Raw genomic sequence first — 72,089 nt, 5'->3', positions numbered from 1 at the left:
CTACCAGAGGTACAAAGAGGAGCTTGTACCATTCCTTCTGAAACTATTCCAAACAATAGAAAAAGAGGGACTCCTCCCTAACTCATTTTTTGAGGCCAGTATCATCCTGATACCAAAACCTGGCAGAGACACAACAACAACAAAAATAGAAAATTTCGGACCAATACCCCTGATGAACATTGATGCCAAAATCCTCAATAAAATACTGACAAACCAAATCCAGCAGCATATCAGAAAGCTTATTTACCACAATGAAGTCAGCTTCATGCCTGGGATGCAAGGCTGGTTTAACATATGCAAATCGATAAAAGTAATTCATCACATAAACAGAATCAATGACAAAAACACATGATTGGGCAAAAGATATGAACAGACACTTCTCAAAAGAAGACATTCATACAGCCAACAGACACATGAAAAAATGCTCATCATCACTCACCATCAGAGAAATGCAAATCAAAACCACAATGAGATACCATCTCACACCAGTTAGAATGGCAATCATTAAAAAAATCAGGAAACAACAGGTGCTGGAGAGGATGTGGAGAAATAGGAACACTTTTACACTGTTGATGGGACTGTAAACTAGTTCAACCGTTGTGGAAAACAGTGTGGCGATTCATCAAGGATCTAGAACTAGAAATACCATTTGACCCAGCCATCCCATTACTGGGGATATACCCAAAGGATTATAAGTCATGCTGCTATAAAGACACATGCACACGTATGTTTATTGCGGCACTATTCACAATAGCAAAGACTTGGAATCAGCCCAAATGTCCATCAGTGACAGACTGGATTAAGAAAATGTGGCACATATACACCATGGAATACTATGCAGCCATAAAAGAGGATGAGTTCGCGTCCTTTGTAGGGACATGGATACAGCTGGAAACCATCATTCTCAGCAAACTATCACAAGAACAGAAAACCAAATACCGCATGTTCTCACTCATAGGTGGGAATTGAACAATGAGATCACTTGGACACAAGAAGGGGAACATCACACAAGGGGTCCTATTGTGGGGAGGGGGGGAGGGGGAGGGGGGAGGGATAGCATTAGGAGATATACCTAATGTAAATGATGAGTTAATGGGTGCAGCACACCAACATGGCACATGTATACATATGTAACAAACCTGCACGTTGTGCACATGTACCCTAGAACTTAAAGTATTAATAATGATAATAAAAAACACATGACTATCTCAATAGATTCAGAAAAGGCCTTTGACAAAATTCAACACCCCATCATACTAAAAACTCTCAGTAAACTAGGTATTGATGGAACCTATCTCAATATAATAAGAGCTAGTTATGTTAATATCATACCAATGGGACAGAAACTGGAAGCATTCCCTTTGAAAACTGGCACAATGCAAGGATGCCCTCGTCACCACTCCTATTGAACATAGTAATGGAAGTTCTGGCCAGGGCAATCAAGCAAGAGAAGGAAATAAAGGGTATTCAATTAGGAAGAGAGGAAGTCAAATTGTCACTGTTTACAGATGATGTGATGGTATATTTAGAAAACCCCATCGTCTCAGCCCAAAATCTTCTTAATCTAATAAGCAACCTCAGCAAAGTCTCAGGATACAAAATCAATGTGCAAAATCACAAGCATTCCTATACACCAATAACGGACAAACAGAGAGCCAAATCATGAGTGAACTCCCATTCGCAATTGCAACTAAGAGAATAAAATACCTAAGAATCCAACTTACAAGGGATGTGAAGGACCTCTTCAAGGAGAACTACAAACCACTGCTCAAGGAAATAAGAGAGGACACAAACAAATGGAAAAACACTCCATGCTCATTGATAAGAAGAATCAATATCAAGAAAATGGCCATATACTGCCCAAAGTAATTTATAGATTCAATGCTGTCCACATCAAGCTACCATTGACTTGCTTCACAGAATTGGAAAAAACTACTTTAATGTTCATATGGAACCAAAAAAGAGCCTGCATAGCCAAGACAATTCTAAGCAAAAAGAAGAAAGCTGGAGGCATCATGCTATCTGACTTTAAACTATACTACAAGGCTATGGTAACCAAAACAGCATGGTACTGGTGCCAAAACAGATACATAGACCAATGAAACAGAACAGAGGCCTCAGAAATAACACCACACATCTACAACCATCTGATCTTTGACAAACTTGACACAAACAAGCGATGGGGAAAAGATTCCCTATTTAACAAATGGTGTTGGGAAAACTGGCTAGTCATATGCAGAACACTGAAACTGGACCCCTGCAGAGCAAAAGAAACTACCATCAGAGTTAACAAGAAACCTACAGAATGGCGGAAAATGTTTGCAATCTTTCCATCTGACAAAGAGCTAATATCCAGAATCTACAAAGACCTTAAACAAATTTATAAGAAAAAAATAAAACAACTCCATCAAAAAGTGGGCACAGGATATGAACAGACACTTCTCAAAAGAAGGCATTTATGCAGCCAACAAACATGAAAAAATGCTCATCATCACTTGTCATGAGAGAAATGCACATCAAATCCACAATGAGATACCATCTCGTGCCAGTTAGAATGGAGATCAGTAAAATGTCAGGAAACCACAGATGCTGGAGAGGACGTGGAGAAATAGGAATGCTTTTACACTGTTGGTGGGAGTGTAAATTAGTTCAACCATTGTGGAAGACACTGTGACAATTTTTCAACGATCTAGAACTAGAAATACCATTCAACGCAACAATCCCATTACTGGGTATATACCCAAAGAATTATGTATCATTCTACTATAAAGACACATGCACATGTACATTTATAGCGGCACTATTCACAATAGCAAAGACTTGGAACCAACCCAAATGTCCACCAATGATAGACTGGATAAAGAAAATGGGGCACATATACACCATGGAATACTATGCAGCCATAAAAAGGATGTGTTCATTTCCTTTGTAGGGACATGGACGAAGCTGGAAACCATCATTCTCCACAAACTAACACAGGAAGAGAAAAACCAAACACTGCGTGTTCTCACTCATAAGTGGGAATTGAGCAATGAGAACACATGGACACAGGGAGGGGAGCATCACACACCAGGGCCTGTTAGGGGTTGGGGGGCTAGGGGAGGGACAGCATTAGGAGAAATATCTAATGTAGGTGACGGGTTGAGGGGTGCAGCAAACCACCATGGCACATGTGTACCTATGTAACAAAACTGCAAGTTCTGCACAACTACCCCAGAACTTGAAGTGTGAAAAATAAAAGATACACACAATCACACACATACACACACACACACAGAGAGAGAGAGACAGAGACAGACACAGAGACAGAGAAAGAGTTTTAAAGCCTCTGTTCTCTGTAAAAAATTCTCAGCCAATTAAATTCCTCTCTTCCAGCACCCTGTTAAGGATATGTGCTCCCTTTGTCTATTTCTCCATTTACTTCTGTCTGTCCCTCCTTTCTCTTGCCAACCCCGATGCCACGTGAGAGGACCAAAAACCTTTTTTTTTTTCCTTTGCGACAGCCTGGGATCCCATAAGGAAAACAGATAAGGCTCCACACGCTCCTTTTGGGGGGTAAAACTTCGGTGTTTCCTCACTGAACCCCAAAAGCAGCAAGTGGACAGATTCCTTTCAAGTCTAAAGCTCTACCCTCTTTCAGATGATACCCTTGACCTCTTTGGCTTTTAGATACACACATGTGTGCATGTCAATTTTATATATTATGCCTACATATATGTATATGCCTATGCATATGTCTATATATTGGCTACCCATGGTACCAAGTGAACTTAAACATTAATGAGTACTCATAAATTAAATAACCAGGTCAAATACTTTTCAAGTTCAGGAGACCTCAATAAACTATGGTAAATTCAAATACTTGAAAAGTATTGTTAAATCAAATGAAAAATGTCTGTGAAACTTAAATTAGACAGTTTGAGTCTACTGGTCAGATACTGTCTCTATCAGATGGTTTAAGGTCATTAAACAGTTACTTCTGTAATACTTTCATACCCGCTTGTCTGGGAACTTATGTCTTTAAATTTAAACATTTAGAGGTTCATGGGGAGGCCTGATTCCAGGCATTGCCCTTTGTCCTGGGCTCTACATCTGATACATATGTAAAATTACTTACCTGCTGGGTTATTCAATAATAATCAGGGCTACTGAGAGTTAACATTATAGTAAACATGTACAACTAAAACTTCTGGATACAAGAGAAATGATATGTACAAGGCATATTTAAAAAGCAACATGAGTTTCTGTAATTTACAAAAGGTCATGAAAAGAAATGGGAATGTAGGTTTTGTGAAGAAATGTACCATTGCCTAGTTTAAAAGCTATTAAGAACTGTTTTAAATTTTAAAATAAAATGAAATAACTAAGAAAAAGTGAAAAAAGAATAAAAACTTATAAAGCTTTATTAAAAATCTTACCTTGTGGTCAAACGAACCAAAATTGAATGTATTTATTTAAAAGATTTTAGGAAAATTAACTTTGGTGTTAAGAATACACCAATGTCAAGGTTAAATTTGGGAATAGGTAGTAAAAGACTTTTATTTACCTTTGGCATAAACACATAAATACAGAGGAGGGAGGGAGAGAGAGAGACGGATTCAGTTGACCTCGTGCCATCCTTATCAGTTCTCATGGTTGTTTGGGAAACCAAGCCTCATCTCCATCAAAGAGTAAAGGTTTTTGCTTTTTAAAATCTTTAATTCATCACTTTGCATAAACAAATGACCGTTATTTTACAGTGTCCTGGGTTCCTGTTGTGAGCAAGAATTTGAAACCTTGGAAATTAGAAAAACTTCCCAAATCCATTCAAATTTGGACTTTGCTCTTTTGACCTCATACCAGCTTTTTGCATATTATGGGCCCTGGAAGTCTGAGAGAGACATATTAGGCTTATTTGGTCTGTTAACATCATACAGGTAACATTGAAAAATATGAAATTGTGCTTAAACTTCTTTGCGTTATACCTGTTTAAGAGTGTTATAAATACAAGTCCCAAAATTGTATGAAATTCCTAAAATTCTAACCTGTCTTGGGATATGTTATCCATAATAATTATGATTATTATGTTAAATTGTTGTATGCCACAGAAATGACCATATCTCGTTGTCAATTGTGCCTTTCACCATGGCTATTCAAACATGTTTGTCATGAACTGATAATTCTTCTTTTACTTTGATTTTTCTCAAAAAGTAGTTTATAAGCAGCGATGGTACAAAATTCATGGTAAGGACGATGGCAAGCACTTTTTTTTTTTTTTTTTTTTGAGACGGAGTCTCACTCTGTTGCCCAGGCTGCAGTGCAGTGGTATGATCTTGGCTCACTGCAACCTCCGCCTCCCCAGTTCAAGCAATTCTCCTGCCTCAGCCTCCCGAGTAGCTGGGATTACAGGCAGATGCCATTCACTCTCGGCTAATTTTTGTATTTTTAGTAGATACGGGGTTTCACCGTGATGGTCAGACTGGTCTCGAACTCCTGACTTCGTGATGCGCCTGCCTCGGCCTCCCAAAGTACTGGGTTTACAAGCGTGAGCCACCATGCCCAGCCACAAGCACTCTTAAATAAGAGTTTTTCATAACCTTAGTGATCATACTATTAGAGTAGGAAAAACTGTTTCAGGGCTCCAATTGAAAAACAGATGTGGGCATGAGGGTTACTAACCCAACATCAAGCAGAACAACAGTTAATTACATGGGACTGAACGGACAGCAAACTAAAGATTTTTTCATGACCTTTTTTTGGTTTGTTTTGAAACGCTACTGATTCCTTTTATGATTTCCATTCCAGAGTCAAGACAGCATTTCTTTGTTTCGTTTTGAGCTATATATAGCTAACAAAACATTAGATAAAGTATACTTCTGTGAGCCAAATCTGAAGCATTTCTATTTCTTTCTGCCTCATTCCTCCAAAATTGAGAAACTTTGTGGGTATTCTTAACTCATGGCAATACAGTTACCTGCATAAGTTTGGTAAGAATGTGTTCTCTTTTGTAACAGGACATAATTTGAAACACTTCTGATTTTACCAAGGCTTTGCTAGAAAGGCATATGTTCAGATATGACCAGACTGCTTTGCAAAATTTAGGTTGACTTCATAGAGTTGATAAAAAGTCCCTTAAAAAGACTGGACTGGTACTTTGGCTAGCAGTTCCTTTACAGCATTCCTTTCCTGTGATAAGTAAAGAATGTCACTCTCTGACAGGCCCAGGAACCTCAGGTAATTTGGGGACTTTGAGAAGAGAGGAATTCTCAAAATTCATACAGATATCTACATATACAGATAAATCCTCAGATTGCCCTTATAAACTTGCGAGGCTTCTAAAAGGCCAATCTAAAGTTTCTTATAAAAAATATTTCTACAAAGCCCACTGAAAAGAGCCTATACAACCAATCATTATTCTTGCTACAGTTTCTGCCAATAATCAGGCAAAGTATAATGAGTGAAACTTGTTTTGCAAACAATTTGGCCCTACTGTGATTCATCCTTAATAAAAATGGGAAACTGGAGAGAAGAAATTCATGTTTCAAAAAAAATCTACAAAATACCTGTTACTATATTCCAGCTATGTGCACTGTTTCTCAGTTCAGATTCTTTCCCTACCATTTGGAATGAATCCTGAATTCTTTTCTGGCTACGAGTCTCCAAACGAATGATTCCAACTTTTCCCCCATTTTTACTGACTTCAGCATCCCTAAAACTAAAAGTGCTCTTCCCCCAAGGCCCTGCAAGCTGAAACTAGAAAATTTGATATACACTTTGAGAGAAATGACTGTAGCAAGCAGGATATGAACAGCTTTCAGGCTTGTTGAGGTACAGACTCGTGAAAAGGCTCACTGGAACACCTGAGGCAAACTTCACACCAGGAAGAATCTGTCCAGTTGTGACTATCTCCTCTCACTTTAGCTGAAGATGCTTCAAGCAGAGCATCTAAAAATCTCAACTGACTGCCCTCTATACTCGAAGGCTGAGTTTATACTCTGTTCTAACCATTAACTTGTGTTTGTCATTGTTCTCATAGAAATGCCTCCTACTAAATATCTGATTGCATGAATCATACATCGGACTAACTCTGGTAGAAGCCCCTCTAAAAATTTACTGTCTAAAATGAGAAACAACTGTTAACTGTCTAACTGGACTGGCCTATTTTCAATCCAGGAAGATTGGTTCAAGGCTTGTATAAGACAATCCAACAACCCAGTTTCTGCACTGTGAAACTACTCCTTGGGGGAGATTCATACTGAGACATTTGGTTGAAGCTCAGAAAACAGTAAGCCAAAACGCAGGCCTCAGAAGTAGCCGCAGAAGCACAAGTTTCTCTCTGAGCTTCTCCTGCCCTTCTGCCTCTCAGTCCCATTCTCCCCTGAGGCTAGCCATAGAAAGTAGAATCCCTCATTCCCAAGGCAAGTCTTCGAAACCAGAGACCCTGTCCCACACAGCCAGTTCATAAAAACTGAAAACATTAATCTGATTCTCCAACTCGCAAGTCTTTCTGTGTAAAACCCTGGTGGTAAAGAAATGATCTGACCTAGCTCATTTGACTGTCGGTCAAGAGATCCCCATTCCAGAGAGGGTCCTGTCCCATACCCAGGAAGAAGGACTGTGCTCAGAGAGGCCAAGCAGCGTCTAAACAGACAGGCCTTGCTGGGTTTCTCCCACTCAGTCTATTATCATTTGATCGTAGACTTTTTCCCCCATCATGTTTATACATAGCTGTCCATACTCTTTTGAGCCCAGGCGTAAAAATAGATATTTTCCCATGTGTCTTCGGCTATTAACACTAAAGGCTCCTGGGGATACACATTAAATAATTAGGTATGCCTTATGTCCTAATCATCTGCCTTTTGTGAGCTGAGTTTTCAATGAAATTAAGAAGGGCAGGGGGACCCTTGGCCACTACACTGGCAAATTGAGAAAAGTACTTAGGATTTGATCTGATGTTTCCTAGATACTTACAGTAAAGTGGAGAGAAAAGCGACAAATTAGCCAAGGAAGCACTGAGGAAAAGAAAGCCAGCACTGGATCATTCCGAAGGTACTCAGAGGATGCAGATACCTTGCTCTGGGAACAGGAGCAAGGGTGCACCTAGAAAACCATCAGCTAAAGAGGTGAGGGGCATGGGGCTCATGGATCCAATCAACCATCTCTGCAGAAGTTAGGAACTGAGATATGGGAGATATGGGTATTCAAGAACAATCTGTAGACAACTTCTTCTCTGATGACCCGGACCCATGTGCATTCCAGGGCAAGCCAACAAGTAGTTGAGAATTTTATACCAGAAAAAATGTTACCCGACTGGACTGAACAGGACACAGATGGAACGAAATGAAAGGAAGCTTTTATTAGAGTTCCCGAACTGTACAGACAAGAGTGCGACTGACTGAGGTACCCAGCTGTGACCATTTCTTCATTTTTAAGAAAGGGAAGGACTCCAAAGTTGGGTCTGAGGTTGGCATGGCTGTCACTGCCCCCATGAACTGGGGGCACGGTACTAGGGGACTGGGCCATCTCTCTCTTCCTCGCAGAAATGGAGGTCTCCTCCTGAATTCCAGGCATTTGTCCCACACCCTTGGTTTCAGAGGGATGGGCTGCAGCAGCCCAGGCTGCGGGGAGAGCTCCCACCCCTCTGCCCAAGGCTTAGGGTGTGAAGCTGTTACCCCATTGGGTCTGAAGGACAGGGCATTGAGCCCAAGTAGAATCTTTTCCACCCATAGAATGTAATGGAATTTGCCCCACTAGGTTTCAAAGGTGCTTAGGACTCCAGTAAGTTTTTCGGATTTCTTGCTTTGGGTATGATAAACCCTATCCTGTACCAGTCCCACAACTGTCTTTCAGGAGCAGATAACTTGTCTAGTTTCACTGGTGCAGCGATGGAGAGAATTTCTGCCTCAGCATGAGTCATACCTGGAGACTCACCCATTCCAGATATAGAAGACTTTCAGATGAGATGTTGGAGAGTTGATTTCACAGTGGTTTAAGCCTCTGGGAATGTTGTGATGAAATGAATGTATTTTCTATGTGAGGATATTAATTTGGGCAGGGGAGTGGATGCAGAAGATGTACTATTATGAATGGAGTTGTGTCTCCATACAATGCACATGTAGAAGTGTGCACTGGCCCCCAGTGTTTTAGAATGTGACCTGATTTGGAGAGAGTCTCTACACAGGTCATCTGGTTAAAGTGAAGGTTGTGAGGGTTGACCTTACTCAACATGATTGGTCTCTTTATAAAAAGGTGACAATTCACATCCAGAACTATGAGATAAAAAATAAATAGTGTTTAAGTCAGCCAGTCTGTGGAATACTTTTGCAGAGATGCCCTGCCCAGAGAGTAGAAATCTGACAGTCTGGCCACAGCGGCTTGCTGAGCTGCAGTGGGCTATGCCCAGCTCAAACTTCCCAGTAGCTTTGTTTACACTGTGAAGGTGAAACTGCCTACTCAAGCCTCAGCAATAGCGGACACCCCTCCACCCACCAAGCTTGAGCATCCCAGGTCGATATCAGGGTGCGGCTGTGCTGGCAGTGAGAATTTCAAGCCAGTGGATCTCAGTTTGCTGGACTTTGTGGGAGTAGAAGCCACTGAGCCGGAGCACTTGGCTCCCTGGCTTCAGCACCCCTTTCCAGGGGAGCGAATTGTTCTGTCTCGCTGGCATTCCAGGCGCCACTGGGGTATGGAAAACAAACAAACAAACAAAAACAAAAATCAAATCAAAACAAAAAAACTCCTGCAGCTAGCTCGGTGTCTGCCCAAATGGCCACCCAGTTTTCTGTTTGAAACCCAGGGCTCTGGTGGGGTAGGCACCAGGGAAAACTCCTGGTGTGTGGGTTGCGAAAACTGTGGGAAAAGCACGGATCTGGGCCAGAGTACACAGTTCTTCAGGTTCAGTCCCTCACGGTTTCCCCTGGGTAGGGGAGAAAATTCCCAAACCCCTTGCACTTCCCGGGTGAGTCGATGCCCCACCCTGCTTCGACTTGTCCTCCTTGGGCTGCACCCACTGTCCAACCAGTCCCAATGACATGAACAGGGCACCTCAGTTGCAAATGCAGAAATCATGGCCTTCTGGGTCAGTTTTCCTGGGAGCTGCAGACTGCAGTTGTTCCTGTTCAGTCATCACGCCAGCAAATCAACACGTGAGTGTATCTTAAGTATTAACATATATTGAGTTGACTTTTTACTATCCAGCTCTTTAAAAATCCTTTGAAATTTCTTCTCATTAGACTTTACCCAGGGCAAACAACTGGTATTTCTGGCTTTTGAGCTTTTGTTGTTTGCTGTGTTACTTGTAAAATAAAGTTACCTTTTCAGTTATGTTTATCCAAGATTGTGACTTAAGCAATGATGCAGGAGGTGTCTCCAAAGAGGGGGAAAGTAGTTTCACAAGATCCAGAACTGACCCAAACTACAGAGACAGCTCAAAGAGAAAAGGAAGTTTTGCTAGGTATTAACAGGACACAGCCCACATGTTTGTCTCATCAAAATTTTCTAGGGTCTTAGATTCTCAGCTATCTACACACAATAACCACATAGGCTCATGTGCCCTTGTCACAGATGGAAAAAGACAGGAAATCAAAAGCAATCCAAGGAAGAGAATGAGATCAGTATGAAATAGGTACTTCCCCAAAGTCGCACAAATTCTAAACCAAGAGGGGCTGGTTTCCTGTCCAGGAATGTAAACCATGGCATCGAGATGAAAGCACAGAATTTGAATTCAAAGGCCGCAAGGTGGAGTGGCCTTTGTTGTTATTCTCACAGGGGCAGTTTGAGCAGACACAGATGTTTAACTTTCTTTAGGTTGGACTTTTCACTCTCTTTTTGTCAAGCAAAGTTTTAAGGATAGTGGTCATACCATTACGTGTCTTTTTATATACTTTACCTTTCTATCAACTGGTTAGAATAAGAAATCTCTAAAATCCCTTTAATAAAATTGAGGCTAATTTAAAGGATCGATCTTTTGGCCATTGACAAATAGGATTCTTAATAGCATACTTAATTTCAATAGTGACTGGATGCAGTAGCCTCTTAAGAGAAGAAGTAATCCCGAAGATTCCCCATTTTCAGAGATAGCCTATGATAGCAAATGACTCCTGAGATGGCGGTTTGCCAGGACTCGCTAGCTAGACCAGTAGTCCCCAACCTTTCTGGCACCAGGGATCGGTTTCATGGAAGACGATTTTTCCACGGACTTTGGGGCATTTGGGGGATGGTTTTGGGATGATTCAAGGGCATTACATTTATTGTGCACTTTATTACTGTTATTATTACATGGTAATATATAATGAAATAATTACACAACTCATCATAATGTAGAATCGGTGGGAGGCCTCAGCTTGTTTTACTACAACTAGATGTTCTCACCTGGGGGTGATGGGAGAGGGTGACATATCATCAGGCATTAGATTCCCACAAAGAGTGTGCAACCCAACCTAAGATCCCTCGTATGTGCAGTTCACCATAGGTTTCACACTTCTATGAGACTCTAACGCTGGTGATCTGACAGAAGGTAGAACTCAGGCGGTAATTCCAGCAGTGGTGAGTGGCTGTAAATACAGATGAAGCTTCCCTTGCTCGCTTGTGCTCACCTCCTGCTGTATGGTCCGGTTCCTAACAGACCAAGGCCCTGTACCATTCCCAGGATTATGGATTGGTGATCCCTGCCATAGGCAATAAAGTTTGAGATGACAAAGCCCCTTCTGGATGGAACTTCTTGTGACAAACCCTGCTGAGAGCTTGGCACATTCGGAACAAAACAAAGTATCTCCGCTTCCCAGAGAAGAGATTTCCTACACCAGACGCCTGCTGTGACTCAAAAATCACTTCCCCTGCATGGTGGAGAGCAAGAGAGAGTGTTTCCTCTTGCTCACAAATCAAGCTCTCAAGAACACAGATCAAGATGAGAGGGAGCTTTCTCCCTGTAACCCTCTCTATGAACAACACAGAAAGACAAAGACAAAGGAATACACCATTTCTGACAGGAAAGAGATCAAACAATATGAATATTCATATCACAAAGTGGTGTAAAAGTATACCAGGGTCAGTATATCCAGGCTTGTCACACAAAGATTTTTTTCTCCCAGGCATGAAACCTTGTAGAGAAGAGAAGCAGAGGGATTTGTTTTCTACCATCTGCCCGACTGGGTTGCACCAAGAGAGAACCTGGGAGTCCGACTGGTAAGAAATTCTCACCCTTTGTCAGCTTGTCAGGTTCCTGCATTCCCTTAACTGCAGGTTCCAGAAAAGCGGACTGGCTTTGGTGACCCTGATTGCTATGCCAAACTGTGTGAAGATTTGCTGAGAAATCCACTGGTGAAAGGCAGATTCACAGGAGAAAAGGAATATAAATTTAATGTTTATACACGGCAGCCTTTGGAATAAGGGCAGAAAGATACAGAGGAAATTGCTGATTTATATGCTCAGGTTCAACAAAGTATGGGCAGCCCTGTGGAAATACGATGGGACAAAAAGGCTATGATCTAATGCCAACAGGCTAAGTGGGGAAACCTGGCAGGGCCTGTCTGTCTAGACTGCGCTTGGCCTCTCTGAGCACACGTTTCTTTCTCCTGGGTATAGGGCAGGACCGTCTCTGTAATGGCCGTCTTATGACCTACAGTCAAACAAGGTAGGGCAGTTCATCTCCATATGGCCAGTTTTACATAAAAAAAAAAAGTGGAAAAAATTTGAAAACCACTTTTAGGTTTTGTGTCTATCTTTAGAAAAAGGGCCTCTGGTTTCTAGGAGACACCTTGGGGAAGAGGGTTTCTGGTCTGTAAAGTATGCTCCAGGGACAGAATGGGACTGAGAGACAGGAGGACTGAGAAGGTCACAGAAAATCTGTTACATCTGAGACTACTTCTGAGGCCTTCATTTTGGGGTATTGTGCTCTGAGCTCCAACACTAGAAATCAGCTGCATGTGCAAGGTCATCACTTACAGTTTCCACTTTCCTCAAAAACACTAAGAACACAATACAGGCCAATTCCTGGCCACTGTAAATCCAGGATCACCTTTCCTCAAGCTTCCAATACATCTTCTGAGTTTCTGTCTGATAACTCACCACAAGCACCTTTAACACTCATAATTCTAGCAATATATTGGTGATCATCATATATGTATTCTCTAAGTCAGAGATCCTTTCTCTACAGCAAATAATTCTTTCTAAACCCTCATTTGAATTGCATTTGGCCTCCATATATCCCCAGGCTGTCTCCTTATGACACTCTAGGCTTATTGTGTAATGCATGCCAAAACGTTTCCAGCCTCAATCTTTAACTTAGTTCCAAAACCGTTTCCGCTCTTTCAGACGTGGGTTATTGAATAGCCCCACTGCATGGCAATGGAGTCCCTATTAGTTTCGTCTGTTATCCTGTCAATGTACTGCACACCTGGTGGCTTAAACAGCAGGAATTTATTGTTCACAGTTATGGAAGATGGAAGTCCAAATGAAAGTGTCAGCTGGGTTGGTTCCTTTTGAGTAGAAAGAGGGAAAGATCTCTTCCAGGGATCTCTTCTTAGCTTGTAGATGGCCCATTTCTCCCTATGGCACTTCACATTTTCTTGCCTGTACGCATGTCTCCGTGTCTGAATTTCCCCTTTTCATAGGCACAATGCATGCTAGACATTTTGGGGTAGAGCCCACCCTAATGAATGTAATTTAACTTGAGTATCCCAGTAAAGAAACAATCTTTAAGTAGAATAGAGATGAGAGGTTAGGTAGGAGTCCAATTCATGTATTTGGTGGGGCAGGGGCAACAGGGGACACACAGAACCCATAGGACACAAGAATCCTGAATTGTAGGTGTGAATATTTCCTGCCTCTTCCAGTATGTTAAGAGAACACTGGTGACTGATGAAGGGAAATAAGGTGATCCCTCCCCATGTTTTTTCAAGTCTACTTGAATGTTGAGTAATTTTATTATATATATTATATTTTTGCATATATCATGAGTGTGAAGATTTAGCATAAAGAGCCACCTCAGAAGAATCACTACTTATTTTTATTCTGGGGAATTAAACAAGCATCATGAAAAGACTTGGAAAAACATTTTTTTTCCCAAGCAGATCAGGAGAAACTACCAGAATTCAACTGCAATTCAATCCTGCTCGGTGGTGCCTTGAGTTTGTCTAAAACTTCTGGAAGCCAAAGGATCTCTGCGGACATGTGCACACTTTCCAAAGCAGATCTCTGCACATCAGAGTGAAAAAAAAAACATAATTTCTCTACAAATGACCTAATTTCTATCATGCTCATTGCTGTTGCTTCAAAATGCCAGTGTTTGTCCATACAACATTAAAAAATGCATCAGAAGCGGGCTGTAGACTTGAAGCCTGAAAGCTCAAGGCTGACTGACACTAATGAAATTTAGGAAGGAGATGGGGGAAATGGGGTTTGATGCTGAAGATCCAAGGGGAAGTAAGGACATCTGATTCTTCACTTCAGTGGGCGCAGGAGTAAAATGGACACCTAGGGAGCCTTCATGATCTGATGGTGAGGTTTACGGAAAAGGCAACCTATAAGGTAACGGCTTTACTGCTTCTGACAACAGTCAACCTAGAAAACAGATGTATTAATACGACAAACGTAACCCACCAGGTTGTTTTTCACAACAGGACCCATATTATGGAAGTCATTTAAATATCTAGGGCCCGGCATAGTGCCTGTAATGCTACCACTTTAGGAGTCCAAGGAGGGTGAATAAATTGAGTTTAGGAGTTCAAGATCAGCCCGGGGAAAATGGAGAAACCCGTCTCTACTAAAATTAAAAAAATACACACATACACACACACACACATTAGCCGGGTGCAGTGACACATGACTGTAGTCTCAGCTTCTTATGGGGCTGAGGTAGGAGAATCGCTTGAACCCAGGATATCCAGGCTACAGTGAGGCGAGATAACGCCATTGCACTCCAGCCCTGGTGACAAAGTAAGACCCTATCATAAGAAAATAAAAATAAAAAAATATATAAATATATATATTATAAAAACATATATATAACACACACACATATATGACATATACAAAGAACAAATAAATATCTTAGTATCACCCATCCACAAAATGTATTTGTTTTTGATGACATAAGTAAATCACACAGTTCAAGAAGCAACACCTCTCCAAGCTCCCTAGAAACTGAAGTTATTACTCCAACTATTTCTAATGTATCTGATTCTGTCTGTTCTTTTCCAGGTTATATTGTTTTATTTCTGGAAATACCCACCTTCAAGACTTGGAACTAACGCATCGTTGGGAGGATGGAAACGTCCAGTCAGAGGAGTCCAAGCCCCACTCTCCACTGGCTCAGTCCATGAAAGCCTTGTGGCTCCTGGGCCATGGCCATTGGCCCACAGGGCTTGTTCAAACAGCTTGGGATAAGGTCGCTCCTACAATTCTCACTCCCTAAATTCCTCCGGTGACCTGAAACCTGTCCTCTCTAGGACGCAGACATGTGTGCTGTCGTAGGCTCCATAGAGAGGGATGGATTGTCATTGGAGTGTCAGATTCTGGAGAGTCCTGAAAGAAGAGGTTGATGAGGGAATTCGGAACACTCAGGGGCCCCAAATCTGGAGGATCAGATATTGAGACCAGGTTCCAGTCAAGTGCCTATTAAGAAGTACTGACTCCCCATATTCTCCTTACTGTTACTCTGCGTGTCTGTTTATGTTTGGCCAGGGCTCCAGAAGGGAGAAAGTGTGTCTATAATGGTTAGAAACTTCATGTCACTTAAGGGCAATCACTAAGGCATGGAGAAGGATTCACCAAATGGGAGATGTCACCCTGATAGTGATAGGTCCAATGGAAAACCATTCGAGAGCCTACCACTTTGACCCAGAGAGTAAAGGACCTCTTCTTATGCACATGCCTTGTGTGTGCCACCCAGAAGTATCTCAAGAAGTGTGTCCTGAATAGGCTGCATCTCAGAAAGGCTGCTTATTCCTGAATGCTCCTCCTATTGGCCCATTGGTCACATCTGTTTGCCCCTCCCTCTGGGCTCCTGACAGGCCCTTGATGGCTTTGACACATGGAGAATGATGGACGTTAGCCTGTCCCACAGGTAACCTTTCAGAGGACTAGTGCCTCGCCTGGCTGTCTGAGAGCTCTGAGCTTCTAACTAAGAAGTCGTCCTTTCCTGCTGGAGATACCACAGTGATATGCTCTGAGGGGCCTTGGAGAGGTGCAGAGGCCCAGCTGAGCTCAGCCCTCCAGTCAGCCCCTCCAAGGTACCAGGCGTCTGGGACCTTCCCTAATGACCTTAGGTGTCGGGTGAATAAATAGCACTGACTGAGGCTCTTCTGGCTTCTACTTGTTAGGGCCACTTAAGCACAGTGGAGCCTGTCTCCTCATTGCATCATAGGTCCCATGGGTGATCCTGTGGCCTGGATCTCTCTCAAGGATCTGTGGCAGTGAAATGCCCACCTTGGAATCTCAAGGGATTCAACATCCTCTATGCGAACAAAGCTTTTCCAAGGAGGCTTGCTTGACCCGGGCTTGTTCTACAGTTCACCTTGAGGATGGCCAGTGGGTGGGTCATCTGCTACTATTTTGAGGGATCCTGGAGCCACTGTGGAATTCCCTGGGACAACTGCCTTGAGGTTTAGCTTGAACCATCCCCTCTCCACTTCCCCCCCTGTCCTGGAGCGACTATATCTCCTTACCTGAGCTCGAGAACCCACTGAGTCCTATGTCTTTGTTGCCTACAGCTTTCTGTCAAGCAGGCCTACCTCTGCTGGGTAAAAGTCACAGGGCAGGCACTCCTATTCTGGGCTCTACGTCTGTCCCTCCTGCAAACCAACCATTCACAGGCATTCACTAGAAACTTAACCTAGCATAGGACTTGATGCCTGTCAGGGCCACTTCCACATCATGAGACCTTGGTAGCGGTTGACCCAATCTGTCTGATATAATTCAAAGAAGAATCAATACCTGCGCATCCTGAAAGACAGCTAGAAGGAAAAAAGAGTGAGGACTACACTTATGTGCATTACATGCATAGCCAAGTGCCTGCCACATGGTACCCTAAGGTGCCCAATGAAAAATGGTTGCGATGGCGTTTATTGTAGTGCTGGATGCTGGAAGGTAAGGAAGGATGAGATGTGGCCCCCATCATCTGTGACATTCCAACTGAGGGGCAACTAGCACAGGCATGTTCCCCAATGACTATCAAGAGAAGACAGCATGTGATCAAGGCCACCATGCCTGCATGCTGCGGGTTCCGAGGGGAGGAAGAGGAAGAGGCAGGGTACTCACCACAGGCCTGCACCAGACACTACACTTAGCATGCTACATGGACTCTCTCTTTCCTTCCTCATCACAATCCATCTGTGGGTATGTTGCAAACAGTATGCCCATGTCACAGTTGGAGATCCTGAGACTCAAGGAGGGAGCAGTCACTCTAGGCTGGGAGGGTCAGGACATCTTCATAGGGGAGGCAGCATTTGAGCCAAGACCTGAAAAGTGAATAGGATTCAGATAGGGAGATGGTGGGCAGGGGCGAGGAGATGGTATTGGAAGCCAGGTTCCGTAGCAGTCAGGGGGAATAGTTTGCCACAAAGCCCCGAGTGGGTAGTGTACCAAGCCAGGAGCACTTTAAAGATGCTCCCCAGCAACTTTCCGTCAGGACTCACAGCAGCATTATCTCTACCGCTTCACTAACATGTGGCTCGGGGCGGGGAGAATCATCCTCTCTTATCTCACTGTCAGTCCTAAGCAAACAGATGAAGCCCAGGTAGCCAGGAGAGCGTGTTCATAGAGCTGTCTGGCACTGGATCCCACCCCCACCACCTGCGATTTCCAGAGGGCGTGAATCTCGGAATTGGGACCAGGTACAGCCGACATTCATTGGTTGCTGACTATGTATCTGGCACCCCATCTGCATCATCACCCTGGATCTTCACAAGCACCTTCTAGACCCGTATTCTACAGAGGAGGAAACTGAGGCTCAGAGAGGTCAAGCCACTTGCCCAAGGCAGTATAGCCAGTAAGAGGCACAACTGGGGTCTGAGCTCAGGTCTCCTCTGACCCCCAATCCCATGCCCTCAATGACTCTTGTTATCGAGTCAGGTCCCACTAGCTCACATGATTCCAGAGACCCAAACAGATGCTCTAATGGTGTTATGCCTCTTTCCCATGTTAATGCAGCCTAGCCACACCTGTTGTCTCCAGGAAACAAAAGCACAGGAATGTTAAAGAGAAGAAATCATGAAAAACATGCTATTAAAAGAAAATCGCTTTCACTGGCCACCAATCTTTGTGTTCCAAACCCCAAGGAATGTTTTTATTCTATCCCCAGATCGTTCCCCAGAAGAGTGGCCACACATACAGGTTTTGCCTATCGTCCCAACCCAATGATTCCTAGTGTCCCATTCACTCCAAATGCTGCCCCCACATTTATTAGACAAGAAATTATGTGCTCACCTTACCTATGAAAAGGCAAAGAAGCCTCACACATCAGGTCTTTGGCAACCCTGACACACAATGCTGAGTGAGGATCCACAGCTCTCCCAAGAGAGAGCGGGCTCCTGGAGGAAGAAATAAGGAATAAAGAGATGGGGAATATGATTTAGAGAAGATTCCTAGTACAACCCACCTTGTTTGGAACTGGAGTGGTTGCAGAACAGGAGTGGAAGAATGCGTGGAACGCAGAGCTTGCCCTACTTGAGAGTGAGCAGAGTTGAGCACTTGCTCTGCCTCATACCAAAAGGGGAAATTCAGACACAGACACATGTGTCCAGGGAAGAAAATGTGAAGTGGCATGGGGAGAAGTGGGCCATTTACAAACCAAGGAAAGATCCCTGGAAGAGATTCTTCCCTCTTACTACTAAGAAGGAACCAACCCAGCTGGCGCTTTGATTTGGACTTCCAGCCTGCCTAAATGTAAACCATAAACTTCTGCTGTTTATGCCGCCACGTTTGTGGTACTTTGTCAGAATATCCCTATCAAACTACTAGAGATTCTGTGACCAAGCAGTGGGATGATGTGATAAGGAACATCTGGAAGATTGGAAGAGGTTTTGGAACTAGGTAATGCATACAGGCTGGAAGCGTTTTGACATGCATGACACAAGAAGCCTAGAGTGTCTTTAGGAAACGCCGGGGGGAAATATGAACACCAAATGCAATTGAAACGAGGGTTAAGAAAGAATTCTTTGCTGTAGAGAAAGGATCTCTGACTTAGAGAATACATATATCATGATCACAGAAATGTTGCTAGCACTATGTGTATTAAAGGTGCTTGTGGTGTGTTTTCAGATGGAGACTAGGAAGAGGTTACTGGAAGCATGAGGAAAGGCGATCCTAGTTTTATAGTGGCAAAGGTTTGGGCTGTAAAGTGTTCTGAGTGTCTCTGAGGAAAGTAGAAATTGTAAGTGGTGAACTTGCCCATGTAGCTGATTTCTAGCATTGGAGCTCAGGGCCCAGTATCCCAAAATGAGGGCTTCAGAAGTAGTTTCAGGTGAAGAAGATTTTCTCTGACATTCTTGGTCCTCCTGTCTCTCAGTCCCATTCAGCCCCAGGGGCTAAATATAGAGACCAGAATCCCTCTTCCCAAAGGTAGGTCCTTGAAACCAGAAGCTCTTTTTTCTAAAGATAGTCACAAAACCTAGAGACGATATTGTAATGTTTTCCACATTTTCATGTAAAAACTGTCCATGAAGAAATGATCTAACCTATCTTGTTTGAATGGAAGTCACAAGACCCCCATTCCAGAGGGTGTCCTGCCCCAAATCCGGGAGGAAGGACTGTGTGATCAGATAGGGCAAGCAGAGTCTAGATGGACAGGCCTTGCAGGGTTTCCCCGACTCCGTCTATTAGCATTAGATCATAGCCTTTTTGTCCCATCATATTTCTACACAACTGTCCGTACTCCTTTGAGCCCAGGCATAAAAATAGATTGTTTCCCATGTATCTTCGGCTATTAACACTAAAGGCTCCTAGGGATACACTTCGAATGAGCTGGTATGCTTTATGTCCTATGGATCTGCCTTTTGTGACTTGAGTTTTCAGCAAAACTTAGGAGGACCAGGGGGAGTCTTGGCCAACACACTGACACACTGAGAAAAGTATTTAGTATTTAATCTGGCTACTCCTAGATGCATATAGTAAATGGGAGAGAAGAGAGAGAAATTAGCCAACGAAGCACTGAGGAGAAGGAAACCAGCACTGGATGATTCAGAAGGTACTCAAAGTATGCTGATACCTGGTCCTGGAAACAGGTGCGAGGGTGTGCCTGGAAAACTATTAGCCTAAGAGGAGAGGCATGTGTCTCACGGATCCAATCAACCATCTCAGCAGAAGTTAGGAATTCAGATATGGGAGATATGGATATTCAAGGAAGATCTGTAGACACTTTCTTGTCTGATGGGCTGGACTCATGTGAATTCCATGGAATGCCAACGATTTTTTGAGAATTTTATACCAGAAAAATGTTGCCAGACTGGACTGAACGGGGACAAAAATGGGATGAAATGAAAGGAGGCTATTGGAGTTCCTGGATTGTACCTGCAAGAAAGGGACTGACTGAGGTACCCAGCTGTGACCATTTCTTCATTTTCGAGATGGGGAAGTAGGACTCCAAAGTTGGATCAGAGGTTGGCGTGGCCTTCACTTCCCCCAAGAACCAGGGGCACATTACTAGGGGACTGGGACATCTCTCTCTTGGTCCCAGAAACGGAGGTCACCTCCTGAGTTCCAGGCATTTGTCCCACCTCCTCGGTTTCAGAGGGATGGGCTGAAGCAGCCCAGGCTGGGGGAAGAGCTCCCACCCCACTGCCCAGGGCTTAGGGTGTGAAGCTGTTACCCCACTGGGCCTGAAGGACAGACCATTGAGCCCAAGCAGAATCTTTTCCATCCTTAGAGTGTAACAGAATTTGTTCCCACTAGGTTTCAAAAGTGCTTAGGGCCCATGTACTCCAGTAGTTTTTCAGATTTCCTGCTCTTCGTTTGATAAGCCCTATTCGGTACCAGTCCCACAATTGTCTTTCAGAAGCAGATAACTTGTCTAGCTTCACAGGTGCAGTGGTGGAGAAACTTCCCATCTCAGCATGAGTCATACCTGGAGACTCACCCATTCCAGATACAGAAGATTATCAGGTGAGATATTGGAGAACTGATATTGGAGTGAGTTAAGACTTTGGGGATGTTGTGATGAAATGAATGTATTTTCTACGTGAGGATGTTAATTTGTGCCGTGCAGTGGATGCAGAGGATGTACTATTATGGATGGAATTGTGTTTCCCTACAATTCACAGGAAGAAGTCCCAGCCCCCAGTGTTTTAGAATGTGACCTTATTTGGAGAGAGTCTCTAGTCAGGTCATGTGGTTAAAGTGAATTATGAGGATTGACCCTGCCCAACAGGGTTGCTCTCCTTACAAAAAGGTGACAATAGGTATCCAGAACTGTGAGATGAAAAATACACAGTGTTTAAGTCAGATAGTCTCTGGAATATTTTTGCAGCGGCACTAGAAAACTAATAAAATACACCTCCATCAACAGCATTAAAAGCATACAACCCATCGTAGAACCAAAGAAACACACCCATCTAATCACAGGTTTCCCCTTCATCTCCCATTGAACATTCCTGGACAACTAACTCTTCCGAGTTCAGACCGGGAAACCTGATCACACATTGGGCTGTAGCTCCTTGGCTGCAGGTGACTCACTGGCTGACAGGGATCCAATGGAGCTTGCGCTGCTCCATCAGACAGCATTCCATCATCCCCAGGATGCATAGAGGCCAGGCATGAAGGTCTCAAAAAACAAAAGATTCTAGTCTGAAAAAGAGAAGAATCAGACAAATCTAAGCAAGTGGGATTCCATTTCTAGGGAACCTAGAATAGGTAATGTTCCTTAAAATTTTTCATCTCATTTTCTCTGTACTGTCTTTGGGTCCCTGCTCATGTTTACAAAAGAACTCCATGGTACAAGGAGTGCTGATGAAAATATTGATTGGACTATGTTTGTCCTATTCATCCTATTTTCCATACATTGATACTTCTTATTTGTTGTTTAAGCCATAAAGCTCTTTCTCTTACTTTGCGCTTTCAGTAAGCTACAGCTTGACATCACGATTGCTCACTAGGTTCCCCTTCTCAATCATCCCCTGAAATGCTGTAGCAGATGTGTGAGCTTCCTCTGCCAATCTTCACACCAAAGCAGCCTTTTTCTCTTTCTTCCTATAACTCACAGGCATCAGTCCCCTTGAACTCTCACACTTCACTCCCCACAGCCCAATCAGAGTTCATTGTCAACCCTGTTTTACTAATTCTCCTCGTTCATATCTGAATTTACAAATGGAAAACACACACTCCAGGGTAAAATATCTCAAGATATGGTTTCAGAAAAAGACACGTCAGATTACCCAGTAGACATGCAAGGATAACTTAGAAATTTATTTGTACATCCCATTTGACAGAAAGATTGGCGCTTTAAAGCAAAACAATTAGCATAATGAGAAATAAGTCACTCAGTGAGATGTGGTGCTTTGGACCAGGTACACAGCTCTGTTTCTGGATAGGAACAGGGTTCTGCCAAGTGTCTTTGGTTTTCAAAGTGTTGCTCCAGACATGTAGGATCACCCGGCGGCACCGTCCAGAACGATTTAGTTGTTGCTGTCTTCATGGCGGTTTTTCTTGGTCCACTTGTGCAGTGAGCATTTCTCTTCAACTACTTTCATAACACTTTTCTAATATTCTGAAAAAACAGAAAGTAGGAAATCCCGATGAGGGGACTTCTTGGCTCTACATCTTTTCTCTATGGATCCCAAGTGGAGCTCTGGAGGTGACCTGACCACATTGCCCAACTGCACTATTTAGGGAAGCTCTGGCTACTATCCTGCCACACCCCCATTTCACTCTTGACCAAACTGTCCTCTGACAAAGGTAGAATAATCTGTGTGGCTACAGGTTGGGCCCTCTGGGGTATGTATTTCCCACTTCTGATGGGCTCAAGAAAATTTTTGATTTTTGTCATTTATCCAGCTTTCGTTTCATGGTTTGACTGAGAATGCCATCCTTTACTGTTTTCTACATATGAAGGAGACGGGCTGTTTACAAGATGTTTCAAAATTCACGGGAAACATTTGACAAAAATGACCACATATTGAGCTTCAAGGCACAACATAATAAATTCCTTTGGGTTGCAATCCCAGAGTATGTTCTCTTGTACACATACTCGGGTGGCTGGAGATCCACTGAAAAGAAAAGCAATGGGAAAGTCACAGCTGCTCTGAAATTCAGCAATACACTTATAGGAAAAAGTGCTAAAAATACAAAGACTTGGGACCCAGACGAAAGCACTATGAAAGCTAACCGATATTAACATTAACATGAATATTAGTATGTAAATCTCTTGAGGAAATAAGCGTTGTCTGACTTCTCCTAAAGGCTGACCATTCTCTGCATAACTTGATGCTAGGGGCAAGGAACATATACTACTCCTAGCTTTGGATTCATATCCTTAAATGACCATGATGACAAGCACTGAAAGCAAAAACATCAGGTGAAGAATCACAACAGTGTCCCCCGAAACAACAGACTGCATTTCAGTGCAAGGCTGTTGTGGGTTCAGCCTGGTTCACTCCCCCCACATTGGGACAATGACTGTTGCTCATAGACTGCAAGTCACTCATTGGTTGCACCACTGAACACTAGGGCATGAGCCGTTTCTGTGGACACTCCCTAAGCCTACTGATACAAACCTGGAAGTAACGAAGGTTTCTGTTTAAAAAGAAACGAAAAGATTATCGTCATGGCAAAAAAAGAATGAACTGCAATAGTGATCTCAGAGTCGGGAAAGCTGGAAAATGAACGGATTCTTAAAAATTGTATTTAGCTGTATGTACACTTTAACTGCGCCTCATTTGCTTACTTACATGGATTCGCGATGGGAGAGGTGTTGAAAAGGTTTAGGAAGGTTACCTTGCTTCTTGTATCAGCCTATTCACTTTCTCTGTTGCTGTACGGCATATAGTGAAGTTCTGGAAAATTTCACCATCCAGTCACAAGAGAATGAGAGAGAAAAAGGTAAAGATCAGTGCAATAATAATATCACCATTAAGGTAATCTAGAAACATAACTAATAAAAACGACCACTTAGGAAACTGAGGAAATGAAACGCGATCACGGAAACACCCACTACTTTTCCTTGGAGCAAACTGCACTACAGATATATTGGAGTTGACAATGTTTAGTATTGAGGGGAAAATGCTTGAAAAATCGCAGGATGCCACACACTACATGCCCCCCAGGTCGGAAGGGCACCACCCACCCCAACCTCCGGTGGGGTCCCCTCCTTGGCAAGGCACTGGTCTTTCAGGCCATGTTGGGTGGCTCTGAAAAGACCCTTTGGGTTCCCGTGGTGCTCGGGGGCTCCTGAGGGAATGCACTTGCTCCTGGTGTACCTGAGGACAGCCTTCGTGCCTTCGGACTCTGCCAGTTTGCCCATCTCCCCCGGCAGCAGCAGGCGCACAGCGATCCGGGTCTCCCAGGCGGTGATGGTCTGGCGCTTGGTGGAGCGGGCCAGGCGACCAGCCTCGGTGGCGATGCGGTCCAGTATGTCATGGACCAAAGAATCCATGACACTCACGGCCTCCCGGGAAAGGCTGAGGCCCTGGTGAACCTGCTTCAGCACCCGGCGGAAATAGGTGGCGAAGCTGTCCCCGCGGCAGTTGGCGTGGCACCTGCAGGCCCCACGGCGCCCTCGCTTCCTCTGCTTGCTCTGCTTTTGGGCCATCGTGGAGTTGGCCTCTTTGGGCTCCTGGGTGATCAGCTGCTCCTCAGAGGTCGTCTCAGAGGAAGGTTCAGCCATGGCGGAGGCAGCGGCCATTACACGGCACGACCAGACAATGGCGGTTGTGGATCGGAGAAGCGGGGGCACTTGGGTACGCAGCATGGCGCCAAGTCTCGGGCCAGCTTCACTTCTGATTGGATGAAGTGTCACGTAGGGAGTCTCTCAGCAAACCTACCTGCGTTGAAGGTGACTGGATGGTCCCGTTGCTTAGCATCTCGTCAACCAATCACAGTGCGCGTCTGCGGGCTTAAGCGCCCCTTGTGGCCTGGCTCGGAGAAAGTTACACAGACAGATGCCCCACAGGGCAAAAGCGCATCCGCCCTTCTCAGCTGATCCATGTCACAGCGTGAGCACTTTGAAGGGTGTCACTGAAAACTCCCAAAGTTTAGCAATTTCAGTTCATGATCCTTGAAGAGAGACAGACCTCCTGAACCCAAGTCCACTGTGCCAGAGGAATGACTGTGGCCACGTGTGGAACAATTCTCACTCATCTCAGAATCTACTGTTATCCTGGGCTAAGTCACCTGGCTTGAGCAGAAACTCCCTGACATGGCCACTGAGGGTTCCTAGGCATCAAAGGACCTAGCGGTCTGGCTCCTGGCTTCAGTTCTGATCAACATCTTCCGTGAATCAGCAGAACGAGAAATGGCCATACCCCAGCCTCCAAGCAGATAATAGAAACAGAAAGGTGCTTTTATTAAAAACATATGACAACACTCAACGTTGACCAGGTTTTAAAAAGTAATAAAAAAAGGAAAACAAAACAACAACCACAAATCACAACTCAGAAGGCGGTAATGGCTAATAATTTTAAGAGATATTGGGTTAAAAATATCTTCTTAAATCTCCTAGGAAGCCCACGAGGGAGAGAAAGGGATTCCAAAACTGAAAATTATGTTCAAGTTAGAAAGATAGCTTTCAAGAGTCTCTGACAATATATGCAAAGACATTCCTTAAATGCATTTAACTAACATTAAGTTGCAGGAAATGAACAAGAAAATTCTTAAGAAATGCTGAAGAAATAAAGGTCATCAATGAACTGTCATTTCAAAGGCCAGGCTTTCAAGTGTATTTGATGTCATGTCTTTAACAAACAACTTATTCTACTCCTAATAACTCGGTTCATAATTAAGAAGGACAAAAAGGCTCATTTTTGTTATTAGATAACATCGTATATGATATGCTCCGTGACTGAACTCTAGTTAACCATTTCTGGACAGCCCCATTACAAATGATGATTTTATAAATCTACTTAAACGTTTAGCAAGCCAATCCTTCTCTTAGTTTGGTACAAGGCACAAGAGACCTGTCCACAACAATCTCTGTATTCATATCAGTAAGTCAGCATGACATTTTTCTTTAAAAAAAAAAAAAAAAAGGCAAACAAAAAACAGAGAAAGAGCCACATCGTTTTTCTTCACAATCTGCAAGGTTAAACATCCCAGGGAGGTTCTCACTGGTTCATTTCCGGGTCACCTCGCCACACATTCAGCCATGGCTTGTGGTGGCTCAACGGCTAGAAAGCCTTTATTGCCTAAGCCAGTAGTGACTATGGCATGAGCTGCTCTCATTAGGATGTTCCCATCATCTACGTGATGCAAAATTATAATATATACTCCTTATGCTGTTTCCTTAATTCTCTTTTATTTAATTTTAGAGACAACAATCTGTCGCCCAGGCTCGAGTGCATTGGTGCGATCTCAGCTCACTGCCACCTCCACCTCTACAGGGATACGCCACTATGCCCAGGTAATTTTTGTACTTTTAGTGGAGACAGGGTTTTATCATGTTGGCCACGCTGGCCTTGAACTCCTGGCCTAAAGTGATCCATCCACATCGGCCTCCCAAAGTGCTGGGATTATAGGTATCTGCCACTGCGCCCTGCCTGTTTCCTTAATTTTTAATATAGTCATAATCTTTATTGTATCAGGCTGTTTTCCGTTTTATTTTAAGTTCAGGGGTACATGTCCAGAACGTACAGGTATTTTAGAGAGGTAAACGTGTGTCATGGGGCTCTGCTGTGCTGATTATTTCATCACCCAGGCATTAAGTCTGGTAACCATTAGTTATTTTTCCTGATCCTCTCCCTCCTCCCACTCTCCACCATCAGATAGGCCCCAATATGTGTTGTTCTTCTCTATGTGTCCATGTGTTCTCATCATTTAGCTCCCACTTATAAGTGAGAACATGCACTATTTGGTTTTCTGCTTGTATTAGTCTGTTCTCACGCTGCTATGAAGAAATAGGCGAGACTGGGTTATTTATAAAGGAACGAGATTTAATCGACTCACAGTTCCACAGGGCTGGGGAGGCCTCACAAAACTTACAATTATGGTGGATGGAAACGCAAATACATCCTTCTTCAGGTGGTGGCAGGAAGGAGAAGTGCAGAGAGAAGGGAAGGGGAAAGCCCCTTCTAAAACCATCAGATCCTGTGAGAACTCACTCACTATCATGAGAACTGCACGAGGCAAAGTACCCCCATGATTCCATCATCTCCATCTGGTCCCACCCGTGACATGGGGAGAGCATGGGAATTATAATTCAAGGTGAGATTTCGGTGGGGGACACAGAGCCAAACCATATCACTGTTCTTGCAGTAGTTTGCTAAGGGTAATGGCCTCCAGCTCCATCCAAGTCGCTGCAAATGACATGATGTCGTTCTGTTCTGTGGAGGCATAGGATTCCACAGTGTATATGTACCACAGTTTCCTTATCCAGCCTATCATTCATGGGCATTTGGGTTGATTTCATGTCCTTGCTATTGAGAACTGTGCTGCAATGAACATAAGCATGCACACGTCTGTATAATAGAAGGATTTCTATTTCTTTGCCTATATGCCCAGTAATGGCATTGCTGGGTCGAATGGTATTTCAGACTTCAGGTCTTTCGAGAATTGCCACACTGTCTTCCACAATGGTTGAACTAATTTACACTTCCCCAAAGACAGTGCGTAAGCGTCCCTTTCTCTCCACAAACTTGCCAGTATCTGTTATTTTTGGACTTCATCATAGTAGCCATTCTGACTGATGTGAGACGGTATCTCATTGTGGTTTTGATTTGCATTTCTCTAATATCAGTGATGCTGGCTTTTTTTATTTGCTTGTTGGCCCTGTGCAGGTCTTCCTTTGAGAAGTGTCTGTTCATATCCTTTGCCCATTTTTTAATGGGCTTGTTGGTTTATTTCTTGTAAATGTGGTTAAGTTCCTTACAGATGCTGGATATTAGACCTTTGTCAGCTGCATCATTTGCAAAAATGTTCTCCCATTCGGTAGGTTGTGTGTTTACTGTGATGAGAGTTTCTTTTGCTATGCAGAAGCTCCTTAGTTTAGTTAGATACCATTTGTCAATTTTTGCTTTTGTTGAAATTTCTTTTGGCATTTTAGTCATGAAATCTTTGCTGGTACTGGTGTCCATGTCCCAAATGGTGTAGCCTAAGTTGTCTTCCAGGGTTTTTACAGTTTTGGATTTTACTTTTAGGTTTTTAGTTTATCTCATGTTAATTTTTGTATACAGTGTAAGGAAGGGGGTCCAGGTTCAATCTTCAGCATATGACTGGTCAGCACCTCCAGCACTATTTATTGCATAGGGAATCCTCTCCACATTGCTTGCTTTTTTCAGGTTTGTCAAAGATCATATAGTTGTAGGTGTGCAGTCTTAATTTCTGGGTTCCTCTCAAAATAATAATATAATAATAACAATAGCAACAATAATTTCTGCGTTCTCTATTCTGTTCCACTGGTCTCTGTCTCTGTTCTTGTACCAGTACTGTAGCCCTGGAGTATAGTTTCAAGTCGGGTAGCATGATGCCTCCAGTTTTCTCCCTTTTGCTTAAGATTGCGTTGGTCTATTCGGGCTCTTTTGTTGGTTTCATGTTGATCTTATTTCCAGTTCTGGGGAGAATTTCAATGGTAGTTTAATGGGAATAACATTGAATCTGTAAAGTGCTTTGGGAAGTATGGTCGTTTTAACGATACTGATTCTTCCTATGCGTAAGCATGGAATGTTTTTCCATTTGTTTGTGTCACTTCTGACTTCTTTGAGTAGTGGTTTGTAGTTCTCCTTGTAGAGGTCTTTCACTTTCTTGGTTAGCTGTCTTCCTGGGCATTTTATTCTTTTTGTGGCAAATGTGAATGGGAGTTCATTCGTGATTTGGCTCTCAGGTTCATTGTTGTGGATGTACAAGAGTGCTGGTGATTTTTGCACATTGATTTTGTATGCTGAGGATTTGCTGAAGTTGTTTATTAGCTTGAGAAGCTTTTGGGCTGAAACGATGGGGCTTTCTAGATATAGGATCATGTCTGAAAACAGGGACATGATTTTTACTTCCTCTCTTCCTATTTGAATGCTCTTTATTCCTTTCTCTTGCCTGGTTGCCCAGGCTGGAACTCCCAAGACTATGTTGAATTGCAGTGGTGAGAGGGCATCCTTGTCTCGGGCCAGGTTCCCAGGGGAGTGCTTCCAGCTTTTGCCCACTCAGTATGATGTTGGCCGTGGGTTTGTCATAGATAACTCTTAATATTTTGAGGTGTGTTACTTCAGTACATAGTTTATTGAGAGTTTTTAACATGAAGGAGTGTTAAATTTTATCAAAAGCCTTTTCTGCAGCTATTGAGATAAACATGTGGCTTTTCTCTTTAGTGCTGTTTATGTGATGAATCACAACGGTTGCTTTGAGTATGTTGAACCGACCTTGCGTCCCGGGGGTCCCGGGGATGAAGCCCACGTGATTGTGGTGGATATGCTTTTTGATGTGCTGCTAGATTCGATTTGCTAGTATTTTGTTTGCATCAATGTTCATCAAGGATATCATCCTGAAGGATTTTCTTTTTCTGTTGTTGTATTTCTCTTGTGTCAGTTTTATACAATCATCGTTTTACTCCTCTTGTTAATCCATTCTATTACCTTTCCTTCTTGGCACCTCCAATCATCTTCTTGTGATCATTTAACATCTCTTTAAATGAGATTCTTCAGAAATTTCTTTTAAAAAGTTTTTGTTGGTATCTACACTAAGAGTTTCCCATTTCTCTCAAATCTCATCATTTCTGACTTAGGTCCTGGAAGAAATGAACTCTGAAATAAAGTTTAGTGTGTGGGAAGCTTATTTAGGGTCAATGGCTGAGGAAGGGTCAGGAGGGAGGCAGGAGTGGGCATAGGGAGAAGTACATCTTGAGTACAAAGCCAATGGAATCCTATTCTGATCTCAGGGTGACATCTGAAGATAAAGGGGCCCATTAGTGTATTTGCCATTGTGCCAAAATACCAGACCATTCAACTTCTCCTGGATCAGGCAGTGTATATGGGCAAGGTAACTAAGGGTAACTACAGTAATACCGGAAAGGTCTAATGGCTCAGGACTGGCACCTGCTTGCATTCCCAACAACCAAAACAGTCAATCCATCCTTAAAGGGGACGCTGGCTCATCCACACCTACCACAGCCTCGTTCTCTAATAATACTTTAGCTAGCAATGACATTCTGTGTTGACACACATCTCCTGTGATATTGACTTTTATTTATTGATGTAAGGAAGTTGGCTGTCAAACTATTTGTTATTCCTTTATAGGCCTTGTAGCTGTCTTTTTTTCTTTTCTCAGCTATGGTGATTTCTGTTTTTATTTTTCTTAAGCTTTAGAAGGATGGGTACAGGTGTCCTCCCTAAAAGTAGAATATCATGTCTTCCTTCAATACTGTGAAATTACCAGCTATTTTCCCTTTGATTAGGATTCTTCCCAACTTGCCCAGTATTACTTATGAGATATACTTTTTGCTTTTTAGTCAAATCCTTAAGGTTTATCAGTTCTCCTCACTCCTTTCTCAGGTGTTATGTCCCTGTGAAATTTTCACAATGACTTTACATCTGTCTTCTCTTTCTCCAATTCTCAGTCCAACTGGGCCTAATCTGCTATTTAACATTTCTTTAATTTTTCTGTTGTTGCCATTCAACTTTCATATTTTGGCAAAGCTCCATGACATAGGCCTGGACAATGATTTTTTGGATAGGACTCTGAAAGCCCAGGCAACAAAAGTGAAAAGTACACAAATGCGATGGTGTCAAATTAAAGATGTTTTTACAGAAAAATAATAAATAATAGAGCAAGGAGACAACCTGTTACACAACGTAATGCATACACGACCTAGTTAAATTTCTACCCTGCCTTAACTCTGCTTGTTTTTAGGAAACAGGATACCCGACATCAGAATTTCCTATTGTGACCAAGCCGGCTGGGGCTGATGGGATGCAAAATGGCAGCTCAATTGATCTTAGAGGAACCTGGAACTTCATTATAATCAAATTCCCATACGAACTGACACATCCACCAGCACCATGACAGCTGACAGTCACCGTGACAATGACTGAAGGAAACCATGAATGGGGAATAAAGCAGGTGGTATTCTGTTTTTGAGAATTTCTGCACCTATCCAGACAAAAGACATGATTATTCCTCCCCTTGCTTTCAATGCCCAATCCCTTCGTTAAAGATACCCTATGTCTGTGACATTCCGCCTCTCCCGAAGTGAGAAGTTGATTTGTGAGCCAACCTCCTGCTTGTAAAGTCCATGGCCAAGGAATAAAGCCTGCACTGCCTGACACTCACTTGCAATTTCTCATATTGGCTTCACAACACCGAACAGGGAGAGATACCACCTTTTGGGGGACCCCTTTTGTTGGTAACAAGCCCACAGAACTCGAGCAAATACTGCTACTGTACATCTGATAAAAGGTTAATATCCAAAATATAGAAGGAATATGAACAATGCAATAGCAAGAAAGCAAATAATTCAATTTTAAAATCAGCAAAGGACCTCAATAGACAATTCTGAAAAGAAGCAGCTCAAACCGCCAGTGGTACATTAAAAATACTCAGTTCATCATGAAGACAATGCAATTTTTTTTTTTTTTTTTTTTTTTTTTTTTTTTTTTTTTTTTTTGAGGGTGAGTTTCTCTCTGTTTCCCAGGCTAGAGTGCAGTGGCACAATCTCCGCACACTGCAACCTCTGCCTCCCGGCTTGAAGCAATTCTCCTGCCTCGGCCTACTGAGCAGCTGGGATTACATGTGCCCGCCACCATACCCGGCCAATTTTTGTATTTTCAGCAGAGACGGGGTTTCACCATCTTCACCAGGCTGCTCTTGAACTTCTGACCTCACAATCCACCCAAGTCCGCCTCCCAAAGTGCTGGTATTACAGGTGTGAGCCACTGCGCCTGGCCTGGCAATGCAAATTTAATCCACAGTGAGATGTCACCTCACACACCTGTTTGAATAGCTTTTACCAGAAAAGATGAAAGTCATAACAGTGTTGACGAGAATGGAGAGAAAAGGGCACTCTTGTACACGTTTGGTGGAAATGTGAAGTAGTGGAGGCATTACGGAAAACAGTGTGGAAATTCCTCAAAAAACGAAATTATACAATTGCAATATGGTCTGGAAATCCCACATACCTGCTCCAGGTCTATAGTCAAAGGGAATGAAATCAGTACCATGAAGAGACATCTGCACTCCCGTGTTCACGGCAGCATTATACACCACAGTGAAGATGCAGAAGCTGACTAAGAGTTCATCATTGGGTACATGAGTAATTGAAACGTAGTATGTAGGTACGACAGAATGCTCCTCAACCTTGACAAAAGCAACGTATGTCATTTGGCACACTGTGGATAGAGCCGGGGGACATTCTGCTAAGTTATGAAATAAGCCAGACACAGAAAGACAAATACTAAATGTCTAACTTATAGGTAGAATCTTAAAAAGCTGAATTCATAGAAGTGGAGAGTAGAATGACGGCTCCCCAGGGGCTGGGACGTGGGTGGGGAGGGGTGGGAGGAAGAAAATGGGGAGTTGCCGGTCAAAGGAGGACACGTTCTAGATACACAGGATGAATACGTTTTGAGATCTATTGCATGGCAGGATGGCTACAGTCAGTAGTAATGGATTGTGTAAATCAGGACAACCAAGAAAGTAAACTTCATGTGTCTCAGGATAAAAATGATAGGTAAACGAGGGGATGGACATCAGCTTGGGGTAGTCTTACCACATTGAATACATATTTCAAAATATCATATTGTACCCCATAAATGCATACAGTTAAGATTTGTGCATTAAAAATAACATCAATAGAAATATAAAAAGATTGAGCATATCAAGTGTTGGCAGAGATGTTGAACAACTGAATTCTCATGCACTGATAGTGCTCATGTAGAATGGCACAGCCCTTCAGAAACTATTTGTCAGCTCCTTGGAAATTAAATGGGCACTTAACTCTGTGACCTGGCAATCCAATTCCTGCTTATTGACTCAAGAGTAATGAAAGCGTATAAAAAGAAAACAAGACATTTGCAAATAAAAGCAATTCAGTGAGTGTAAAAACAAGAGGCAACCCTTTCTGTCAGACATCCCACTCTGTTGAAGTTTGTTTAGACAAAACACTTGTTCATGCAATTTCATTTGAATTCACGCTCTAATGGAGACTGAGTAAGGTGAAGCAAATAAATGATGTATTTCCTTATTGTTTGAGGTATTTCCTGTAAGATATGTTAACTTAAAGAAGCATTACTTTGACTAACTTCTGACAGGCTGACAAACTCAAAGGCTAATACAAATGTCGGGTGGACCAGGCACTGGAGTGACATTTGGGAGATCAACCTGGGTGCTGGTGTCAGATGTAACCCAGTAACTGTGGAACTCTGGGTAAGGAAGGCCCTTGATGTATTTGTGAAGGGATACCGAGTCCCTGGAAGGGACAGAATTCACTCTGCCAGTCCGAGGATTACAGCAAGCACAATAATTATGTACCTTATTCCTCGTTAACACAAAATTCCCTCTAGTGCGTGACAAAATACCTCAACAAGCATCCAGGCCACCAGATAGTCCTTGCCTAACGTCAATCCCCCAAAAGCACGTGTGGTTCACCAATGCCTCTGTATAGATCTTGGGAGCACAGTTAGTTAAATGATGGACATATTTCAGGATTTCAGAAGAATTATGGAAGCAGTAGCAGGCCCATGAGGTGCAGGACCGGCCTGTCACACACATCAGAGAGATGCTGCATGGCAGGGACTGGATTGAGGATGCGAGTGAAGAGGAGTCAAGGCCCTTTTGTGCTCCACTAATGCCCTATTCAGGTGCTAGCCCATTTGGCCTGTGACCCCAGATGTTTGATGGCGGTCCTTTACAATAAGGTGAAAGAATAAATGCCACTCTTTCGAGCTTCGTCCTCCCCACCACGCATTTGTTCCCCGCTTATCCAGGAGTGATGGCCACAATCAAAGAAGAGAAAGGCTGTGATGGATCAAGAATGAGGACCAACCCCATCATACCAGCCACTACACTGGGGTGGGATTTTTATCCTGCCACATAAATGTAGTGGGTTTTTTGTCAGGCCCATGTGCTTGGAGGTGAAAAAAACACATTATTACCTGAACATTCAAGTAGGTTGGGGACAAAATTGGGGATGGGAAAAGAGAGAATCATTTTTATCTCTCTATTTCCATTTGATTCCCTTTGTTCTCTTATTGATGGTGTAGGCAGGAGACATTTCCACTCATACCTATTAATTCATGTCTTTCAACCACTAAGACTGTGACCAAACGATCAGAGAAAGAAGCTTGTCCAAAAATTAATTCAAGTTGCATTAAAGACTTAAATGGTAGACCTAAAACCATAAATCCCCTAGAAGAAAACCTAGGCACAACCATTGAGGACATAGGCATGGCCAAGGACTTCATGAATACATCACCAAAAGCAATGGCAACAAAAGCCAAAATAGACAAATGGGATCTAATTAAACTGAAGAGTTTCTGCACAGCAAAAGAAACCGCCATCAGAATGAACAGGGAACCTATAGAATGGGAGGAAATTTTTGCAATCTACCCATCTGACAAAGGGCTAATATCCAGAATCTAAAAAGACCTTAAACAAATTTACAAGAAAAATTCAAACAACCCCATCAAAAATTGGGCAAAGTATATGAACAGACACTTCTCAAAAGAAGACATTTGTACAGCCAACAGACACATGAAAAAATGCTCATCATCACTGGCCATCAGAGAAATGCAAATAAAAACCACAATGAGATACCATCTCACACCAGTTAGAATGGCAATCATTAAAAAGTCAGGAAATAACAGGTGCTGGCAAGGATGTGGAGAAATAGGAACACTTTTATACTGTTGGTGGGAGTGTAAACTAGTTCAACCATTGTGGAAGACAGTGTGGCGATTCCTCAAGTATCTAGAACTTGAAATACTATTTGACCCAGCTATTCCATTACTGGGTATATACCCAAAGGATAATAAATCACGCTACTATAAAGACACATGCACACGTATGTTTATTGCGGCACTATTCACAATAGCAAAGACTTGGAACCGAGTCTTGACAATGACAGACTGCATAAAGAAAATGTGGCACATATCCACCATGGAATACTATGCAGCCATAAAATGGATGTGTCCAGGTCCTTTGTTGGGACATGGATGAAGTTGGAAACCATCATAATCAGCAAACTACCGCAAGGACAGGAAACAAAAAGCGGCATATTCTCACCAATCAGTGGGAATTGAACAATGAGAACACTTGGACACTGGGTGGGGAACGTCACACACTGGGGCCTGGCATGGGGTATGGGGATGGGGGAGGGATAGCGTTAGGAGAAATACCTAATGTAAATGATGAGTTAATGGGTACAGCACACCAACATGGCACATGTAAACATATGTAACAAACCTGCACGTTGTGCACATGTACCCTAGACCTTAAAGTATAAAAATAAAAAAAGAAAGAAAAAAAAAAAAAAAGAAGCTCCCAACAAGAGTGCAAATACAAATTTCCTCCTCAGTCCTCAAGCACGAACACCCAGAAAGACAGATTTTTTGGCTGGGTCCCTAAGCACACGGGAAAACCATGGCTGTGGCTCAATGGCTGTGTCCCTCCTGTGATTCAGGGTAGAGTGGGATTTCAGCTCCTCTCATTGGACGCTCCCATCTTCTCTGTGATGTACAGTTGAAGGTCATGAAGTTTTATTTTTATTTTTTAACAAAAGATTATAACTTGGAAAATAGTTGATGCAGATGAATCCAAATGAGTGGGAATAGTATCTTTGGTTGGGACATTTGGAAAGGGTATATGTTATTTAAAAAAAAAAATTGATCTCGGTATTTCTATAATATGTTTGAATCCTCAGTCATGTATTTCAATGGGAATTCCTTGATATGGATCGTGTTGACAAAACTTAATGAGGGTATCCTTGATCTGCTACTACTGTTTTACTTGGTATGATGCTTATAATTTGTTAGTTACATGATGCACGCCAATTCCTTTAGTTCCTTCTTTCAGCAAAACACACCATTAGATCACCGATGCTCACTTATTGCCCTTTACCTGCTTTCAGCCACAGAGATGAATAATCAGATGTATTCATTTCCCATTCCAGTCTTCAGCATCAAGACCCATTTCTCCTCTCCCTTGCCTATAAGTTGTCTATGTCAGTCACCCTTACACTCCCAGTCAGCATTCCACAGCTGGATTATGGTGCATTTTAAACATTATTTCACTAACGCTCCCGTATAGTTTCTGAATTTACAAAGGCAACACACAAGAAGAAAGTCCTAATCATTCAATATTTACAAAAATGACTACTCACGAGACTAAGTGCTTAAGAACTGTATGCAAGAAATAACATTCTTTGGTGGAACATTTTTATGTCCTATAGAAAACTTCTGGCAAGTTCATGCAGCCCCAATGAGCCTGATAGGAATAAAGTGATTGAGGGGAATGCAGTGTTCTTCAAACAACTCCACAGTTACTTTTTATCCCTGCAAAGGCAAACATCTCTGAAAAGAGGCTTCAGCTTCCATAATTTTGTTAGGGATGTGTAAGACAGTCTCAAAGCACCACACGGGGACAACTATTGCAGTTAATTTTGTGATAGATTTTTTTCAGTCACTTTTGGAAGCAAACTTTCTTATTCTTTTTGAAATACTTTTAAGAGATTTTCTTGAAATGCAAAAATGAGTACTAATCCTGATAAGGTGGGTCAATGGCCCTAAATCCTTAGTTTATCTATTTGAAGGAGAGCTGTGGAGGTATTATAGCCCCAGCACAGTTAGTCAGCATTGGGCCTAAAATGAAAAACAGACTTCTCCATGGCCTCCTTGATCAGCCATCGGCCCCATCTTTCCACCTGCACTGTTCACGGAAGCTCTCTGGAGCATCTTGCGTTGCCCACATTCTTTCTCTTGAGCACTTGTGGCTCTGCCACAGGTGAAATTCTCTGCAGTTGGTCTCTCCTGCCAGGGTTTTATCACGATATTATGAGCTGCAGAAGGATTTTGTTTTTGTAGATTATCCAGGGTTCGTTTTATCATTTCCTTGAATTGACATCCTAATCAGGTGTCAGCATCCTACTCGGAAGGGGAATTTACAACATATTTTGAAAGTACTAACAACAACAATGCAATAGACAAATACAGGGCTTTCAAGCAACTTATCATACATTTCCAAGGACTGAAATCCCAGAATATGTTCTCTCTCCATGGAAGTGAGTGCTAGATATAAACAATACTTTTTAAAAAGTAACTGGAAAGTCACGACTGTTTTGAATCTCAGCAATACAGATATAGAAAAACAAACACACACTCAACAGGCCAAGAAGACAACATAAGGTAAATTTAACATTGACATCCCAGGAGGAGAAAGGAGGGATCATCTTAGTTCTCTTAGTGCCTCATCATCTTTTTCTTAGTCATTGCAAGGAGCAAGAGACATGCCCCACTACCAGCTACAAATTCACATCTCCAAATCACCACATTTGAAAGCAAGCGAGCAAAGAGTCACAGAGCAAGCAAAAATCATTCTCTGTCCCTCTTCCCTGTAATAGGGAAACACCAAGGAACGCACATACTGTTTCAGTCCCAGTCATCTTCCATGCTTGTGCCAATGGTTGTGGCTCAAGGGCTGCAGGTTCCTCTGTGGTGAAATGAGTGGAGACCGGGGCTTGGCATTCTCTTTGGACGCTCCCATCGTCCAATGATGCACAATTGCAACTGATAAAGGTTTGTGTTTTTAAAAAACAGGAGTTTATGGACAAGAAAGGAATAGAATTGGATAATTCTGAAGCAATCAGAACAGTAATTTCCTTGCTCAAGGATCAGGAATAATGAGATGCTTCCTGAAAATTCTACTTGGCTATTTCATGTACTCTCTTTGCGTCCTAATTTGTGTATTGAAAAGAATTCTGTATATGAGACATGTTCGAAAAACAGGATTAAATAGGTACGATGTTTATATCAAGAATTTCTTTTTATACGTTGCCAAATCAAATATAACGGACATGTGGACTAGTCCACCAAATGCTCTGGGGAGAATAAGAGTGAAAATATTAAGGGACTTAGCTACAAAAATAACATTGATCTGACTAATCCTTACAAACAGAGGCCTGGGAATCAAACTGACGGAAATCACCATGTAGCTAAGTGATTACCTGCAAAATTATCAAATGAAATCAATTATTTCCCCTGGAATAAACTGCACCACAGATATAGATTGAAGCAGAGTTGACAATGTTTAGTTCTCGGGGAAAGAATGTGTGAAAAATCGGTGGGATGCTGCAGGTCATGTGCCCCTTAAATTGCAAGGATGCCGCCCTTGTGCACGTGATGCATTAATTATAATATGTCATTCTTTCTTGTTTCACTGATTGTTCAATGGCTTCATAGTCTTCACTGTATCTGTTTCATAAGTCATTGTTTTTCATTCACACCTATTTGTCAGTGTATTGCATTACTATTCCCTGTTGGCACTTCCAGTTGTGCTCTTTTGGTCACTTTACATCTCTTTAAATGACATTTTTTGGAAATTTCTTTAACAAGGTTTCTGTTGGTGTCAACACTAGGAGTTTTCAGGTTCTCTCCCTTATCATTGCTTCTGCGTTAGGTTCTGCATGAAGCTGACACCGTGATGGAGTTTAGTGTGCAGGACACTTATCCCGGATCAGCAGCTGAGGAACGGACAGGAAGGAGGCAGGAGTGGGCAGAGGAAGAAGTTCATGCTTACTTCAGGCCAAACAAAAGCCTCTTGGGATACCCAGAGAAGCTCTAAAGATAAAATGGCTCATCAGAGATATTCAGCATTGGAAATAGTTAGCTATATCTTTATACCCCTTCCTGGATTTGTCCTTGCATGTGGTCCACCTCGGGAAGGGCATGAGATAGAGCAAGGTAGCTCAGGTAATGTCCTCAGGGACAAGTGGCTGTTGACTGTCTCCTACCTGCACTCTGAGCCTCACAGACATGAAATTCGTCCTCGACAGGGATTCTGGGTGGTTCTCCTACCTGTCTATCACAGCTTCCTTATTATTTCATGATACTTTAGCTAGGAATGCAACTCTCTATGTTGGCAGTATTTTCTCGCAGACTTTGCTTTTGGCTTCCATTCATTGATAGACAGAGGTCTGCTGACAAACTCTTTGTTATTCCCCGGAATAAAATGTGTTTTTTCTCAGCTATTATGATCTCTATGTTTTCACTTTTCTGTAGCTTTAGTATGATGTGTACAAGTGTGTTTCCTGAATCAGCAAATCATGTGTTTCCTTTATTCTGGAAAATTACCAGCCATTTCTCTCTGAATATTATTTTCTCAAAATTCACTCTTATTTCATTTTCTATAATGCCCATATGATGTTCATCCTACTTTCTTTGTCCACACCTTTAGTCTCCTTGCCTCTCTTTAATCTTTTCTTTCTTCATTCTCTATATGCGGTATTGTGTATAATTATTCTGATCTATCTTGTCATTCACTAAATCTCTATTCTGCTATCTCTAAACTGGTGTTACTTTTGGGGTTACTATGTTTGTTTCTTTTCTTTTCTTTTTATTTTACTTTAAGATCTGAAATACACGTGCTGTACGCGCAGGTTTGTTACAAAAGTACACATGTGCCATGATGGTTTGCTGCACCTGTCAACCCGTCATCTAGGTTTTAAGCCCCGCATGCAGTAGGTATTTGTCCTGATGCTCTCCCTCCTCTTGTCCCCGACACCTGACAGGTCCCGATGTGTGATGTTACCCTCCCTGTGTCCATGTGTTCTCATTTTTCAACTCCCACTTTTGAGTGAGAACATGCGGCGTTTGGTATTCTCTTCCTGTGTTAGTTTGTGGAAAATGATGGCTTCCGGCTTCATCCATGTCCCTGCCGAGGACATGAACGCCTTCTTTTTTTATGGCTGTATAGAATTCCATGGTGTATATGTGCCAACTTTTCTTTATCCAGTCTATCATTGATGGGCATTTGGGTTGGTTCCAAGTCTGTGCTATTGTAAATAATGTGGCAATAAACATACGTGTGCTTGTGCCTTTGTAATAGAATAATTTATACACCTTTGCGTGCATACCTAGTAATGGGTTTACTGGGACAAGTGGTATTTCTGGTTCTAGATCCTTGAGGATTCCCCACACTGTCTTCCACAATGGTTGCACTAATTTACACTTCCACCAAGAGGGTAAAAGCGTTCCTATTTCTCCACAGCCTGGCCAGCATATGTAGCTTCCTGACTTCTTACTGATCGCCATTCTAAGTGGCGTGAGATGGTATCTCATTGATATTTTGAGTTGCACTTGTCTAATGACCAGTGACGATGAGCTTTTTTCAAATGTTTGTTGGCCGCATTAATGTCTTCTTTTGAGAAGTATCTACTCATAACCTTTGCCCACATTTGATGAGGTTTTTTTTTTTTTTCTTGTAAATTTATTTAAGTTTCTTTTAGATTCTGGATATCAGACCTTTGTCAGACGGACAGATTGTAAAAATTTTCTCCCATTCTGTATGTTGCCTGTTCACTCTGATGATATTTTCTTTTTCTGAGCAGAAGCTTAAGTGTACAGAAACCTGTTTGATCTCGGGCAAGTGACACTCTTATGTGGTTCAGTGCCTTTATCCACAAACATGGAGATAATAACACTACTTCACAGAGATCTTGTGAAAGGGAATTGAAGTGTTCCCTATAAAGCACTTAGAACAATGCCTGGCAAAGTTGCCATTCAGTCAGCCATGCCTCTTTTTATTACTATAGCAATGCCTGGTTTAATTGACACCAACCAATATGAGTGTAGGCTATATGGGTGGTAATGAAAGGGAGTGCAATTAACTGGCAAGGTCGGAAGCGGGATAAGTTCATTCAGTCTTCTGGTTAGCACGTGCCACATGGACTCTGCCCATGTTCAAGGGATTGTTACCTTCAGTGATAATAATTGTAATTAAGTCCTCAACTTTACCATTGAACTGAATATGTTGCAGTCCCCAGTCATATCAAATGATGAAGAAACATCTTTTAAGACCCAGGGAAAACTACTGACATAACTGTGTAGTCAGTAATCAAAGGGACAGGTATTGATTAATGGAATCACGAAAATGTCTGATATATAACCGGATATTTTACATGTGGAAACAACACTCAGATCTCTGCAGCAATGTTTTGGTGCAGAAAGCTTGTATTAGGGGATTTCCAGACAAATAAAACCAATAGGATATTTATCCATCTATCGGTCGAGAGAGATTTATTTTAAGAAACTGAATCATGTGATTAAGGAAGCTGGCAAATCCTAAATCTGCAGGGTGGCCTGGCAGCCTGGAGTCCCAGGTACAAGCTGACGTTATGGTTTAAGTCTAAAGACCATGAGGTTGAAGACCCAGGGGATGGCCGATGTTGCAGTTCAACTGTGAAGGCTGTCTGCTGCAGAATTTACTCTTGCTTGGGGGAAGACAGTCTTTTTGTTCTTTTTTTGTTTTTAACTTCTAGGGTATTCAGGCCATTATGGCGTGCAGTCTTCTGTACTGAGGTCCATTGTTTTAAATGCTAATCTTACCAAAAAGCACATTCACAGAAACATTCAGAATGAAATTTGACCACATATCTAGATAGTATAACTCAATCAAGTCGAGTTACCTGGATCTCTATCCTTGCTTATTTGGGAAAATAATCTCCCCCTGGTTGGAAAGACAAGACAAAACATGAAATTGGCCATCACAGAGCTAAATGTGGATCATCAGGCAATGACCATGTAACCCTAACCTGAAAATTTTTCCCACTCCCTGCTTCCTACCCTTTCTTTCATTAATTTGCAAGAGAGTAAACATATGCTCCCCAACTTACAATGGAGTTAAGTCCAGTTAAACCTATCATAAAGGCAAATGATTTTAAGTTGAACCATGCTAAGTTGGAGTCCATGTGTATTGGACACAATTGTGCAACATGGAATGGCTATGCATATGTTTCTGACAGCTATTGAAACACAGAATTGAGCTCAGGCATGGTTGAATTTCCTAACTGCTGCTTGAAGAAACTCCCGTGGTTGCACAAGAAAATCAGGTTCCTTGCATACCTGTGCAGGAAGGCTAACTTGATGGTTTTGCTTTTACACCTCTGAATTTATCACGTTGCCTTCAGGGAAAGATCAAGCTACAAAAAGACTTGTTGTAAAGGGGAGGCTCACCTCAGACTGTCTACCTAGGTATCCATGCGTTGAAGGTGCCATCACTGCAATATGAGAGAGGATGGCAGAAGACAATGTTCAAGTGCTTGGGTTCTGGACTCAGACTGACGTGGATTTGCATTTCTGCCCTTCTGTTTATCACTTGTGTGATCATTGGACACGTTTCTTAGTTACTGTGTTTCTTGTCTGCCAAAAAGTTGAGGCTAAAATATCTACACCATAAAGGGTTATTGGGAGGAGTCAATGTGATACGCAGATCATGGAGGAAACAAAATCTGCCGTTCTCATGGGTTTAACACGGGGACTCAGACAGCTTTGTAGAGAAATTTTTTTTTTAAGTGCGGCACAGGAAAGGGGACTGTACCCAAGTGGTCCAGAAGGGTCGTGTGGAGTAGCCACAGAATTCAGCAATGGTCTGGTAGGTTGTCAGGGGCCAGTCTCTTATCCAATATAGGTTCATTTATTTATCTGTTCATTCAACAAAGATCTGAGAGCTACTACACTCACAACTTCCTGCATGATCTAGTTACCCTGGGAAGTACAGAGTTGTAAATCTGGACATGTCTCAGAGTGAAAGGGGGTGCTGTTAAGAATTACTCAGGGACAACGGGCGAAATCAGGACATATGGTCACTATACTAGGTAAAATGTCTGGGATAAGGAAAAAGAGTAAATAGTCACCCTTACAGCTTCTTCTGTGCCCTCACTCACTTCTACACTCCTTCCCCCTTATTCCAGAGTGACAGTCTCATGAAAAAGGAAGAGTATTATATTGGGTCACGAATCAGGCCCAATCATATTTTGGAGAAAGCATTGTACTGACGTAAGTGTTTATATTGTCTCAAATTACCATAGTGGGTTAATTTTGTCAGACACATGTGCCTGAAAGGGAAAAAGCCCCGCAATAATCAAATTTTTAAAAATAAATAAATAAATAAAAGGAGAGTCATCCTAGTTTTTTAATTGGTCACTATCATTTTCTTAAACTTGTGGACAAATGTGAACTTAAAAGAGTCAATCTTTCAAGATGAATCCCAGTGACTGAGCCTAAATTTAAACTATAGCCAAGCTGCCACATGCAGACTAGAGCCCACACATGTACTAGGAATTCCCCAAAAACCCGCACTATCTAACTCTGCAACTTTCAGAGGTCACCTGAACCAACCAACCTGAGCTCACCTGCCCCTGCCAATCAGGGCTCAGTCGTGTTGACCAATCAGAGCTCAACTGAGTCAACCAATCAGAACTAAGTTTGAATCCTTTATTTGCATGAATGGACTGTACTGGGAACCTTTATGGGAACTTTCTCTATAAAAACTGTATCCTTTTTTAGTTCTCTGGAACTACACCTTTGTTTTACACTGAAGTCTGCACCTCCCTGGTATGCAAGCTGTTCACAGGAATGGTCTCTTTCCTCCAAATTCCTTTTCAGAGAACTTTCCTTCACAATATGATGCAAGAGGTAGGAGACATGCTTGCTCACAGCCTTGGATTCAAATCCTTAAGTCACCACAATTACAAGAAAACGAAAAGTCAAACAAAGAAATAAAAAGTAGACAAAAACCTCAAACTAATTTTCTCTTCAAATTACAAGGCTGAACAGCTTGTAAATGGGTTCAGGACTGGTCACCTGCTCACATTCTGAGCCAATGGCTCAGGTCCAGGGCTGAAGACACCTCATTAGTTGAGCCAGTGGAGAGTGGGGTTTTGGTCCTCTCATTGGATACTACCATCATAAGTGATGCATACTCACAAGACATTAAGCTTTGCATCAAAAAAGATTGTAGACTGGGAAATAAAAGAATTAGACAAATGCAAATGAGTTAGAGTCTTCAGTTTCTCGGAAGCTTGAAAAGGGTGCTGTTCATTGAATTTTTGATTTAGCTATTTCTGCACTGTGGATTTTGTTATGTATTTAAATGAATTGTAAAATAGAGGTAATGTTGGAAAAGGATTCTATGAGGTCTGCTTGTTCCATTAGTAATGTTTGCCGTTTGACACTTCTAAATCATTATTTATAGCAGTAAACTGTTTATCTTTGTGTGTGTGTTATGTGATTTAATTAATATTTCAGGTATGAGTTTTGTAACCACGTTTATAAATGTTCTCAGATTATTTTGTTTTTAGGGTGCATCCTTCAATGGGTATCAATATCATGTTTTATTTTCTTGGAATAAGTTTTCTCGGCCAGGCACAATAGCTCATGCCTGTAATCCCTGAACCTTGGGAGGCCAAGGCAGGAGAATCTGTAGTCTAGGAGTTCGAGACCAGCCTATATATATATATATATATATATATGTAGACCAGCCTATATATATATATATAAAAAATACATATATAATTTATATATGTATTATATATTATACATATATAAATATGTATATATTTGTATATATACATATAGAAATATATATGTGTGTATATATAGACACATATGTGTCGCTTCAAGGGTTCATCGCTTGAAACCAGGAGGCAGAGGTTGCAGTGAGCTGAGATCAAACCACTGCACTACAGCCTGGGCGACAGACCAAGACTCTGTGTTCCTTGGTCTGAGGTAGGCAACAGAGGCCACTTAGGCCTACAGACGCCGTCTGTGATTGGCTGACATGCCAAGCAACAACATCATCCAGCCACCTTCAACGGAGGGAGGATTGTTGACAGGCTCCCTGGGTGACACTTCATCCAATCAGATGTCACGTTGGACTGTGACATAGAGCCACGCGGCCATACCAAAGTGCCCCCACTTCCCTGGTTTCTAGGACCCACCTTCGGCAAGAGAGATTCTGGTCTCTAGGTTTAGTCTCCAAGATAGAGTGGGACTGAGAGACAGGAGGACCAAGAGCATCAGAAAAATCCTTTTCACTTGAAACTACTTATGAACTCCTCATTTTGGGGTATTGTGCCCTGAGCTCCAACACTAGAAATCAGCAGCATGTGCAAGTTCATCACTTACAATTTCTACTTTCCTCAAAGACACTCAGAACACAATACAGCCCAAACCTTTTCCACTGTAAAACTAGGATCGCCTTTCCTCATGCTTCCAATAACCTCTTCCTCCTCTCCTTCTGAAAACACACCACAAGTGCCTTTAACACATAGTTCTAGCAACATTTCGGTGATTATGATATGTGTATTCTCTAAGTCAGAGTTTTTTTCTCTACAGCAAAGAATTTTTTCTTAACCCTCTTTTCAATTGCATTTGGTGTTCATATTTCCCCCTGCCATCTCCTGAAGGCACTCTAGGCTTCTTGTATCATGCATGTAAAACGCTTCCAGCCTGTATGCATTACCTAGTTCCAAGGCCTCTTCCAATCTTTTGGATGTTCCCTATCGCATCATGCCACTGCTTGGCAACAGAATCTCTAGTAGTTTGCTAGGGCTATTCTGACAAAGTACCAAAATCCTGGCAGCATAAAAAGCAGAAATTTATGGTTTACATTTAGGCAGGCTGGAAGTCCAAATCAAAGCACCGGCTGGGTTGGTTCCTTTTGAGTAGTAAGAGGGAAGGATCTCTTCCAGTGATCTTTCCTTGGTTTGTAAATGGCCCACTTCTCCCTATGCCACTTCACATTTTCTTCCCTGGACGTATGTCCCTGTGTCTGAATTTCCTCTTTTGTTATGCACAATGCATAGTACTTACTTTGGTTAGAGCTCGCCCTAATGAATGCAGTTGAACTTGAGTACCCCAGTAAAGCACCTACCTTCAAGTAGAAGAAAGATGAGGGGTCAGGAGTCTAATAGATGTAATGGGGACTGAGGGATCTTAGGTTGCACACTCCTTATGGAAATCTAATGTCTTATGATCTGTAACTGTCCCTTATCACTCCTGTATGGGACCGTCTAGTTGAAGGAAAACAGGCTCAGGACTCCCACTGATTCTCAGTTATGGTGAGTTGTAAAATTATTTCATTAAACATTATAATATAATTATTATAGAAATAAAGTGCACAATAAGTGTAATGCACTTGAGTCATCCCAAAACCATCCCCCCAATACCATTCCGTGGAAAATTTGTATTCCCTGAGACCACTCACTGGTGCCAGAAAGGTTGGGGACCACTGGTCTAGCTAGCACATACTGGGAAACTGCAATCCCATGAGTCATTTGTTATTTTAGCCTATGTCTGGGGACAGGGGCAATATTTGAAACTATTTCTTCTCTGAAGAGGGTATGGCTTCCAGTCACTACTGAACTTCAGTCCACTATTGAAAATTCTAAATGTCAATGGCCAATAGATGGATCCTCGAAATTAACCTTCCGTGTTATATTAAAAGGATTTTAGAGATTTCTTATTCTAACCGATTGATAAAAAGGTTAAATATGTAAATAGGCACATCATGATGTGGCAGCTAGCCTTAAAACCTGGCTTGACAAAAGTGAAGAGCAAAAAATCTGACCAAAACAAAGATAACCTCCTGTGTCTGCTCAAACTGCCCCATGTGGCAATAACAACAAAGGCCACTCCACTTTGTGAAATCTATTTTCCTCCATATTGGAGACACCGCATGCATTTATAGAGATTTTCTCTATAAAAGCTGTATCCTTTTTTAGTTCTCTGGAACTGCACCTTTGTTTTACACTGAAGTCTGCACCTCCCTGGTATGCAAGCTGTTCACAGGAATAGTCTCTTTCCTCCAAATTCCTTTTCAGAGAGCTTTCCTTCACAATATGATGCAAGAGGTAGTAGACATGCTTACTCACAGCCTTGGATTCAAATCCTTAAGTCACCACAATTACAAGAAAATGAAAAATCAAACAAAGAAATAAAAAGTAGACAAACCTCAAACTAATTGTCTCTTCAAATTACAAGGCTGAACAGCTCGAGGTCATTTATGAGTTCAGGACTGGTCACCTGCTCACATTCTGAGCCAATGGCTCAGGCCCAGGGCTGAAGAGACTTCATTAGCTGAGCCAGTGCAGAGTGGGGTTTTGGTCCTCTCACTGGACACTTCCATCGTAAGTGATGCATACTCACAGAACATTAAGCTTTGCATTAAAAAAGATTGTAGACTGGGAAATAATAGAATTAGACAAATGTGAATGAGTTAGAGTCCTTATTTCAGTTTCTCGGAAGCTTGAAAAGGGTGCTGTTCATTGAATTGTTGATTGAGCTGTTTCTGCACTGTGGGTTTTTGTTATGTATTTAAAAGAATTGTATAATAGAGGTAATGTTGAAAAAGGATTCTATGAGGTCTGCTTGTTCCATTAGTAATGCTTGTCCCGTTTGATGCTTCTAAATTGTTATTTATAGCAGTAAACTGTTTATCTGTGTGTGTGTGTGTGTGTGTGTAATATGATTTAATTAATATTTCAGGTATGAGTTTTGTAACCACGTTTTTAAATATTCTCAGATTTTTTTTAGGGTGCATCCTTCAATGGGTATCAACACCATATTTTATTTTCTTGGAATAAGTTTTCTCGACCAGACACAATAGCTCATGCCTGTAATCCCTTAACCTTGGGAGGCCAAGGCAGGAGAATCGCTGTAGTCCAGGAGTTCGAGACCAGCCTGAGGAAACATGATGAAACCACGTTTTACTATATATATATATATGTATATATGTATATATATGTATATATGTATATATATGTATATATATGTTTCATCATGTTTCCTCATGTATACATATATATACACACACACACACATACACACACACACACACACACATATATACACACACACACACATATATATATACACACACACACAAAATTTAGGCAGGTGTGGTGGCACAAGCCTCTAGTCCAAGCTACTTGGGTGGCTGAAGAGGGAGCATCGCTTGAAACCAGGAGGCAGAGGTTGCAATGAGCTGAGATCGCACCACTGCACTCCAGCTTGGGCGACAGAGCAAGCCTCTGTGTTCCTTTGTCTGAGGTAGGTATCAGGGGCTGCTGAGGCCGGCAGACGCCCTCTGTGATTGGCTGACATGATGCCAAGCAACAGGATCATCCAATCACCTTCAATGGAGGGAGGATTGTTGACAGGCTCCCTGGGTGACACTTCATCCAATCAGATGTCGAGTTGGACTGTGACGTAGAGCCACGCGGCCAAACCAAAGTGCCCCCGTTCCCTGGTCCATAACCGTCACTGTCTGGTCTTGCCATCTAATGGCCGCTGCCTCTGCCATGGCTGAGGCTTCCTCTAAGATGACCTCTGAGGAAGACCAGAGCATCCAAGAGCCCAAAGACGCCAACTCCACGATCGTCCAGAAGAAGACGCGAGGGCTCCGAGGTTCCCGCAGGCGCCATGCCAACCGCCGCAGGGACAGCTTCGGGGACAGCTTTGCCGCCTATTTCCCCCAGGTGCTGAAGCAGGTTCACCAGGGCCTCAGCCTTTCCCCGGAGTCCGTGAGTGTCATGGACTCTATGGTCCATGACATATTGGACCGCATCGCCACCGAGGCTGGTCGCCTGGCCCGCTACGCCAAGCGTGTGACCATCACCTCCCGGGACATCCAGGTGGCCGTGCGCCTACTGCTGCCGGGGAAGATGGGCAAGCTCGCTGAGGCCCAGGGCACGAATGCCGCCCTCAGGTACACCAAAAGCAAGTGCGCTGTCTCAGGAGCACCTGAGCACCCGGGAAACCCAAACGCTTGGTTCAGAACCTCCGTGCATGGCGCTAAAGACCAGTGGCCCACCAAGTGGGGGAACTCCACCGGAGGTTATGGTGGGTGGCATCCTGCCGGCTTGGGGGGCATGTGGCGTCCTGTGGTTTATCAGGCATTTTTCCCACAGTGCAAAACTCCGTCAAGTGCAATATATCTGTAGTACGATATGCTCCAAGGAAAAGTAGGGGGTGTTTCCGTGATCGGGTTTCATTTCCTCAGTTTTCTAAATGGCCATTTTTATTAGTTATCTTTCTAGGTTATCTTTATGGTGATATTATCAAGGTACTGATGTTTACCTTTTTCACTCTCATTCTCCATGACTGTATGGTGGAACTTTCCAGAACTTCATTATGTGCGATATGGCAACAGAGAAAGTGAATACGCTGACATAAGAAGAGAGGTAACCCTCCTAAACGTGTTCAGCACCTCCCTTATCATGAATCCATGTAAATAAGCAAACGAGGCCCAGTTACAGTGTATATATAGCTAAATAAAATTTTCAGGAATCCATTCATTTTTCAGCTTCCCCGACTCTGAGATCACTATTACAATTCATTCTCTGTTTGCTCTGACAATAATTTTTTCATTTCTTTCTGACAGAAACCTTCCTTACTTCCAGGTATGTGTCAGTAGGATTACTGAGTGTCCACGGAAACAGCTCATGCCCTAGTGTACAGCGGCACAGCCAATGAGTGACCTGCAGTCTATGGGCAACAGTCATTGTCCCAGAGTGGGGGGAGTGACCCAAGCTGAACCCACAGCAGCCTTCCTGTGATATTCAACCCGGTGTTTAAAGGAACGGCGGTGGGATTCTTTACCTGATGTTTTTGTTTGCAGTGTTTGTAATCATGATCTTTTAGGGATATGACTCCAAAGCTAAGATTAATCTATGTTCCTTGTCCCTAACATCAAGTCATACAGAGCATTGGCAGTCATTAGTAGAAGTCAGATAATGCTTATTTCCTCAAGAGATTGGCATATTAATATTCTTGTTAATATTAATATAGGCTACTATTCATTGTTCTCTCTTCTGGGTCCCAAGTCTTGGTATTTTTAGCATTTTTTTCTATAAGTGTATTGCTGAATTTCAGAGCAGGTGCTGACTTTCCCATTGCTTTCCTTTTCAATTGATTTCCAGTCCCTGAGGATGTGGACAAGAAAACATACTTTGGGACTGCAACCCACAGGAATTTATTATGTTGTGCCTTGAAACTCAATCTATGGCCATTTTTGTTAAATGTTTCCTGTGAACTTTGAAACATCTCATAAACACTCCTTCTCCTTCATATGTAGAAACCGGTAAAGGATGGCACTCTCAGTCAAACCATGAAACAAAAGCTGGATGAATGACAAAAATCAAAATTTTCTTGAACCCACTAGAAGTGGGAAAGAACTACCCCAGAGGGCCCAACACATAGCCACATAGATTATTCCACCATTTAAAGAAGAATCCTTGGTCAAGAGGGAAATGGGTTCAGGGCAGGATAGTAGCCAGATCTTCCCTGAGTGGTGCAGATGGGAAAGGGGGAAGGTCACCTCCAGAGCCCCGCTTGGGATCCACAGAGAAAGGATGTAGAACCAAGAAGTCCCCTCATTGGGATTTGTTACTTTCTGTTTTTCCAGATTGTTAGAAAAATGTTACGAAAATAGTTGAAGAGAAATGTTATGAAAATAGTTGAAGCTGTGCTTACTGCACAAGGAGACCAAGAAAAACCCCACAAAATCAGCTGCAAGTAAATCCCTCTGGATGGTGCCGCCAAATGTTCCTACCAGTCCGGAACATCACTTGCCAAACCAAAGATTCTTGGCAGAACCCTGTTTCCTTGCAGAGACAGAGCCGTGTAGCTGGTCCAAAACACCATATCTCACTCAGTGCCTTATTTCTCATTATGCTAATTGTTTTGCTGTTAAGTGCCAATGTTTCTGTGAATTAAGATCTACGAATAAATTTCTGAAGTTACCCTTGCATATGTGTGTAATTAGACAAGTCCTTTTGAGAAACCAAATCCATTGGGATATTTCACCCTGGAATATGTGTTTTCCCTTTTTAAATTCAGAAATCAAAGAAGGCCATTAGTAAAACAGGGTCAACAATGAAATCTGACTTGCTTGTGGGGAGTGAAGAGGGATGGGGCAAGGGGACTGATACTGGTGAATTATAAGAAGAGGAAAGGGGTGGATTGATATGAAGATCGGAAGAGAAAGCTAACATATTGATATATTGTTTCTGTGGGTGACTGAGCGGAAGGGGAACCTAGTGAGCAATCGTGATGTCATGCTCTGACTTAAGGAAACACAAACTATGGGAAAGAGCTTAACTGCCCAAACAACAAATAAGAAGTATCAATGTAGGGAAAATAGCATGAATGGGATAAAGATAGTCCAGTCAAACACTTGATCAGCCTTCCCTGTAAGCTGGAGTTCATTTGAAAATATAAGCAAGTACCCAAACATGGCACAGAGAAAACTACTCTTCAAAAAGTTTATGGAACAATGCCTATTCTAGGTTCCCTCATAATGAAATCTTACTTATTTGCATTTATCTGATTCTGCTCTTCTTCAGGTTAGAATCTTTTGTTTAAGAAAATCTTCATGACTGGCCTCTATGCATCATGGTGATGATGGAATGCTGTCCAGTGCAGCAGCACAAGCTCTACTCGGATCTGGTCAGCCAGTGAGGCACCTGTAGCCAAGGAGCCACAGCCCAATTTGTGATCAACTTTCCTGGTCTGAACTAGGACGAGTTAGTTGTCCAGGGATGTTCAATGGGAGTTGAAGGGGAAACCTGTGATTAGATGGGTGTACTTCTTTGGTTCTTTGATGGGTTGTATGCTTTTAATACTGTTGATGGAGGTGTAATCTGTTAGTTTTCTAGGGCTGCTGAAAAACATTCCAGAGACTGGCTGATGTAAACACTATGTATTTTTTTATCTCAGAGTTTGGGATACCAATTGTCACCTTTTTGTAAGGAGACCAATCCTGTTGGATAGAGTAAACCCTCATAACTTCACTGTAAACAGATGAACTGTGTAGAGACTCTCTCCAAATAAGGTCACATTCTAAAATACTGGGAGCCAGGACTTCTGCCTGTGAATTTTAGGGAGACACAACTCCATCCATACTAGTGTATCTTCTGCATCCACTCAGCAGCACAAATTAATGTCCTCACATAGAAAATACATTCATTCCATCACAATATCCCCCAAAGACTTAACTCACTCCAACGTCAATTCTCCAATATCTCACTTGATAATCTTCTATATCTGGAATGGGTGGGTCTCCAGGTATGACTCATGCTGAGGCAGGAATTCTCTCCACCACTGCACCTGTGGAGCTAGACAAGATATCTGCTTCTGAAAGACAGTTGTGGGACTGGTACTGGATAGGGCTTATCATACCAAAAACAAGAAATCCGAAAAACTACTGAAGTTCATGGACCCTACGCACCATGGAAACCTAGTGGGGACAAATTCCATTATCTTCTAAGGATGGAAAAGATTCTGCTTGGGCTCAATGCTCTGTCCTTGAGGCCTAATGGGGTAACAGCATCATACCCTAAGTCCTGGGCAGCAGGGTGGGGGCACTCCCTCCAGCCTGGGCTGTTGCAGCCCATCCATCCCTCTGAAACCGAGGAGGTGGGACAAATGCCTGGAACTCAGGAGGTGACCTCTGTTTCTGGGACCAAGAGAGAGATGTCCCAGTCCCCTAGTAACATGCCCCTGGTTCTTGTGGGAAGTGACGGCCATGCCAACCTCTGACCCACCTTTGGAGTCCTTCTTCCCTGTCTCCAAAATGAAGACATGGTCACAGCTGGGTACCTCAGTCAGTCCCTTTCTTGCTGGTACAATCAAGGAACTCTAACAGCCTCCTTTCATTTTGTCCCATCTTTGTCCCTGTTCAGTCCAGTCTGGCAACGTTTTTCTGGTATAAAACTCTCAAAAAATTGTTGGTTTCCCATGGAATTCACATGAGTCCAGGCCATCAGACAAGAAGTTGTCTACAGATCTTCCTTGAATATCCATATCTCCCATATCTCAATTCCTAACTTCTGCAGAGATGGTTGATTGGATTCGTGAGACACATGCCTCTCCTCTTAGGCTAATGGTTTTCCAGGCACACCCTCGCATCTGTTTCCAGGACCAGGTATCTGCATACTTTGAGTACCTTCTGAATCATCCAATGCTAACTCCCTTTTCCTCCGCGCTTCCTTGGCTAATTTCTCCCTCTTCTGTCCTATTTACTATACGCATGTAGGACATTAAAAATTAAATCCTAAACACTTTTCTCAGTTTGTCAGTATATTGGCCAAGACACCCCCTGGTCCTCCTAAGTTTCGGTGAAAACTCAAGTCACAAAAGGCAGATCCATAGGACATAAGGCAAACCAGTTTATTCGAAGCATATCCCCCGGAGCCTTTAGTGTTAATAGCGGAATATATATGGGAAATTATCTATTTTTAATCTCAGAGGATTATGGACAGTTGTGTAGAAATATAATGGGACAAAAAGGCTATGATCTCATGCTAATAGATGGAGTGGGGGAAACCTGCAAGGCCTGACCTTCTAGACTCTGCTTGACCTATCTGAGCATAGTCATTACCCCCAGATATGGGGCAGGATCCTCTCTGGAATGGGGGTCTTGTGGCTTCCATTCGAACAAGGTAGATTAGATCATATCTTTATGGACAGTTTTTACGTGAAAATGCGAAAATATTACAAAGTTAGAATAAAGAGCTTTGGGTTTCTCAGAACCTTCGGGAAGAGGGATTCTGGTCTCTATGTTTAGCCCCCGCAGCTGAATGGGACTGAGAGACAGGAGGACCAAGAACGACAGAGAGGATGTTTTTCACATGAAACTACTTTTGAAGCCCTCATTTTGAGGTATTGTACCCGGAGCTCCAAAACTAGAAATCAGCTACATGTGCAAGTTCATCACTTACAATTTCTACTTTCCTCAAAGACACTCAGAACACAATACAGCCCAAACCTTTACCACTGTAAAACTAGGATCGCCTTTTCTCATGCTTCCAATAACCTCTTCCTAGTCTCTGTCTGAAAACACACCACAAGCACCTTTAACACACATTTTGGCGATCATGATATATGTATTCTCTAAGTCTGAGATCCTTTCTCTACAACAAAGAATTCTTTCTTAGCCCTCGTTTCAGTTGCATTTGGTGTTCATATTTCCCCCTGCCGTTTCCTAAAGGCACTCTAGGCTTCTTGTGTCATGCACGTCAAAACGCTTCCAGCCTGTATGCATTACCTAGTTCCAAGGCCTCTTCCAATCTTTCGGATGTTCTTTATCACATCATGCCACTGCTTGGCAACAGAATCTCTAGTAGTTTGCTAGGGCTATTCTGACAAAATAACAAAAACCTGGCAGCATAAACAGCAGAAATTTATTGTACACGTTTTGGCAGGCTGGAAGTCCAAATCAAAGCACCAGCTGGGTTGATTCCTCTGAGTAGTAAGAGGGAAGAAACTCTTCCAGGGATCTTTCCTCGGCTTATAAATGGCCCACTTCTCCCCGTGCCACTTCACATTTTCTTCCCTGGACACATGTCTCTGCGCCTGAATTTCCCCTTTTGGTATGCACAATGCATTCAAGTCATTTTGGTTAGAGCACACCCTAATTAATGTAATTTAACTTGAGTATCCCAGTAAAGGACCTACCTTCAAGTAGGAGAGAGATGAGGGGTCAGGAGTCTAATAGATGTATTGGGGACTGAAGGATCTTAGGTTGCACACTCCTTATGGAATTCTTATGACTGATGATCTGTCACTGTCCCCCATCACCCCGATATGGGACCATCTAGTTGCAGGAAAACAGGCTGTGGGCTCCCACTGATTCCCAGTTATAGTGAGTTGTAAAATTATTTCATTACACATTGTAATAAAATAATAATGGAAATGAAGTGTACAATAAGTGCAATGCACTTGAGTCATCCCAAAACGATCCCCCCAATGCCGTTCTCTGCAAAAATTGTCTTTCCTGAAACCAGTCACTTGTGCCAGAAAGGTCGGGGACCACTAGTCTAGCTAGTGCGTGCTGGCAAACTGCAAGCCCACGAGTCATTTGTTATCTTAGCCTATGTCTGCGAAAAGGGGCAATATTTGAAATTATTTCTTCTCTGAAGAAGGTATGGCATCCAGTCACTATTGAACTTCAGTACACTATTGAGAATTCTAATTGTCTATGGCCAATAGATTGAATTAACTGTCTATGTTATATTAAAAGGATTTTTGAGATTTCTCACTCTAACCGATTGATAAAAAAGGTTAAATATATAAAAAGACACATCATGGTGTGGCAGCTAGCCTTAAAACTTGGCTTGACAAAAGTGAAGAGCAAAAAATCTGACCAAAACAAAGATAACCCCCTGTGTCTGCTCAAACTGCCCCATGTGGGAATAACAACAAAGGCCACTCCACTTTGTGAAATCTATTGTCCTCCTTATTGGAGACACCTCATGCATCCTTGGTTGTGTCATAATCTTGGTGAAACTTAACTGAATAGGTTCTTTTACTTTACAGAAAACAAAACAAACAAGAAAAGGTCAAAACCCAGAAATATCAGCTGCTTATTTTCTTCTGCTGCTTGTGAGCCATAGTGGCGTCAGCCGCTTTGGGATCCTTGGTCCTCAGGCCTTCTTCAGAGGTCGTCTCAGAGGAAGGCTCAGACATCTCAGAGGCAACTGCCAGTGGATGTGAGGAAAAGATAATGACGGTTGACCACCAGCGGGAGGGTCTATTGTAGTCACCGCATGGCTGACATCACGGGCCACCAACTCCACATCTGACGGAACGAATTGCCATGCAGGGAGCCTATCAGCAAACCTCCTAGACTTGGAGGCAATTCGATGGTCCTGTTGCTTGGGGATCACAGTGGGTGTCTGTTGACGTACTCCCGGACACTTACCTTCCGCAGAGCAAATGCCCAACACTGTTTTAATATATATATTTTTTATTTTTTTATGGTAATATCTCACTTTGTCACCCGGCCGAAGTGCAGCGGCGCCATCTCAGCTCACTGCAGCCTCGACCTCCTGGGTTCAAGCGATTCTCCTACCTCAGCCCCACAATAAGCTGGGACTGCAGGCATGTGTCACCACCCTTGGCTATTTTTTATGTTTGTGTACTCTTGTATTTTTCATAGAATTGGGTTTCTCCATGTTGCCCAGGCTGATCTTGAACTCTGGGACTCAAGTGGTACACCTGCCTCAGACGCTATCCCACTTCTTGAGATGCTGCTGGGTGGCACACACAAGGCATGTGTGCAAGAAGAGGTCCTTTACTCTCTGGGTCGAAGTGGTAGGCTCTCGAATGATTTTCCATTGGACCTATCGCTAGCAGGGTGACCTCTCCCATTTGGTGGATCCTACTTCTCCATGCCGCAGTGATTGCCCTTAAGTGACATGAAGTTTATCACCATTATAGACGCTCTTTCTCCCTCCTGGGGCTCTGGCCATACATAAACAGACACACAGAATGACAGTAAGGAGAATATGGGGAATCAATACTTGTTAATAGGCACTTGACTAGAACTTGGTCTCAATATCTGAACCTCCAGATTTGGGGTCCACGAGTGTTCCGAATTCCCTCATCAACCTCCTCTTTCAGGGCTCCCCTAAAATCTGACACTCCAGTGACAATCCATCCCTCTGTATGGCGCCTACGACAGCACGCATCTCAGCATCACAGAGAGGACAGTTTTCAGGTCACTGGAGGAATTTAGGGAGTGAGAACTGCAGGAGCGACCTTATCCCACGCTGTTTCAACAAGCCCTGTGGGCCAATGGCCAAGGCCCAGGAGCCACAGGGCCTTCATGGACTGAGCCAGTGGAGAGTGGGGCTTGGACTCCTCTGATTGGACTTTTCCATCATCCCAGCAATGTGGTAGTTTTAAGTCATGAAGACGGGCGTTTCTAGAAAGAAAAGACTGCAACCTGGAAAAGAACAGACAGAATCAGAAACATTAGAACTAGTTACAGTAATAACTTCAGTTTCTAGGGAGATTGGAGAGGTACTGGTCCTTGAACTTTGTAATGTACTTATGTCATCAAAAACAAATACATTTTGTGGATGGGTGAGTGCTAAGATTTTATATATATATATATAATATATATATATATATAATGGTAGCGTCTCCCTTTGTCACCCGGGCTGGAGTATAGTGGTGCCATCTCGGCTTGGACATCCTGGGTTCAAGCGATTCTCCTACCTCAGCCCCAGAATAAGCTGAGACTGGAAGCATGTGTCACTGCACCTGACTAATATGTGTGTGTGTGTGTGTGTGTGTATTTTTGTATTTTTGGTAGCGACGGGTTTCTCCATGTTGCCCAGGCTGATCTCGAATTCCTGAACTCAATTGATTCACTCGCCTCTGACTCTTAAAGAGGTAGGATTACAGGCACTGGGCCGGGCCCTAGATATTTAAATGACTTCCATAATATGGGTTCTGTTGTAAAAAAACAACCTGGTGGGTTACGTTTGTCATATTAATATGTCTGTTTTCTAGGTTGACAGCTATACCTTATTACAGAAGCAGTAAAGCCATTTCCTTTTAGCTTGTCTTTTCCGTAAACCCCACCATCAGATCACAAAGGTTCCCTAGGTGTCCTTTACCCTCGTGCACCCACTGAAGTGAACAATCAGATGTCCTCACCTTCCCTTGGATCTTCAGCATCAAACCCCATTTCCCCCATCTCCTTCCTAAATTCCAGGGGAGTGAATGGTTCTGTCTTGCTGGCGCTCCAGGCACCACTAGGGTATGGAAAAACAAAACAAAAACTCCTGGAGCTAGTTCGGTGCTGCCCAAATGACCATCCAGTTTTGTGCTTGAAACCCAGGACCCTGATGGGATAAGCACCGGGGAAACTCCTGGTGTACCAAAAATACAAAAATACACACACACACAAACAAAATTAGCCAGGCGCAGTGAAACATGCCTGCAGTCTCAGCTTCTTCTGGGGCTAAGGTAGGAGAATCGGTTGAACCCAGGAGGTCCAGACTGCAGTGAGCTGAGATGGCGCCACTGCACTCCTGCCCGTGTGACAAAGTGACACCCTAAAATAAGAAAAAATAAAAATAAATAAATACATATATTATAAAAAAATATAAAACATATCAAAATATATATAATATATATAAAAATATATATTAGCAGTCACCCATCCAAAAAATGTATTTGTTTTTGATGACATAAGTACATCACAAAGTTCAAGGACCAATATTTCTCCAAGCTCCATAGAAACTGAAGTTATTACTGTAACTAGTTCTAATGTTTCTGATTTTGTCTGTCTTTTCCAGGATGTAGTTTTTTCTTTCTGGAAATGCCCACCTTCATGCCATGGAACTACCGCATCCTTGGGATGATGGAAACGTCCAGCCAGAGGAACCAAAGCCCCACTATCCACTGGCTCGGTTCATGAAGGCCCTGCAGCTCCTGGGCCATGGCCGTTGGCCCACAGGGCTTGTTCAAACAGTGACGGACAAGGTCGCTCCCGTAGTTCTCACTCCCTAAATTCCTCCGGTGGCCTGAAACCTGTCCTCTCTAGGATGCTTAGATGTGTGCTGCTGTAGGCTCCATAGAGAGGGATGGAATGTCATTGGAGTGTCAGATTTTAGGGGAGCCCTGAAAGAGAAGGTTGATGAGGGAATTCAGAACAATCAGGGGGACCTAAATCTGGAGGATCAGATATAAAGACGAGGTTCTAGGCAAGCTCCTATTAACAAGTACTGATGCCCCATATTCTTACTGTCGTAATGTGTGTCTGTTAATGTATGGCCAGGGACCCAGAAGGGAGAAAGAGGGTCTATAATGGTTAGAAACTTCATGTAACTTAAGAGCAGTCACTACGGCATGGAGAAGGAGGATCCACTAAATGGCAGATATCACCCTGCTAGTGATAGGTCCAATGAAAAACCATTCGAGAGCCTACCACTTTGACCCAGAGAGTAAAGGACATCTTCTTATACACATGCTTTGTGTGTGCAACCCAGCAGCATCTCAAGAAGTGTGTGCTGAATAGGCTGCATCTCAGGAAGGCAACTCATTCCTGAGTGCTCCTCCCATTAGCCCATAGGTCACGTCTGTTTGCCCCTCCCTCAGGGTTCCTGACAGGCCTGTGATGGCTTTGATGCATGAAGAATGCTGGACGTTAGCCTGTCCCACAGGTAACCTTTCAGAGGGCTAGAGTGGCCTCTGCCTGGCTGTCTGAAAGGTCTGAGCTGCCACGTAAGAAGTCTGCTTCTCCTGCTGCAGATGCCACAGTGATATGCTCTGAGAGGCCTTGGAGAGGTACAGAGGCCCAGCTGAGCAAAGCCCTCCAGCCAGCCCCTCCAAGGCACCAGGCATGCGGGTACAAGGTGTCTGGGACCTTCCCCAGTGACCTTAGGCATTGACTGAATAGCACTGAGTGAGACTTCTCTGGCTTCTACTTGTGAGGGACACTTAAGCACAGTGGAGTCTGTCTCCTTATTGCATCATAGGTACCATGGGTGATGTTGTGGCCTCGTTCTCTCCCAAGGATCTGTGGGAGTGAAATGCCCACCATGGACTCCCAAGAGATTCAAACATCTTGGGTCATCTGCTACTATTTTGAGGGATCCTGGAGCCACTGTGGAATTCCCTGGGACAGCTGCCTTGAGGTTTAGCTAGACCCATCCCCTCTCCATTTCTCCCCATGTCCTAGAGCAACTATATTCCCTTACCTAAGCTCAAGGACCCACTGAGTCCTATGTCTTCATTACCTACAGCTTTCTCTCAAGCAGGCCTGTCTCTACTGGGTAAAATTCATGGGGAAGGCACTCCCATTCTAGACTCTATGTCTGCCCCTCCTGCCATCCACCTATTTGCAGGCATTCACTAGAAACTGAATCTAGCATAGGACTTGATGCATGAAAAGGCCACTTACTCATAATGCAACCTTGGTAGCGGTTGACCCAAACTGTCTGATATAATTCAAAGGAGAATCAATGCCTGCACATCCAGGAAGAGAGCTAGGAGGGGAAAGAGTGAGGACTATACTTACACCATTGTGGCCCACGAGCAGCAGCAGAAGACAAGCAGCTGATATTTCTGAGTTTTGACCTTTTCTTGTTTGTTTTGCTTTCTGTAAAGTGAAGGTACTTTTCCAGTTAAGTTTCACCAAGATTATGACACAACGAAGGATGCATGAGGTATCTCCAAAAAGGTGGAAAGTAGATTTCACAAGGACGAGAACTGGCCCAAACACTAGAGACAGCTCAAAGAGAAAATAAAGTTTTGCTAGCTTTTAACACCATACAACACACATATTTGTCCTACCAAATTTTCTAGGGTCTTCGATTCTCAGCTATCTCCACATGAAGGCCAAAGGGCCTCATATGCCCCCATTGCAGGTGAAGGAAGACAGTAATTCAAAAGCAATCCAAGGAAGGGAAAAGGGTCAATCAGAAGTAGATACTCCCCAAAAGTTGCACCAATATCCAACCAACAGGGCCTGGTTTCCTGAACAGCAATGCAACCCATGGCATTGAGGCGAAAGTGCATAATTTGAACTCGGAGGGTGCAAGGTGGATTGGCCTTTGCTGTTATTGATACATGGGGCAGTTTGAGCAGACACAGGAGGTTATCATTGTTTTGGTCAGATTTTTTGCTCTTCACTTTTGTCAAGCCAAGTTTTAAGGCTAGCTATCACACCATGATGTGTCTTTTTATATATTTAACCATATTGTCAATCAGTTAGAATGAGAAATCCCTAAAGACCTATTAATATAATTTAGCAGGTTAATTTAGAGGACCAATCTACTGGCCATTGACAATTAGAATTTTCAGTAGTATATTGAAGTTCAACAGCAACTGGATGCCATACCCTCTTCAGAGAAGAAGTAATTTCAAAGATTGCCCCTGTTCCCAGACATAGGCTAAGATAACAAATGACTCGTGGGATTGCAGTTTGCCAGCACGCACTAGCTAGACCAGGGGTCCCCAACCTTTCTGGCACCGGTGACCTGTTTCAGGAAAGACAATTTTTCTACAGAACAGCATTGGGAGGATGGTTTTGGGATGACTCAAGTGCATTACACTTATTGTGCACTTTATTTCTATTATTATTATACTGTAATGTGTAATGAAATAATTTTACAACTCACCATAATGTAGATTCAGTCAGAGCCCTGAGCTTGTTTTCCTGCAACTAGATGGTCCCATATGGGGGTGATGGGGGGACAATGACAGATCATCAGTCATTAGATTTCCATAAGGAGTGTGCAACCTAAGATCCCTCAGTCCCCAATACATCTGTTGGACTCCTGACCCTTCATCTCTCTCCTACTTGAAGATAGGTCCTTTACTGTAGTACTCAAGTTAAATTACATTAATTAGGGTGTGCTCTAACCAAAATGACTTGAATGCATTGTGCATACCAAAAGGGGAAATTCAGACACAGAGACATGCGTCCAGGGAAGAAACTGTGAAGTGGCATGGGGAGAAGTGGGCCATTTACAAGCCAAGGAAAGATCCCTGGAAGAGATCCTTCACTCTTACTACTCAGAAGGAACCAAACCAGCTGGTGCTTTGATTTGGACTACCAGTGTGCCGAAACGTGAACAATAAATATCTGCTGTTTATGCTGACGGGTTTTTGGTACTTTTTCAGAATAGCCCTAACAAACTCCTAGAGATTACCTTGCCAAGCAGTGGGATGATGCAATAAGGAATATCGGGAAGATTGGAAGAGGTCTTGGAACTAGATAATGCATAGAGGCTGGAAGCGTTGTAACATGCATGACACAAGAAGTCTAGAGTGCCTTCAGGAAATGGCGGTGGGAAATATGAACACCAAATGCCATTGAAACAAGGGTAAAGAAATAATTATTTCTGTGGAGAAAGGATCTCTGACTTAAAGAAAACATATATCATGATCGCCAAAATGTTGTTAGAACTATGTATGATAAAGGTGCTTGTAGTGTGTTTTCAGATGGAGACTAGGAAGAGGTTATTGGAAGCATGAGGAAAGGCGATCCTAGTTTTACAGTGGAAAAGGTTTGGGCTGTATTGTGTTCTGAGTGTCTTTGAGGAAAGTAGAAATTGTAAGTGATGAACTTGCACATGTAGCTGATTTCTAGTTTTGGAGCTCCGGGCACAATACCCCCAAATTAGGGCTTCAGTAGTAGTCTTGGATGAAAAAGATTTTCTCTGACGTTCTTGGTCCTCCTGTCTCTCAGTCCCATTCAGCCCCGGGAGCTAAACACAGAGACTAGAATCCCTCTTGACGAAGGTGGGTCCTAGAAACCAGAAGCTCTTTTTTCTAAAGATAGTCACAAAACCTAGAAATGGTATTGTAATATTTTCCACATTTTCATGTAAAAACTGTCCATGAAGAAATGATCTAACTTATCTTGTTTGAAAGGAAGTCACAAGACCCCCATTCCAGACAGGGTCCTGCCCCATATGCGGGAGGAAGGACTGTGTGCTCAGAAAGGCCAAGCAGAGTGTAGACGGAGAGGCCTTGCCAGGTTTCCCCCACTCAATCCATTAGAATTTGATCATAGCCTTTTTGTCCCATTATATTTCTACACAGCTGTCCATACTCCTTAGAGTCCAGGCATTAAAATAGATAATCTCCCATCTATCTTCGGCTATTAACACCAAAGGCTCCCGGCGGTACACGTTAAATAATTTGGTATGCTTTATGTCCTATGGATCTGCCTTTTGTGACTTGAGGTTTCAGCGAAACTTAAGAGGACCAGGGGAAACTTGGCCACTATACTGACAAACTGAAAAAAGTATTTAGGGTTTAGTCTGCTTTCTCCAAAACATATTATAGAAATACCCAGAACAAAATTTTTTAAATAAAGTATACCCCCTTTAACGTCCAAGTAACAAAAGATACTATTCCAACCCATTCCGATGCATCTGGGTCAACTTTTTACCAAGTTATAATATTTTGTCAAAAAATAAAAATAAAACTTTTTGACTTTCAACTATGCATCACTGAGAAGACGGGAGCATCCAATGAGAGGAGCTGAAATCCCACTCTACACTGGATCACTGGAGGGACACAGTTACTGAGCCACAGCCCTTGGTTCCACGTGTGTAAGGGACCCAGCCAAAGAAGCATCATTCTGGGTGTTCATCCTTGAAGACTGAGGAGGGAATTTGTGTTTACATTCTTGTCGGGAGCTTCTTTTCCTGATCATTTGGTCACAGCCTCGGTGGCTGCAAAATATGAATTTATAGGTATGAGTGGAAATGTCTCCTGCCTACTGCATCAATAAGACAACAAAGGGAGTCAAATGGAAATAGAGAGAATAAAATGCTTTCCCCTCATTTCCCACCCCCAATTTTTTCCCCAAGCTACTTGAATGTTCAGGTACTAAAATGTTTTTTTCACATCCAAGCTCATGGGCCTGACAAAAATAAAACCCACCACATTTATGTGGCAGGATAAGAATCCCACCCCATTGTAGTGGCCAGTACAATGGGGTTGGTCCTCATTCTTGACCCATCATAGCCTTTCTCCTCTTTGATTGTGGCCCTCACTCCTGGATAAGTGGGGAACAAATGTGGGGCAGGGAGGATGAAGCTTGAAAGAGTGGCATTTATTCTTTCCCCTTATTATGAAGGACTGCCGTCAAACATCTGGGGTCACCGGCCTAATGGGCCGGCACCTGAATAGGGCATTAGCAGAGCACAAAAGCAGCCTGAATCCTCTTCACTCTCGTCATCAATCCAGTCCCTGCCATGCAGCATCTATCTGATGTGTGTGACAGGCTGGTCCTGCTCCTCATGGGCCTGCTACTGCTTCCATGGGTAGGGCCTTCCTTACCCAGAGTTCCACAGTTATTGGATTATATCTGACACCAGCACCCACGTTGATCTCCTGAATGTCACTTCAGTGCCTGGTCCATCCAACATGGGATTAGCCTTTGCGTATGTCCGCCTGTCAGCAGTTAGTAGAAGTAATGCTTCTTTAGGTTAATGTACCTCACAGGAAATGCCTCAAACTGTAAGGAAATGCATCATTGATATGCTTCACCTTACTCAGTCTCCATATGAGCGTGAATTCAAATGCAATTGCATAAACAAGTGTTTCGCCTAACCAAACTTCAACAGAGTGGGATGTCTGACAGAAAGGGTTGCCTCTTGTTATTACACTCACTGAATTGTTTTTATTTGCAGATATCTTGTTTTGTTTTTATAAGCTTTCATTACTCTTGAGTCAATATGCAGGAATTGGATAGTCAGGTCACCTGGTAAGTGTCTGTTTAATTTCCAAGGGGCTGACAGATAGTTTCTGAAGGGCTGTACCATTCTCCATGAGCATTATCAATGCATGAGAATTCCAGTTGTTCCCCATCTCTGCCAACACTTGATATGCTCTGTCTTTTTGAATTTCAATTAATGCTATTTTTAATGGACAAATCTTAACTGTGTGCATTTATGGGGTACAATGGGATATTTTGAAATATGTATTCAATGTGGAAAGATTACATCAAGCTGATTAACATGTCCATCCCCTCGTTTACCTATAATTTTTGTGTTGAGAAATATGAATTTTACTTTCTTGGTTGTCCTGATTTACACAATCCATTACTACTGACTGTAGCCATCCTGCTGTGCAATAGATCTCAAAACATACTTATCCTGTGTATCTAGAACATGTCCCTGTCTGATCGGCAACTCCCCATTTTCTTGCACCCACCCTCCCCATCCACATCCCAGCCCCTGGGGAACCAACATTTGGCTCTCTGCTTCTATGAGTTCATCGAGTTCAGCTTTTAAAGATTCTACCTATAAGTAAGACATTTGGTATATTTCTTTCTGTGTCTGGCTTATTTCATCACTTAGCCTAACATCCCCTGGCTTAAGGAACTTAACCACATTTACAAGAAATAAACCAACAACCCCATTAAAAAATGGGCAAAGGACATGAACAGACATTTCTCAAAGAAGACGTACATGGGGCCAACAAGCAAATAAAAAAAGGTCAACATCACTGATATTAGAGAAATGAAAATCAATACCACAATGAGATACTGTCTCACCTCAGTCAGAATGGCTACTATGATGAAGTCCAAAAATAACAGATGCTGGCAAGGTTGTGGAGAGAAAAGGATGCTTATGCACTGTCTTTGGGGGAGTGTAAATTATTTCAACCATTGTGGAAGACAGCGTGGCAATTCCCGAAAGTCCTGAAGTCTGAAATAGCATTCAACCCAGCAATGCCATTTCTGGGTATATACATAAAGGAATAGAAATTGTTCTGTTATACAGATGTGCACATGCATATGTTCATTTCAGCACTATTCTCAATAACAAGGACATGAAATCAAAACAAATGCCCATGAATGATAAGCTGGATGAAGAAAATGTGGTAACACACTGTTGGGAACAGGCCAGCAAATCTGGCCATAAACTGGCCCCAAAACGGGCCATAAACAAAATCTCTGCAGCACTGTGACATGTTCCTGATGGCCATGATGCCCATGCTGAAGGTTGTGGGTTTACCAGAATGAGGACAAGGCACACCTTGCCCACCCAGGATGGAAAACCGCTTAAAGGCGTTCCTGGGCCACAAAGAATAGCATGAGCGATCTGTGCCTGAAGGATATGTTCCTGCTGCAAATAACTAGCCAGAGCCCATCCCTTTGTTTTGGCCCATCTGTTTGTTTCCCGTAAGGAATACCTTTAGTTGATCTATAGTCTATAGAAATAATGCTTATCAATTTCCCACTCCACACTCTATATTTCTATGTGTGTTTCTTTAATTCTTCTAGTGGCACTGGGTTAGGGTCTCCATGGCTGAGCTAGTCTCAGCAAGTGGTGCTATTACGTGGGGCTCAAACTCAGGTCAAAGGGTCCCCAGAGTGCCTGTTGGAGAATGTGCAACTAAGCTGGAGGACACCCAAGTACTCATAAGCCATCTCCATGGTGAGTAAGAAAGGGAGCTCAGAAGCATCAGGGTAACAATGAGACAAGTGTGGGCTCTGGATCATTCCACCTTGGAACCTTTCTCACTAATGATGAGGAGGAAGGAAAGTATAACAAAGTAACAGAAAAGATGACAGAACAGGTTTGTTTACCAGTTAAAGCTAAGGTGGCAAAGGAGGAAGAGATTCATCCCTACCTTTCTGCACCCCCTCCTTATTTTGAAGAAAAAGAGTGGCCTGACTCTCCAGGTCTTTCTTTTCCAGAGGACACTGGGTGGAAAGTAGTTGCCCCAGTGACTGTTTGATCAGCGCCTTGAGTGACTGCTCTCAATTCTATTCAGGCAGGAATTCAGCAAGCTAGACAAGAGGCTGATATAGAGGCTTGGCAGTTCCCTGTTAGAATACCACCCCCAAAACAACAGGAAGAGATTACAGCTGCATTTGAGCCTTTTCCTTTTAAATTACTCAAATAATTTAAGCAAGCTATTAATCAATATGGACCTGGTTCTCCTTTTGTAATGGGGCTGTTAAAGAATGTGGCTGTTTCCAGTCAGATGATTCCTATTCACTGGGATGCTTTTACTGGAGCTTGTCTGACTCTTGCTCAGTTCTTACAATTTAAAACTTGGTGAGCAGATGAAGCTTCCATTCAGGCTGCTTGCAATGCCCAGGCACAACCTCAAATTAATATCACCGCAGACCAACTTTTGGGGGTCGGCAGCTGGGCTGGTTTAGATACACATGTGGTCATGCAGGATGATGCCATAGAACAGCTTAGTGGAGTGTGCATTAGAGCTTGGGAAAAAAATCACTTCAGCTGGAGAACAATACCCTTCCTTTAGTGCTGTAAAACAGGGACCAAAAGAACCATAAGCAGATTTTATAGCTCCGTTACAGGAGTCTCTTAAAAAGGTGATTGCAGATTCGGCTGCTGACGATATAGTGTTGTGATTATTAGCTTTCAACAATGTTAATCCTGTGCTGCTCTGTGACCTGTTAGAGGGAAAGCACATTTAGTTGATTATATCAAGGCCTGTAACAGTATTGGTGGTAATCTGCATAAAGCTACTTTGTTGGCCATGGCAGGACTGAAAGGGGGTAAAGGATACACTCTGTTTCCTGGAACTTGTTTTAACTGTGGGAAGCATGGTCATTCTAAAAAAGAGTGTAGAAAAAATCAGCAAGTCAGGCCACCAGTTGAGGGAAAAACAGAAAACTGCTGAGCCTGGAATATGTCCAAAACATAAAAAAAGAAAACATTGGGCTAATCAGTGTCACTTTAAGTTTGAAAAAGATGGGAACCCAATTTCGGGAAATGTCATAAAGGGCCAGTTCCAGGCCCTGTTTCAAACCAGAGCATTTCTGGGTCAGGCCATTCCCTCACCCCTATACAATGTCTGTCCCTTGCCACAGCTGGTAGTGCCACAGTAGATGTACACTGCACAAAAGCTGTGAGCCTTCTGCCTGGGGAACCCCTGCAAAAAATTCCAACAGGGGTCTGTGGACCCTTGCCAGCGGCGAAGATTGGATTACTTCTAGCCAGGTCTAGTTTAAATTTAAAAGGACTGCAAGTACATACAGGAGTCATTGATTCAGATTACAGTGGGGAAATTCAGATTGTTGTATCTACTTCTGTTCCCTGGAAAGGAGAGCCAGGAGAGTGTATAGCACAACTCCTGATTGTGCCATATGTAGAAATGGGGAAAAATGAAATTAAACCAACAGGAGGATTTGGAAGCACAAATAAAAAAGGCAAAGCAGCTTATTGGGTGAATCAAATTACTGATAAAAATTCTACCTGTGAAATAACTATTCAGGGAAAGAAATTTAAAGATTTGGTAGATACAGAAGTGGACATTTCAGTCATTTCTCTACAGCACTGGCCGTCCGTGTGGTCAATTCAACCCGCTGAATTTAACATAGTTGGAGTTGGTAAAGCCCCTGAAGTATATCAAAGTAGTTATATTTTGCATTGTGAAGGGCCCGATGGACAACCTGGGAATATTCAACCAATTATAACTTCTGTACCTATAAATTTATGGGGAAGAGATTTATTACAACAATGGGGAGTGAAAGGAGCTGGGCACATTCCTCAGCCCCGGGCTCAAAACTCCCTGAGCCTAGCACAAACACATCCCATCCTCCCATCCCACCACTATATATCTCTCAAACTCCCTGAGCCCAGTACAAACACCACCTGGAAAGTCTCCGATAAGGAGACAGCCGTTCAAGGTTACTGAAAGCGCAGGAGCCAAAAGAATTTCTTTGTTCCCCTGCAACTTTCGGGCTATAAAAAGCAAACGCTCACATTGTTCGGGGCCCTCTTGTATACTGTGTAAAGGAGGGACCAGGTTCGAACTTGTAGTAAAGATCCTTGCCGTTTGGCTTTGACTCTGGACTCTGGTGGTCTTCTTTGGGGAACAAACAGTCTGGGCATAACATCTGGGGGCTCGTCCGGGATTTCCCAAGCCCACCAGACCCCTGGTCAATGGATCTGCTGGGATCGATCTACTGATAGGTGAGCCGGCTCGTCTCCGTTTGTCTGTCTGTGTCTGAGTGTCTGTTCTGAATCTGAATCTGTGACTCGCGAGGTCTGAAACTGAAGCTGGCACAGTCCTGGTGGACGCGCTATAGGACGGCCAGTGGAGACCGGTGGGAGACGTCCCCTGGCTCTCTTCTGATTTAAATTGCGATCTGAGTTGCCGGAGCGCGTTCGTGATCTGGGCAACAGCTGACTCTGAATTGTCCCGGTCCCCGGGTGCGCGCTTGCGATCTGAATTGCCCCAGTCCCCGGGTGCGCGCTTGCGGTCTGAATTGCCCCGGTCCCCGGGTGCGCGCTTGCGGTCTGAATTGCCCCGGTCCCCGGGTGCGCGCTTGCGGTCTGAATTGCCCCGGTCCCCGGGTGCGCGCTTGCGGTCTGAATTGCCCCGGTCCCCGGGTGCGTGCTTGCGGTCTGAATTGCCCCGGTCCCCGGGTGCGCGCTTGCGGTCTGAATTGCCCCGGTCCCCGGGTGCGCGCTTGAGGTCTGAATTGCCCCGGTCCCCGGGCTCCCGGCTTCCGGCGCCGCGCTTCCGGCCCCGGTCCCCGGGCTCCCAGCTTCCGGCGCGCTCCCGACCCCGGTCCCCGGGCTCCCGGCTTCCGGCGCCGCGCTCCCGGCCCTGGTCCCCGGGCTCCCGGCTTCCGGCGCCATGCTTCCGGCCCCGGTCCCCGGCTTCTGGCGCCGCGCTTCTGGCCCCAGTCCTTGGGCTCCCAGCTTCCGGTGCTCTCCCGGCCCCAGTCCCCAGGCTCCCGGCTTCCGGCGCCGCGCTTCCGGCCCCGGTCCCCGGGCTCCCGGCTTCCGGCGCGCTCCCGGCCCCGGTCCCCGGGCTCCCGGCTTCCGGCGCCGCGCTTCCGGCCCCGGTCCCCGGCTTCCGGCGCGCTCCCGGCCCCGGTCCCCGGGCTCCTGGCTTCCGGCGCCGCGCTCCCGGCTAGCTATCATTAATAAGTCAGATCAGATTTCCTCTATAGGGATTCTAACCCACATTCCTTTACAGGAAAGTACTACAAATCATTACAGGATGGGCAATACCCAGAGTACTCCTCTATCTCTCCTTACAAATAATTTCAAAGAAGTTAGAGCAAGGGGCCATGATCTTGGTATGGAAATCAGGAAAGGAAAGCTAATTACTCTGTGTCGCTCCGAGTGGCCTGCCTTTGATGTGGGGTGGCCACCTGAAGGGACCTTCCGACTTGCTGTCATCACTAGGGTAAAATCCAAGATTTTCCTACCTGGGCGTGCGGGCCACTTAGATCAAATCCCATACATCCTCATATGGCAGGACCTTGTTGAAAACCCGCCTCCTTGGCTGTCCCCTTTCCGATTAGCCTCTGAACCCTCTAAGGCACTGGTTGCTCAACCACTAAAAACCAAGCAACCAACTGCCCCCCCCAATCCTATTCTACCTGATAGCGGGGACCCACTGTTCACAGAACCCCCTCCGTACCCCTCCGGGCCCCAGGCCCCGGCCCCTCGGGCTGAGTCACGGGAGAGAGCAGGCGGAGGGGAGGCGGCCGGCACTCACGGGCCTGCTGAAAGGGAAAGTAACTTTGAGGGGCCGGCGGGGCGGACGCGAGGGCGCACTTCGCGGACTAGCCCCCCCCAGCCGCCTGACTCCACGGTGGCTTTACCCCTCCGGGAAATAGGACCCCCAGATGACACAGGAATCCCCAGGCTCCAGTACTGGGCATTCTCCACCAGTGATCTGTATAACTGGAAGACTCAGAGTGCTCGGTTTTCAGACAACCCCAAAGATTTACTGTCTTTACTGGATAGTGTCATGTTCACCCACCAGCCCACTTGGGACGATTGTCAGCAGCTCCTCCGAATCTTGTTTACCACGGAAGAGCGAGAGAGAATACAGGTAGAAGCTAGAAAGCTGGTCCCGGGGGACGACGGTCAACCGACTGCCAACCCCGACCTCATAAACGCGACCTTTCCTCTGACCAGGCCGGCATGGGACTACAAAACGGCAGAAGGTAGGGGACGGCTACGCCTTTATCGCCAGACTCTAATGGCAGGTCTCCGGGCAGCTGCTTGCAAGCCCACTAATTTGGCTAAAGTATATTCTATTCTGCAAGAAAAGACAGAGAGCCCAGCCACCTACTTAGAAAGATTAATGGAAGCTTTTAGACAGTACACCCCCATAGATCCAGAGGCTCCAGGAAGTCAGGCAGCTGTTGTAATGTCATTCGTAAATCAGGCAGCCCCAGATATTAAAAGAAAACTCCAGAAATTAGAAGACTTGGAAGGAAAGCGGATTCAGGACCTCCTTCAGATAGCCCAGAGGGTTTACAATAACAGAGATACTTCAGAAGAAAGGCAATTTAAGGCCACTGAAAAAATGACCAAGGTCCTGGCAGCAGTAGTACAGAAAGAGCATCTACAGCCAGAGTACACCCAACCCAGGCAGCCCCCCAGGCATGATAATCTGAAAAAAGACCAATGTGCCTACTGCAAGGAGGCTGGCCACTGGGTAAGAGACTGCCCCAAAAAGAAACAATGAGGACAGGGACCCCCTAGGTCTACACCCGTACTAGTCACTCAAGATGAAGACTAGGGAAGACGGGGTTCGGATCCCCTCCCCGAACCTAGGGTAACTTTGCAAGTGGAGGGGTCCCCGGTCCAGTTCTTGGTCGATACGGGAGCACAGCACTCAGTCTTAGTTAAAACTAATGGAAAATTATCCTCCAAGTCCTCGTGGGTACAAGGGGCCACAGGAGTTAAGAAATACCCATGGACAACACAAAGAACAATAAACCTCGGAGCCAAGAATGTAACCCATTCTTTCCTGGTTATCCCTGAGAGCCCCTGTCCCCTATTAGGGAGAGACCTGCTAACTAAAATGGGAGCACAGATCCATTTCCTCCCTGAGGGGCCCATCATGACCAACTCCCACAATCAACCCGTGTCCGTCCTAACTATAACCCTAGAAGATGAGTACCGGCTCCACCAGGAGCAAACGGCCCCTGACCAGGACATAGCAACCTGGCTCCAGCAATATCCAGAAGCTTGGGCGGAAACGGGGGGCTTAGGACTAGCAAAACACCATCCTGCTTTATTTGTTGAACTTAAACCTGGGGCAGACCCCGTGCAGGTACGCCAATACCCGATGCCCCTAGAGGCCAAGAAAGGAATTGCCCCGCATATCCGCCGGCTCCTTGACCAAGGGGTCCTCCGCTCATGTCACTCACCCTGGAATACTCCATTGTTGCCGGTACGAAAACCTCATAGTGGAGAATACAGACCTATACAAGACTTAAGAGAAATCAATAAAAGGATTGTGGACATACATCCAACTGTGCCTAACCCATATACCCTCCTGAGTACCCTAAACCCTAAACATCAATGGTACACTGTTTTAGATTTAAAAGATGCTTTCTTCAGTTTGCCTTTAGCCCCTCAGAGCCAAAAGCTCTTCACCTTCGAGTGGAATGACCCTGATAGGGGCATAAGTGGCCAACTGACATGGACCAGACTGCCGCAAGGATTCAAAAACTCTCCTACCCTGTTCGATGAGGCCCTCCATGAAGACCTGGGTGAGTACCGACGCAAACACCCTGAAATAACCTTACTACAGTATGTTGATGACCTCCTGATTGCTGCTGAGACCCAAGAAGCTTGCATCCAAGGGACCAAGGGTCTCTTACAAGCTCTGGGAAATCTAGGCTACCGAGCCTCAGCAAAGAAAGCTCAAATCTGTAAGTCAGAGGTAACATACCTAGGGTACCTGCTTAAAGAAGGGCAGCGCTGGTTAACAGACACC

At 43.5% G+C, this 72,089-nt stretch overlaps 2 protein-coding genes and 1 long non-coding RNA gene across 4 annotated transcripts; 1 reads left to right on the top strand and 2 right to left on the bottom strand.

Moving 5' to 3' along the window:
- Positions 1 to 13,995: 13,995 nt before the first annotated feature.
- On the bottom strand, positions 13,996 to 18,571 carry LOC126946080 (uncharacterized). Its single transcript, XR_007722582.1, has 4 exons — positions 18,408 to 18,571; positions 17,236 to 17,435; positions 15,209 to 15,501; positions 13,996 to 14,921 (listed from the first exon to the last, which is right to left on the bottom strand). It is a non-coding gene; the product is annotated as an uncharacterized LOC126946080 (long non-coding RNA).
- A 3,794-nt stretch (positions 18,572 to 22,365) lies between these two features.
- LOC126946037 (histone H2B type W-T) lies at positions 22,366 to 24,922 on the bottom strand. 2 transcript variants are annotated; one of them, XR_007722575.1, is made up of 3 exons: positions 24,384 to 24,881; positions 23,856 to 23,960; positions 22,366 to 22,675 (listed from the first exon to the last, which is right to left on the bottom strand). XR_007722575.1 is itself a non-coding variant. In XM_050776027.1 (3 exons), the coding sequence occupies exons 1-2, from the start codon at positions 24,872 to 24,874 to the stop codon at positions 23,924 to 23,926; spliced, it is 528 nt and encodes a 175-aa protein (XP_050631984.1). In that variant the 5' UTR covers positions 24,875 to 24,922; the 3' UTR covers positions 22,366 to 22,675; positions 23,902 to 23,923. The 2 variants fall into 2 exon arrangements, 1 of the variants encoding a protein (XP_050631984.1); XM_050776027.1 differs by having other exon boundaries at positions 23,902 to 23,960; positions 24,384 to 24,922.
- On the top strand, positions 24,911 to 49,308 carry LOC126946028 (histone H2B type F-M-like). Its single transcript, XM_050776012.1, has 5 exons — positions 24,911 to 25,050; positions 30,710 to 30,807; positions 42,610 to 42,631; positions 48,322 to 48,795; positions 49,212 to 49,308. The coding sequence occupies exons 1-5, from the start codon at positions 24,911 to 24,913 to the stop codon at positions 49,246 to 49,248; spliced, it is 771 nt and encodes a 256-aa protein (XP_050631969.1). The 3' UTR covers positions 49,249 to 49,308.
- Positions 49,309 to 72,089: the final 22,781 nt, after the last annotated feature.

This window comes from Macaca thibetana, chromosome X, assembly GCF_024542745.1.
Source record: "Macaca thibetana thibetana isolate TM-01 chromosome X, ASM2454274v1, whole genome shotgun sequence".
Classification (NCBI taxonomy): Eukaryota; Metazoa; Chordata; class Mammalia; order Primates; family Cercopithecidae; genus Macaca; species Macaca thibetana.
This window is presented reverse-complemented; position numbering and strand designations above follow the sequence as displayed.

What these genes read in the sequence shown, in the direction of transcription:
- LOC126946028 (XM_050776012.1), top strand. Translation starts at nt 24,911, where the DNA reads ATGAAGTGTCACGTAGGGAGTCTCTCAGCAAACCTACCTGCGTTGAAG. An exon ending in TTGTGGCCTGGCTCGGAGAA is followed by an intron (nt 25,051 to 30,709) that starts AGTTACACAGAC and finishes TTTTCTGTTGTT; the next exon opens with GCCATTCAACTTTCATATTT. An exon ending in GGCACGAATGCCGCCCTCAG is followed by an intron (nt 48,796 to 49,211) that starts GTACACCAAAAG and finishes GGAACTTTCCAG; the next exon opens with AACTTCATTATGTGCGATAT.
- LOC126946037 (XM_050776027.1), bottom strand. Translation starts at nt 24,874, where the DNA reads ATGCTGCGTACCCAAGTGCCCCCGCTTCTCCGATCCACAACCGCCATT. An exon ending in GGCACGAAGGCTGTCCTCAG is followed by an intron (nt 23,961 to 24,383) that starts GTACACCAGGAG and finishes GAAATTTTCCAG; the next exon opens with AACTTCACTATATGCCGTAC.